A 70,440-nucleotide genomic window follows, 5' to 3' on the forward strand; every position below is an offset into this window, starting at 1 on the left:
AAATGGATCCTCTCTCCGCCCTCCGGGACTTCACCATTCGCGGAGAGGTCGACAAAATCGTGCGTGTCAACAACGAGTTCCGTTTCGGCTCTGATTATTCCTTCCCTTGTTCTATAAAAACCGCCTATCGCTCCAAGCAAGGCAATCTCTACACTCTCGAAACCCTAGTCTACTTCATACAAAACGCCAATCTCAAGTTCACCGATTACTTTCAAAATGCAGTAGCAGCCGGTATCCCCGCCATCACATTTATTGACCGTAAGCCTCTATTCGATTACCTTACCGGAAAACTCTCCTCCACTGAGTCCATTGTTTTCCCTCTTCCAGAACAGCAACAGCAACTTCAACAACCAAACCAAAACCCTAGTTCTGATCTAACCCACGAGTACCGACCTGATGATCCTGTATTTATTGATTCTCATGATGCTGACGTGGCCGGAGCTGATAATGCAAAAGAAGAGAATTATATTACTATGATATACTCCATGGAAAGGCCTCTCAAGGATCGGGAATCGTTGTTGGAGTGTAAAAACAGAGACTTTTATAGCGTGTTGGTTGCTTCTACACGGCGTGAAGAGGAAAGACAGAGACTTGAATCTCAGCAAAGGAAAGATGGATTGGTGGCTAAGAGTAGATTGATGGGGGCTGATGAGAGGGGAATTGTGTATGGTGATGATATGGGTTATGATTCAACGCCTAAACCCAAAATGCATTTGAAAGGTGGTAAATTTGGGGAGGGAGTGCCTATAATTTTGGTTCCTAGTGCATTCCAGACTTTGATTACTATTTATAATGTGAAGGAGTTTTTGGAGGATGGAGTTTATATACCCACAGATGTGAAGGTGAAGCAGATGAAAGGGGCGAAGCCAGATTGTGTTACAGTGCAGAAGAAGTTTAGTACTGATAGGAACAGAGTGATGACTGCTTATGAGGTTAGAGATAAACCTTCTGCTCTCAAGGCTGAAGATTGGGACCGGGTTGTGGCAGTTTTTGTTTTGGGGAAAGAATGGCAGTTCAAGGACTGGCCATTCAAGGATCATGTTGAGATATTTAACAAAAGTGAGTGCAGTTTGTGCTTTGTAGATTTTGGTGCTTTACTTTTGGTTTTGCATTTTTTTTCTTCTTGTTATTGTTTCTAGTCACGTGGGTTTTACTTGGATGAATTTAGGGTGTGGGGATTTTGTTTAAAATTGTGTATCGTTTGATTTCTAGACATATTTAGTTTTAAATTGTTACAATGTTTCACTGAATTTTTGTGCAGTTATTGGATTTTTCATGCGTTTTGAGGATGACAGCATTGAATCAGCTAAAACTGTGAAGCAGTGGAACGTAAAGATCATCTCGGTGAGTATTTACTTATTTTTTCTGGCTGCTTCATGCTTACAGCCTTGTTTTCTATTAGATTTTGGTTTGCTGCTTGTCCGTGTTATTTTTTTTTACTACTTTACTTTTCCACGTTGTTTGTTTCTTGGCAATTAAACATGTAACACTGGTAATGTGCAGATTAGCAAAAATAAGAGGCACCAGGACAGGGCTGCAGCATTAGAGGTGTGGGACAGACTAGAAGAATTTGTTCGATCGCGATCCCATTCTTGAAGTTCGTAGTGGAGGAGGCTGTTCCTTTTTCCATGATGCATTCAGACACATTGTTATAGCGTAGTTTGGCCAGTCAAGTGTTTAATTTGGATGCCTTCTGTTGAGCTGCATGTTATTTCAACTGCATTCCGGGGACTGCTTGTTGCCAGACTGTTATATAGTTTACTGTGATTAGGCTAACATTGCTTGATCTCTGGATGACTTTTTTTCTTTTCTTTTTGATGCACTTTGGCATATTTGAGTTCACTATCTTGCCCTGTCTGCCTTACCTTTCAATTTGCCAGTTATTTTTGGCTCTTTAAGTAGCTTGCGTCATTTATCTGCAGGCATTTTTCTGGTTGTCTGTGTGATGTTGAATGATCACCTTGTATAATTGAATAGTCAATGTTTATTCTATTTCTGGTTCAATTCATGCTGTGGGATCCATCTTGACGTTTTCTGTAAGATGGAGACTTTTTTTCTTCTTTTGATGATATGATGCGGGCAGAGCAATGGGAGAGTATTTTGTTCAAGTTGAATGATTCCAAAAGATTCAGAAGAATAGTTGGATCTGTTGCTGGTTCATGCTTAACAGCAGCAACACCTTCACTAGCTTCAATGAACCAAGCAGCATGCTTGATAGCCCTGGATATAGTCCAGGTACCTGTTTTCCCCAATAATTTTTCAACTTTGCTGACACGTTGTAACAATAAGTGAATTTATTTAAGCTGTTAAAAGGATAGATATGAAACTTAAGTTGCCTTTGACCTCTTGCCATTTTTGAGGCTCTTATCCAACACTAATTTCCACACATAAGAATCTTGTAAGCATTTTTGTCATCTTGCAAGTACTGTTCCTTCTGAAACCAAAAAAGTGTTAATGTTACAAAAATTAATTGGAAGGAAAGATGGATGACCATCAATAGCTGTAGAGATGATTCTCATGTTTTGTTTTCTTTCTCCATATCTGAAGATGCACTATTTAAATTCCATCAAATGTTTGACATGCTTTTGTTATTGGCACCAGAGAAATTAGTTGATAAATTTTTATATTTCATTTCCATGACAAATGACTATCTTAGGATGGCATTGCAACATTGAATAAAGTGGAAGAAGCTTATCGGCATGAGAAGAAAGCTAAAGAAACAATTGAAGAGGTGATTCGTTCATACTCATTGTATCAGCTTGAAGATACTCTGGATGCTGCTGAGGATGGAGCTGATGAGAACAGATTACTTCCAGCAACGAACAAATTATGGCCTTTCATGGTCACCTGTGTTAAAAATAAAAACCCAGTGGTACTTATTCATATTTTCTGCTTTGAATATGATATGGAAACTTCTGTCTTGATTACTATTAATTGCAGTTTTGAATGCATAATTTACAACAAGCTCCATTCTCATTCTGTCGTCTATTTATGCTTTCTGATTTGCCTGACAAGTTGAAAGCAAAATGAAAGAAATTTCTGTATAAGTGTATAGGATAAATGTTGTCAATAGGGTTGGAATATTGAGTTTATTTATTTGTTTATTATTGTTGCTATAACTCCAACTTGCACGGATTAAGTTCATAAGCACTTTCTGTTGCATAGTCTTCTATCACAACTTTGTTCATTGGCAGGCTGTAAGAAGATGTGTAAGTGTGGTCAGCAACATTGTACAAATCTAAGAGCTTCCACTTTTCCAGCTCCTTTAATCTTTTATGGATTTTTGTTTTTCTTCAAAGTCCTTGCCTAATTTCTGAGTTGCATTTGGAACTAAAATAATAGTTTGTGAATGTAAATATGGTTCGATAATTTCCAATTTAACTGATCTTCGCATTTGGGCTGGTGGCCGGTGCTGGAGCATGAATTATGGTCTGCAGGATGATAGTAAGAATTACGACCCTCCACTCCAAAACCAAGTAAATAGAACTATGGCTCTGATTAATCACGTCATGAATTCTTCTTTCGTTTTTTCCTCCTTTTCTTTTAAATGTTTTTATGTTTCATTCATGGTACCGAACGAATTAGAAAATTTCTCGTGCCAAATTTGATACTACCCATTTCAAGCATTCTCTGGAGTTACGTACTTTTATGACCTAAATTGGCCATGGTCTAATCAAGAAAACACGAATAACTCAGGATTCTTTATGGACAAGTCTGATATGAAACCTGTTCATTGATTTGTGGAAAAATACCATTGTCAAAGTTTTCTTAGATCGGAAGCAACAGGACATGTAGCGAGTGGCCACTCTCGTAAACATCAAGCAGTCCTTCAATCTGCTTCCACCAGAAATCCCTCTCATCTATCAGATTCCAAAAGAGAAAAAGTACTAAAAGTCAAATTTTAGTAAAGTTAAAAGAGTCAGAAACACGTTATGCTTCTCTTGGAGGCATTACAATTTGTCTAGAAGTCAGTTTGAATTCCCTTGTATATTTAGTCTTACAGGCCCATCAAGCATTACAAGTTTGGTAACCAATGAAACCGACCTTCAAGGTCCTCCCTAATAAGCCACATATATGAAGTTTCCAAATTCCAAGTCCCCTGGTTTGAGCTTTGAACACCTTCAAATCCAGGCTTGCCTAGCTGTTCATTATACAGACAGACAGGGGATTAGGCAAAGTTGGTCACCAACACAATCCATTTCTCATTTGTCACTTGTGGCCTCATCTTCCTATAAAGTTTACACTTCTCTTTCCTAATTCCATCAATCTAATCACAAAGAGCTTCAATCTTCACACTGCACAAGCAATTTTTAGAGAACCAATGGCATACAGAGGTCTGTCAATGAGTTTGGCTCTGATCCTAGTGAGTATGCTATGGTCAGCAGCTATGGCTCAGTCCTCCAGTTGTACAAATGTCTTAATAAGCATGTCACCATGCTGAAATATCACAGGGAACTCCTCAACTCCATCTTCGCAATGCTGCACACAGCTTTCTAGTGTTGTTCGCTCGTCGCCACAATGCTTGTGTGAAGTTCTAAATGGTGGTGGCTCTTCACTTGGAATTAACATCAACCAAACCCAGGCTTTAGCCTTACCTGGAGCTTGCAATGTTCAGACTTCACCCCTCAGCCGCTGCAAGGGTAAGAAATTTTCTTTTCAATCTCCCCTATCCTATCAATTTTAATTGAAAAATTGACATAAGCTAATTATAACTTACCTCTATGTGAACAGCTGCTTCTCCGGCTGACTCTCCTGCAGGAACAGCAGAAGTTCCAACCACTAACCCAGGTATAGCATGCTTCATAAATTAAATTACGAGTAAACTTAGTTGACATATAAAGTTTATAACAGATGAGAAGAGTACTATGTATACCCACCAATTCATGTCTTGTGGGTGTGGGAACTGAATCTAAACTGTACCTTCAACAGAAGTGGATGGCACATCAGATGGAAGCTCCATCAAGTTGTCCATGACAATGCTTGCATTTCTGCTCTTTGCAGCATCATATAGTTCAATCTTCATAACATACTGATTTTCACTATTTGCAGTTACCCTATATTATTGTATTTTATAGAATTTTTATTGATTTCTCTTTGGTTGAGGGTTTATGTATTATTTATTTTACATGGCCTCTTACGGGGTTGTTGTAGTTTTGTATTACTGAAGAGACTTCTTGCTCTCTTCCTTTCCCAATAAAAATAATTTCTAGCCTATTCGTATCTGTCAAATGATTGAAAAATCAAGAAAAAGAATATACCATAAGGGCTTAAAAAGAATTGCCTAGAGTGCATTAAATTAGCAAATATTATTATGTACCAAGTATAATGCTGCTGAGAAAGAAAAATCTGTGTCATGGTCAAACACTCTCACTTTCTGCAATAAACTTACACCATCACACAGAATTACATGGAAGAAAAGCATGTCAAAATCAACTTTCTGCTGCAAATTGCAAGTTCAAGCATGACTACTACAGCAAAAAGCTAAGTATCAGTGCAAAAGGCAATTGAAATTTCCATTGAACAGAAGGCAAACAATGGGTGACTCTTGATGTGTTCATAATTACAGAAGCATCCTTGCTACTGTTCCACAATGTCAAACCACACTGTGCAGCTCATAGCTCAGTCATGATACACTTTACATATTCATACCTGCATGGAAAACTAAAAATTTTGTTAATGCACTTATATATGCATGAGGGCATAAGGCCTAAGCACAAATATATCTTCAAAAGGATCACCTCAACAAAAATTTGATCTTGTTTACATCATTGTGCCTAAACACTCTGCATAGTTGGATTGTCTAATCCAATTACAGAATTTTGACAAGAAGAATAAGGTTGCTGTCAGAGGAAAACTAAAAAGGAAAGCCAAGCCCATATTCAATAAATCATTCGGTTCCAAAACCAATTTTTGAAATGAATGGATGTTATGAATGAACGCATCCATTCTGGCCAATAATGCTATAACTCTACTTCACAATCTTTGAGAACCTAACGGTCTATAACATTCTATTCAAAGGCCCGTCTATTATGTCAATCAAATTCCAAGTTCAAACCAAACCCTGTCCCAGACTTTTTGCTTCCATCAACTCAATATTGTTAACGATTCAAAAATAAGCAGCATTCTTAACACATGTTGCAACCAATAAAATTGATCATAGATACTAAGGGAAATAATTATTCAAATGCAAACACCATGTACTTTACATGAATACAATAAATGCAATCCACAACAAAAAGATGAAATATTCAACATCTGTCACAAAAATGCTAATAGATATTGCCAATTTTATTACCAAAATTTAAAAATATGCCAAAGTTGCTACAAAATGCAAATTTCAAGAATGAGATTACATTCTTCTATTCCATATACTAGAAAAATCGAACTGTAGTTCTTTAATAAACAATAAAGGCAATCCATGACAAAAAGATACCAATTAGACATCCGCCATAAAAATGCTAAGAGATATCATCACATGTTTTATTACCAAAATTTAAATACATGCAAAAATTGCTACAAACATCAAGAATGCAATCGCAGTTGCATATTCTTCTAGCCCATATACTAGAAGAATCCGAATTCCATATACTTTATACACACGATAAAGGCAATTCAAAACAAAAAGGTAACATATTTCAACATCGGTCATATAACAAATTGCTACGAACTTCAAGAATGGGATCGCGATCCTTCTAGTCTGTCCCACACCTCCAATGCTGCAGCCCTGTCCTGGTGCCTCTTACTTTTGCCAATCTGCACATTACCAGTGTTACATGTTTAATTGCCAAGAAACGAACAACGTGGAAAAGTAAAGTAGTAAAAAAAATAAAAATAAAAATAACACGGACAAGGAGCAAACCAAAATCTAATAGAAACCAAGGCTGTAAGCATGAAGCAGCCAGAAAAAATAAGTAAATACTTACCGAGATGATCTTTACTTTCCACTGCTTTACAGTTTTAGCTGATTCAATGCTGTCATCTTCAAAACGCATGAAAAATCCAATAACTGCACAAAAATTCAGTAACAGGGCTTCTAACTAGACCAAAGGGGTATACCTTTGGATTTCTGGGCCCAGAAGCTCCGGCACAGAATGATCAAAAAATGATATCAATGCTTGCTACAAGTCTAAGACAAAATCTTGGCCTCAAAATTACATTCAACGTAATAGACAGAGAGATATCAGGCAAAAACTGTCAAATGCTTCCGGAATAGCACCAATTTTGTGCATGAATTTACATGTCATATGCAAATCATAGTAACGCATTGAGCAGGAGAGATAAGCATGCCGAGGTGACCGCAAGACCCCAAACTATCGCCTAGAAGACCCTACACAAGCTACTCGTCAGGCATATAGACGATATCGGCTCCGTAATAGGGTTTTTAACTAGACCAAATGGGTATACCTTTAGATTTTTGGGCTCAGAAGCTCCGGCACGGAATGGCCTGAAAATGATATCAATGCTTTCTACAGGTCTAAGACAAAATATTATGGCCTCAAAACTGCATTGAAAACAATAGATAGAGAGATATCAGGCAAAAGGCCTGTTCCAAAGGCGATATCGTCTGTACGCCTGATGAGCAGCTTGTATATCGTCTTATAACCGATAGTTCGGGGTCTTGTGGTCAGGCCAACATGCCTATTTCTCTTGGTTGATGCATCGTTATGAATTGAATACTCCATATGAATTCATGTGCAAAACCAATGCCACTAAGGAAGCATTCGACAGTTTTTGCTAAATATCCCTCTGTCTATTGCTTGGCATACCAATTATCTAAATTCCCCAAATAAATTCATTACTTACTTTCTACCCATAAAAACCATGTATACATGCTCCAAAAATATTAAATAAAATATAAATAGTAATTTTTTTGGACTGAAATAATACCGATTCTCGGACTGGTGGTACTATTCACAGACCGGTAAACTACTATTTCAGACACAGAAAAATAGAGCGTTACATGGTTGACGTGGGATGCCTACCTTGCTTGCTCGATGAGTCATTAAGAATTGCATACGCAAGATAAATTTATGCTCAAAACCGATGCCACTCCGGAAGCTTTTGACAGTTTTGGCCCAATATCTTTCTGTTGCTTGGCACACCATTTGGAGGAAATAATATTTCTTTTAAGACCTATAGGAAGTATTGAAATTTTTTTGGGGCCAATCCGTGCCGAAGCTTCTAGGCCCAAAAATCCAAAGGTATACCCCTTTGGAATAGGAAGCCCTGTTTGAAGGCCTATTCCGGAGTCGATATCCTCTGTACGCCTGATGGGCAGTTCGTATAGGGTGTTATAGGCGATAGTTTGGGGTCTCTTGGTTAGCCTGGCATGCCTACCTTGCCTGCTCGATGCGTAATTAAGAATTGCATACGACAAGTAAATTCGTGCACAAAATCGGTGCCACTCCAGAAGCATTCGACAGTTTTGGCTAGATATCTCTCTGTCTGTTGCTTGGGATGCCATTTTGAGGTAATAATATTTCATCTAAGACCTACAGCAAGCATTAAAATCATTTTTGGACCATTCCGTGCCAGTACTTCTGGCCTAAAAATCCAAAGGTATACCCCTTTGATCTAGGAAGCCCTGTCTGAAGGCCTCTTTCGGAGCCGATATCGTTTTGTACACCTGACAGGCAGCTCGTATATGATTTTCTAGGCGATTGTTTTGGATCTTGTGGTTGTCCCGGCATGCCTATCTCACCTGCTCGATGCATCGTTATGATTTGCATACCCCATATAAATTCATGAGCAAAATCAATGCCACTACGGAAGCATTTGACAGTTTTGGCCTAATATCTCTCTGTCTATTGCTTGGCATGCCAAATTTGAGACAATAATATTTTGTCTGAGACCCATAAGAAAAATTTAAATCATTTTTGAGCGATTCTCAAATGTCACGGTCCCAAATCACGTATTAAGACCGGACCGTGTGGCGCTTGCTTGGCACACCCTTAAACAAGCCAGCCAAGGGGTATTAATTAGTTATCTGCAAGCCAATAAAGGGCGTAGAACAGCATAATTCTAATATATAATCATATGGGTTCGAATATAAAAATAATCCAAGCATCATCGAACAACACATAGCACAACATCACACATAGGGGCAAAATAGTAATTCTTATTTATATGTCAAATAGTACATCGAGGCAACAAAGATTATAATAAGGCAACTAGTGGCACCTTCTATAGGCGCCAAACGTTCCGAGCCCAAACATGCAAAGCTATAGCTTTTGGTCTAAGAAGCCTTGTGTGACGGCCTACTCCGAAGCTGATATCATTTGTACGCCTGACCGGCAGCTTGTATAGGTCTTTTAATGGATAGTTTAGGGTCTCATGGTCAACCCAACATGCCTATCTCACCTACTTGATGGATCGTTATGAATTGCATACGCCAGATAAATTCACGCTCAAAACTAGTGCCACACGAGAAGTATTCGGCAGTTTTGGCCCAATATGTCTTTGTATATTGCTTGGCATGCCATTTCGAGACAATAATATTTCATCTAAGACCTGTTGGAAGCATTGAAATTATTTTTAGGCCATTCCATGCCGGAGATTCCGGGCCCAAAAATCCAATGGTATAGCCCTTTGGTCTAGGATGCCTTGTCTGAAAGCCTATTTCGGAGTCGATATCGTCTGTACGCCAGACGGGCAACTCATATAGGGTGTTGTAGACGATATTTTGGGGTCTCATGGTCAGCTTGGCATGCCTATCTTGCCTACTCGATGCGTTCTTAAGAATTAAAGTACGCCATGTAAATTGATGTGCAAAATCGGTGTCACTCTAGAAGCATTCGGTGGTTTTGGCCTAATATCTCTCTATTTCTTGCTTGGCACACCATTTTGAGGCATTACTATTTCGTCTAAAACTTGTTGGAAGCATTGAAATCATTTTTGGATCATTCCGTGCAAGAGCTTCCGGGCCCAAAAATCCAAAGGTATACCCCTTTGGTCTAGGAAGCCCTGTCCGAAGGCCTGTTCCGGAGGAAATATCATCTGTACGGCAGACAAGCAGCTCGTATAGGGTCCTCTAAGTGATAGTTTAGGGTCTCGTGGTCAGTCCGACATGCCTCTCTTGCCTGCTTGATGCATCATTATCAATTGCATATGGTAGATAAATTCATGCACAAAATCAGTGCCATACCGAAAGAATTCGGCAGTTTTGGTCAAATATCTCTCTGTCTATTGCTTCGCCGGCCATTTTGAGGAAATAATATTTTTTTTGAGACCTGTACGAAGCATTGAAATTATTTTTAAGCCATTCCGTGTAGAAGCTTCTGGCCCCAAAAATCCAAAGGTATACCCCTATGGTCAAGGAAGCCTTGTCTGAAGGCATGTTCCAGAGTCGATATCGTCTGTACTGATGGGCAGCTTGTATAGGATCTTCTAAATGATAGTTTGGGGTCTCATGTTTAGCTCGACAGCTTAATGCGTTGCTAAGAATTGCATATGTCAGATAAATTCATGGGTAAAATCGGTGCCACACCGAAATCATTCGGCAGTTTTGGCCTAATATCTATCTGTTTGTTGCTTGGTACGCCATTTTGAGTTAATAATATTTCGTCTAAGATCTGTAGGAAGCATTGAAATTATTTTTGGGCCATTCCATGCCAGAGCTTCTGGGCCTAAAAATCCAAAGGTATACCCCTTTGGTCTAAGAAGCCTCTTCTGAAGGCCTATTTCAAAGTTGATATCGTCTATACGTCTAACGGGCAGCTCATATAGGGTGTTCTAGGTATTATTTTGGGGTCTTATGCTCAACTCGATATGCCTATATCGCATGCTCGATGCATTGTTAAGAATTGCGTACGCCATGTAAATTCATGCGCAAAATCAGTGCCACTCTAGAAAAAATCAGTAGTTTTGGTCCAATATCTCTTTGTTTGTTGCTTGGCATGCCACTTTGAGGCAATAATATTTCATCTAAGACCTATTGGAAGCATTGAAATCATTTTCGGATCATTCCGTGCCAGAGCTTCTGGGCCCAAAAATCCAAAGGTATACCCTTTTGGTCTAGGATGCCCTGTCCGAAGGCCTGTTCTGGAGTAAATATCGTCTATACGGATGACGGGCAACTTGTTTAGGGTCCCCTAGGCAATAGTTTTGGGTCTCATGGTAACCCAGCATGTCTATCTCGTCTGCTTAATGCATCGTTATGATTTGCATCAGCCAGATAAATTCATGAGCAAAATTCGTGCCACACCGAAAGCATTCGGCAGTTTTGGCCAAATATCTCATTGTCTGTTGCTTCGCCCGCCATTTTGAGGCAATAATATTTCGTCTAAGACCTATACAAAGAATTGAAATTATTTTCAAGTCATTCCGTACTGGAGCTTCTTGGCCCAAAAATCCAAAGGTTAGATCATGGCTTCATGGCTTCATGTACCAAATATTTTCACATATAATATTTTTTTTGCTGGCAATATAATGTAGAAGTAGAATAAGGGTGAGAAAAATACTTTCATTTAAAGTTTTCTCTTTATTTAATATTGTTTATATTGAATTTAATAATAGGAAAAGTCATTCTCTTTCTTCTTTTCTAACAGATATAAATATAAAGTAAAAAGAAAAAAATATTGGAAGTGTCTTTCTTGCTTTGACTGGCGAAATATTCTGGTTTTTTTTATCTGAAAGAAAAGGAAATAAAATATAAGGATGGCGAGAAAGAATAAAAAATATTGGAAGTGTCTAGGAAGCCTTGTCTGAAGGCCTATTCCAAAGTTGAAATCATTTTGTACGGCTGATAGGCAACTCGTATAAGATCTTCTAAGGGATAGATTGGGGTCTCATGTTTAGCCCAGCATGCCTATCTCAACAGCTTGATGCGTTGCTAAGAATTGCATATGCCAAATAAATTTATGCGCAAAATCAGTGCCACACCGAAGTCATTCGGCGGTTTTGGCCCAATATCTCTCTATCTGTTGCTTGGCACGCCATTTCAAGGTAATAATATTTCGTCTAAGACCTAGAGGAAGCATTAAAATTATTTTTGGGCCATTCCATGTCAGAGCTTCTGGGCCTAAAAAATCCAAAGGCATACCCCTTTGGTCTAGGAAGCCTCTTCTGAAGGCCTATTTCGAAGTCGATATCGTCTGTACACTTGATGGGCAGCTCATATAGGGTGTTCTAGGTATTAGTTTAGGGTCTTGTGGTCAGCTTGGTATGCCTATATCGCCTGCTCGATGTGTTGTTAAGAATTGCGTGCGCTATGTAAATTCATGCGCAAAATCGATGCCACTCCGGAAGAAATCGGCAGTTTTGGTCCAATATCTCTCTGTTTGTTGCTTGGCATGCCACTTTGAGGCAATAATATTTTTTCTAAGACCTATAGGAAGCATTGAAATCATTTTTGGCAATTTTGGGCCAGAGCTTCCGAGCCCAAAAATCCAAAGGTATACCCGTTTGGTCTAGGACCCCTGTCAAAAGGCCTGTTTCGAAGCCAATAACGTCTTACGCTTGACAAACAACTTGTATAGGGTCATCTAGGCGATAGTTTAGGGTCTTGTGGTAAGCCCAACATGCCTATCTCACCTACTTAATGCATTGTTATGAATTGCATATGCCAGATAAATTCATGCGCAAAATCGGTGCCACACCGGAAGCATTTGAAAATTTTGGCCAAATATCTCCTTGTCTGTTCCTTCGCCCGCCATTTCGAGGCAATAATATTTCGTCTAAGACCTGTACGAAGCATTGAAATTATTTTCGGCTCATTCCCTGTCGGAGCAGCTAGGCCCAAAATCCAAAGGTATACCCCTTGGTCTAGGAAGCCTTGTCTGAAGGCATGTTCCGTAGTCGATATCGCATGTACGCCTAAAGGGCAGCTCATATAGGGTTTTCTAAGCAATAGTTTGCGTGGTCATCTCGGCATGCTTATCTCGGCTGCTCAATGCATGGTTAAGAATGGCATACGCCACGTAAATTCATGCACAAAATCGGTGCCACTCCGGAAGCAATCGGCAGTTTTGGTCCAATATCTCTCTGTCTGTTCCTTGGCACTCCAGGCAATAATATTTCCTCTAAGATCAGTAGGAAGCATTGAAATCATTTTCAAGCCATTCCATACCGGAGTTTTCGAGCCAAAAAATCTAAAGGTATACCCCTTTGGTCTAGGAAGCCTTGTCTGAAGGTCTTTTTCAGAGCCGATATCGTCTGTATGCATGATGTGAAGCTCGCATAGGGTCTTCTAGGCAATATCTTGGGGTCTCTTGGTCAGCCCAGCATGCCTATCTCACCTGCTTGATGCCTCATTATGAATATCATACACCAGATAAATTCATGCGCAAAATCAGTGCCACACCGGAAGCATTCATCAGTTTTCCCCCAATATCTCTTTTTCTGTTGCTGGGCAAGCCATTTTGAGGCAACAATATTTCATCTAATACCTGTAGGAAGCATTGAAATTATTTTTGGACCATTCCATGCTATAGTTTCTAGGCCCAAAAATCCAAAGTTATACCCCTTTGGTCTAGGAAGCCTTATCTGAAGGTCTGTTCCGGAATTGATATCACCTCTATGCCTAAAGGGTAGCTCATATAGGGTGCTCTAGGAAATATTTTGCAATCTCGAGGCTAGCCCAGCATGGCTATCTCGCCTGCTCGATGCGTCGTTAAGAATTGCATATGCCATATAAATTCATGCGCAAAATAGGTGCCACGCCAAAATCATTCGGCAGTTTTGGTCCAATATCTCTCCATTTGTTGCTTGGCACGCCATTTTGAGGCAATAATATTTGGCCTGAGACCTGTAGGAAGTATTGAAATCATTTTCAGGTCATTCCGTGCTGGAGCTTCCAGGCCCAAATATCCAAAGGTATACCTTTTGGTCTAAGAGGCCCTGTCTGAAGTCCTATTACAGAGCCGATATCATCTGTATGCCTGACGGGCAGCTCATATGGGGTCTTCTAGGCAATAGTTTTCGGTCTCGTGGTCAAGTTGGCATGCCAATCTCGCTAGCTCAACGCGTCGTTAAGAATTGCATACGCCATATAAATTCATGCGCAAAATCAATGCCACTCCGGAACCATTCGGCAATTTTAGCCCAATATCTCTCTATCTGTTGTTTGGCACGCCATTTTGAGGAAATAATATTTCGCTTAAAAACCTGTAGGAAGCATTGAAATCATTTTTGGGCCATTCATGGTTGGAGATTCCGGGCCCAAAAATCCAAAGGTATACCCCTTTGGTCTAAGAAGCCTTGTCTAAAGAACTATTTCGGAGCCGATATCGTCTGCATGCCTAATGGCAGCTCCTATAGGATCTTCTAGGCAATAGTTTTGGGTCTCGTGGTTAGCCCGACATGCATATTTCGCTTGCTCGATGCGTCGTTAAGAATTGCATACGTTATATAAATTCATGCACAAAATGGGTGCCACTTCAAAAGCATTCAGCCGTTATAGCCCAATATCTCTCTGTCTATTTCTTGGTACGCCATTTCAAGGTAATAGTATTTTGTCTAACACCTGTAGCAAGCATTGAAATCATTTTTGGTCCATTCCGGTGCTTTCGATCCTAAAAATCCAATGTTATACACATTTGGTCTAAGAAGCCCTATTTAAAGGCCTATTCCGGAGCCAATATCAGTTGTACGCCTGATGTTATTCTAGGGTCTCGTTGTCAATCCAGCATGCCTATCTCACCTTCTCGATGTGTCATTATGAATTGCATACACAATATACATTTATGCGCAAAATTCGTACCACTCCTGAAACATTCGGCAATTTTGGCCCAATATCTCTTTGTCTGTTGCTTAGAACACCATTTCGAGACCATAATATTTCGTCTATTGGCCTGTAGGAAGCATTGAAATTAAGCTCAGGCCATTCCATGTAAGAACTTTGAGGCCTAAAAATTCAAAGGTGTACCCCTTTTGTCTAAGAAAGCCTATATGAAGGTCTATTCCGGAGCTGATATCTTATGTACGTCGTACGAGCAGCTAGTACAGGGTCGTCAAGGTGATATTTTAGGGTCTCGTGGTTAAACTGGTATGCATATCTCATCTTCTCGATGCCTCATTAAGCATTGCATACTCCGAACTCCGAAAGCATTTCGTAGTTTTCACCCAATATCTCTATCTGTTGCTTTGCATGTCATTTTGATACCATAATATTTCGTCTATCCACCTATATGAAGCATTGAAATCAAGCTCGAGTCATTCCATGTCTGAGCTTTTTGACCAAAAATCCAAAGATATACTCCTTTGGTCTAAGAAGCCTTGTATGAAGGCCAATTCCGGAGCTGATATCTTCTGTACGTCTGACAGGCAGCTCATATAGAGTCTTCTAGGTGATAGTTTGGTGTCTCCTTGTTAGCCTGACATGCCTATCTAGCCTATTCGATGCGTCATTAAGAATTGCATACGCACTATAAATTCATACACAAAATCGATGTCACTCCGGAAGCATTCAACAATTTTGGCGCAATATCTATGTTTGTTGCTTCGCACGCCATTTTGAAACTGCAATATCTCATCTATCGACTTGTATGAAGCATTAAAGTCAAGCTTAGACCTTTCTATGTTGGAGCTTCCAAACCCTAAATTCCAAAGTTATACCCCTTCGGTCGAAGAAGTTCTCTATGAAAGCTATTCCAAAGCAGATATTTTCTGTACATAGACAATAGTTAAAAGTCTCATGGTCAGCCCAATATAGGCAGAGTTGACAAGCCCTCCAAAAAAAAGACAAGGGACCAAGTGTAGCCGGGGGTACCTGTCAAAGCTAATTTAGGGACTACATTATATACAATTAGAGCGTGTCTGTGCAAGGTATCTAATAATTACTAGTAACGGGGTACTTCTCCTAGGGCTAGTTTCCAGCCATCTACTTGCCTATTCTACTTGGAGTTGGTGGTTATATTTTCTGCTTATCATCTCACTAATTAAAGCCTTTCAAGGCCAATTTGATTCCAGATTTATTGTTCTTTTTCTTATTCTTTAGAATCCGTTCTTTACTTCAACAAAATACATGTTCAATTGACTACCATATAGTTAATTTTTAAATTCTTAAAAATCTCAAATTAAATGTGTTATCATTGCATGGGAAAAATAATTATAATTAAAAACTTAATAGTAATAAAAATAATATGCAGAGGCAAATGAAAATTTTCATTTGCAGTGGACTTGTTCACATAAAGCACAACTTTTCACTTCCATTCTTTGAAAGGAAGAAGTTGTAGGGCTTTTTGCTTTCTTTAAGACATGTCAATGAAGGTGGAGTGAAGTTTGTTTTAATATTTTATTTTTTATGAATAAAGCTTTAACTTCAGATATCAACTTCCTGAAATTTTGAAAGAAAACAATCCAGCAAATAGGGAAAACCGGAAACGTATGACCGATTAAATATTTTTGTCCACAAAATACAAGCAAATTGCATTTGTTAAAAGCAACCAAATCAGAAAATATTTACCCAAAAGAAAACCGGTTAACAAAATTTCACCACAGAAAAAGTGGGCTTCAAACAGATACTATGGTGACATTCACCAACCGCTTTCTCCAGCTAACCTAGAAAAACAGAAACCTACTTACACTGCTACACCAGTCGATGGCTACTCCACAATCACTCTCATCTCTCATCTCTTTCTCTTAGATCCTGCCTTCTCTGAGGACCCAGAAGTCCCTTTTCCTCTGCCAGCTGGTTTCTTTGCTGCAGATGAGGACCCACCTCTTCCTCTGCCTGTCGGCATCTTCTTAGCATTTGAATTTCCAGCTCCCTTTATTTCCATCTCTACTTCAATTCCTGCAAAATATTTATTGCTGATCTTAGCATTCATCAATTCTCTTTTTAATCCGCTCAATTTGGAGTAAAAATAGACTAGAAAATATTACTGACCTTTTGACTTCAAACTATTAAGTTCAGACTTCAGTTGCTCACCATCAGGAGCTTCTTCTGACACATCAAGAGGAAAAATGAAATCAAATCGGATTAAGACCAGCATGTCCAAACATGCAAATCTCAAATATGGCACTCCAGGAAGAATGTTATCAACCAAATAGCTTCTCCTTTTCTATGTAGATAAAAGTAACTTTCAAGAAATAGATCATAAGAGGTGACCGATAATGCTTTTATGATTTTTGTGTTAGGAATTTTCCCCTTTTTTCCCTTTATTAACATTTCTATAGTTCATGTAGTAGGTAGACACTAAGGTTGAACAGTCATTATTCATCTGATTTTGCAAACTAATGTCAAAGCATAAGTAATACAGTTATCAGCTAAGAACACTTCTAGCATGGGAAGCAAAGAATTTTATGGTGGCATCAATCAGACTTGTATTATAACATTTACCTGTGCCCTCTGTGTCAGAAGAGTTTTCTTCATCGTTTGCTGCTAACACATCACCATTTTCCTCAGCTAAACCATCATCAGATGGTTCTAGGATCGCTGCAATTCGCTTCTTAGGGACCTTTTTCATGCCAGGAAGTGGGACTAAGTCTGCAGTTCGTACCATCCTAAATTTGTTTCCTTCTTTATATGCTCTGGTCAAGGCTGCCTTGACAGTAGATGGGATGCCATCCATTGGATTTGAGTGGCCCTAATGGATAAAAACAACATAAGATGATCTCAAGGTTTATGAAGAGTAAATACAATCGGTGCTTCTTAGTAAATAGGTAGGAACACCTGAAATTTTGACAACTCGACAATAGTATCAGTGTCTTCCTGACTTATTGAATATGTATTCATGAAGTCCACAACCTTCTCAACAGCTTCATCCTGGTAGTTGTTTCATACAGAAAATTTAACATTCCAAGGCACCAAGGCAATTAGCCTAACCAAGTCAAGTCAAGCAACAACTTCCAGAAGTAGTAAATTAGGATAAATACATAAAATTACCCCTGAACTTTAAAACCTCAAGCCTGTGGAACGTTGAACTTTGCGGGGGATCTATTGTACCCCTCAACTTGCGTATTTTGACCATGTTATGTCCCTCCCTAAACTAGCAACAACAATTTTAGGGTTTGTCTTTAATATACAAAGAATAGATATTATATGTGATTAGTAAACTTTTGAAACAATACTTTTTATATTTTTTACAAGATTGGGTGTTCAATAACATAATTTTTACCAGTTGAAGTATTTAACAAGTGTAATTCTATAACTTGGGGGCACAATTGATCTCTTGCAAAGTTTGGTGCATCACACAGTTAAATTTGTAAAGTTCAGGGATATTTTTATGCATTTGGCCTAGTAAATTAGTATTTTAAAAAATTCAAAGAATCTCTATACATTGTGAATATAGGAAATCAAATATATTTGAAGCCATTAACTCTGTTCAACGTATATTTCAAACCTTAGGCAGCACTCGAAGAGGATCAGTCAATCGTTTTAAAAGAAGGGTAAGATATTCAAGTCGAAGAGTCTCTCTGCAAGATTTGCAACAAAAGCAAGCTAAGTACCTTTAAACAGGAAATGAAAAATGTAAAAGAAACCTACTCAAATTACAGAGTTCAAATTGCTGATTCAATATGTTAGACAATAATACAAGCAGAGCAAAAGGCAGACTTCTGATATAGCTTATTCTCCACTAGTTCTTCTGACGCTTAGAAATATTCATTGCGGTTTGATCATAGTTCTACTTGATTATTTCTTCTACCACATGTAAGAAAAAGATATTGCAATTTTTCAAAGCAATCTTTATATGGTCTACTAAGCAAAGGTATCTCAGTTACCATGGATTTGCACACAACATTCTGATAAGCACTTCAGGAGGAGAAATTGCTCCTAAAAGCTCTATTAGAAAAAGGGGGTCCAATTCCAAGGCCTCATTTACCACATCTAATTTTCGTGTACCCCGTACAAGACATTAGGACCCTACGACATCATTTAACCCTTTCTCTTGTTTCTTTTGATGCAGAATATTCATTTTTTTACAGTAACAAGTTTTTTGGCACCATTGACCATGTCAACGTGACAAATTTCTTAAGGTGAAGCTTTAACTTGCTAACACGATTAACCAGATGCAGATCTTGGCAGTTAACCACGTTTGAAACCAAAACCTACCCATAATCATGCTGTTCACTTATCTTAGGTCAACAGCAAGACCGAGAACTCCATTATGAGACTTCAGTTTATTGCAGCCTAGGGTTTGGCTACTGTTAACAGCAAAATTTATCCAACATAAAACTGGCTTTAAGATTTTGCCCAAAATCAAACAGGCTTTAAGTTGTCATTACTGGGATCCTGACACTTATTCCTAAACATAATGGCTCATAAGCATCAGCCCCATTAAAGAGCCAGAAGACTGAAGATCCATAGGATGTTTGGTGTCATCCAATAAAACAAGTGTGGTGCCAACTCCAAACACTGTCCTGTCAGACTGCAAGGACGGAGTAAGCAGCACATGCTCACAACGAAACACACATGCATAACCATCTAAACCTAATCACCTCTCCACTCTTGAGAACCAAAATAACCGGAACTCTTGAAGAATAATATTCAAGTTATGCCAAGGTGCATTGTACATTTGTCTGCTGAAGATGTTAAAGCATTATACTCTGCCTGATATGGTTTAAGCAAACAACTATAGGTTCAAGTATAGAGTTACCTTCCATAATTAGACTCACGAGAAGCAAGGAGATGAACATGCAAGTCCTCCAAAAGCCTAAGATTTTTGCCCATGGTTGAATTCCTTCCCAGCCACCCACCAAACCTGTTAAAATTCCGTTCTCCCTGAAAACGTGAACACAATTTAATAAGATGAAATGGAAATGAGATCAAAACAGCCATGACATATTTATATAACACAAATTTATCAAGTGAAGCATTAACTGGAGGAATTATATATTCTCAGGAGCCTGCATCAAACGTTACACATATAGAAACACAAAAATGAAATCCTCAATTGACACAAAGTGCAAGCAGCAAAGTAGATGATACAATTTCATCGTATATGATTATCATTCCCAAGCATCAATAACAAAGGTTCATCATATATAATTATCATTCCAAGCATAAAAAAAATTTTAAAAAAAAGGCATTATAATCTATTGCAGATAGAAATAATTTACTAAAGTTTAGTCAAGCTAAACCAAATTACCAACCAATCAAATTAAGATCAAAAGTCCTGCACTTTAAACAAGTGAAGAAAAATTGTGATGAAATAATATACTAGTTTAAGAAGGAACCTCAGCCTTCTAGAATATATATTAAGGTCCATCAAAAGAAAAACATGACTGCCCTTCAAAATAAAGAGATTCCTACTAACATATAAAATGAAGAAAAAACTAGGGGAAAAAAATGATATGTAGGTAATTTTAATTTTTGCAGCTCACATGCGTAACTGTTCCTCATTTACCATGGAAAGTGCTGTTTTTCTGATAAGTGGGCATCACAATTAAATAGCATAGCAAGCAATAATCCTTCTATATGATGGAACAGCAGTACGGATGACCACATTGAAGATGCAAGATACACATTCATTACCTGTTCAAGTGTCTCCCTTTGTCCATGCAGCAATGCAGCCCTGACTCGAACAACAGAGGTCAGATATCAGCACAAGGGCAAAGTAAAAATCCAAGGAAAGGACTCTCGGTATTACATGGGAATACATACGGAATAATAGAGGAAGCAATGGAACCAGTTTGAGAGAGCTGCCACCGTTGATATCTTCGAATCTGCACATTTATTATATCTCCATCGGCAATAGACTCAGCAGCGCGGGCAATCATTTTCATTCGTTTCATCCCATTATCATCTTTGCCAATTGAACTTGGCTTATAATTGATATAATTTTCCTGCCAAAAGTATGGAAAAAAAAAAAAATACATGCGTTGCATGAACAAAAAAAAATCATTCAAGATTTATATCATGTTACATTACTAAACAATACAAGCATTCCAACAAAATGTAATGCCTGGCAAGTCAAAATTTGATAAATATGACAAGAAAAATAAAACACACGTTTATATAATTGTCAGTGTTGATTTCACTATTCTGACCTTGGGCCCTCAGCATAGGCATCACAACTAATTTAGAATACAGCACAGGCTCCCACGAAGGTCGTCTATGAGTTGTTCCCAACCTAAACCATGATTAATAATCACAATGGCATCTTTGGTATGTATATCTATAATCTATCTATAATCTATAATATCTAAAAAAATGGAAATGAGTAGGGGAAACATTGGGATTAGCAAAAATACCCCATCAAATCTATAGATCGACAAAAATATTTTTAAGGATTTTAACTTTATTGGTTGAGAAGGTAATTAATTTGAATTGGTTATATGTTTTCCCAATTTTCATCCAAATTATATTGCCAAAAATATAATTGTAAATTAAAGAAATTTTTATTTAATTAAATTAATTAAATTTATTTGTAAACTTTTGCATTGTTGAAAATTTCTTTCCTTTTTATTTGGAGTTATTTTTATAATTTTTCAAGCTAAGCTGATCGTAATGACAAATTAAATTTAATATTCAATATAATGCTTGCACCACAAATTCAATCTATAGTGATTATTTAATTGATTTAATAATTTAATTATTATAATTTTGTTTAAACTACTTATCACACAAGTAAATAAATTGGAATCCTAATATTTTGTATAAAACAGAAAAAAAAAAAAGAAATAATTTTAACTCATTTAGACATCCTAATATTAAAAACAAAAAACTCAAATATGAATGTTTCAACTCAATTAGTTATCCTAATATTTTAAAAAAAAAAAAGGACATATTTTAACTCAATTACAAACAAACAAGAATATCTTAAAATGATTTGTTATAATAATAATAAAGCACTGATGTCTAAATTTAATTAGGAATCCTAATATTTTTAAATATTTAAACTCAATTAGGAAGAAGAAACATTTTAACACTAAAATAAATAAAAATAACCTAGAAATTTATTAATATGATAATTTTAACTCAATTATAAATCCTAATATTAAAAAAATTAATTAGAAATCCTAATCCTAATATTATTGAAAAGAATAAATATTTTGCTTATTTAGGATACTGATCTCTCAATCTCTCAGGTTTAGAGTACGGATATTTATAATGAATATATACACACACACACACATACAGTTAACATAACAAGTGCTTCATTCTCATTGAAAAGGTTTAGGCATTGAATGAACTTCAAGCAGCGCCAGATTTAAAATTTTAAAGGAATTTTGTGAAGGCAACAAAGTATAAGCATATAAACAAAAAATGCACCTGAATTATAAGAGGCACCAAGTCAGGATCACTCATGCTAAGGTCAATCCGTTCATCCATTCTCAGTTTACCGCCATTAAAGCCAAAAAGCCTACAACACAAAGGATGGGTAAGTATCAGGTATATTCTTTGAATACTTTTCAAATATTTCACGTTTATTCATGGACAAAAACTTTAACAAATAAAAAATGAGCAACAATAAGCGCCTCACTGTTCATACTATAACAGCAAAAAGGAAAATGAAAGCAGAAAGTAACTACCAAGATCACAGATTAGCATAAGCTTCTAATACATATAAGTTACCGTAGGAAAGAGACAAAATACATGTGACAGATATGACACAACTAAAAATGTTTTATGAAATTACAATAGTGTAATTGTAAGCCACATCATATCCAACCTATCTACTCATGTTATGGAAATGGTCCAAAGATATTATATCCTAGTCAAGATGAGCACAGAGTTCCCAAAAAATTCAGCGAAATTTTGACAACTCAAATGTCATTGTATGAGGCCTTCTCAATGTTTTCATACCCAAACCGGCCCAGCCCAGCCAATGCAGCCGCATTAACTAGTAAGCAGACCAGTAGCGACTCTGGTCTACATAATAACCCATTTATTCGTGGGCTCACTTTATACTCACTGAACCAGTCAGTCACCTGGTGAACCGGTCAACCTGGGCCCATTGTAAATGTGTAAAGCAGTTCAACTGCATCCTCATTTTTAAAGTACTAAATCTGGACCTTAATCATTGAATAGCTGCATATGTTTTGACCACCTGGACAAAACACTAGATGTTATATTTCCAGTGAAAGATAACATACATATAATCAAAATATTCTCATTTATTTTCTTTCTGTACCATCAGGATTACATTTGTCTACAGTAACAAAAAATTATTTTTTTACTTTCTACTAATAAATTTCATAACATTGAATTTATTGTGATTCAAAATTTCATTCTTCTATCAGCATTACTATCTTAAGAAGTTCTAATTATAATTAAATTATTAATTATTTATTAAAAGAAATATATTGAGATTAAATGGAGTTATTTTAATCATTTAATAAAGTGTTGTAAAATTTAATTAATTAGAAAATATTTTAATCAAATTTCTGATTTCTAATAAATTATTTATTAATTTTTATATTTTATATAATTCGAAAATATTTTTTCACTTTATGGTTACTGATACTTATTGATTAATTTATATATTATATAATTTGAATTTAATGTCAATTCAATCCCAGTTTGACCCAGGTTCAATAGCTAACCCTTGACCCTCTGCCTTTAGTGGTTCAAAGACCATGCAGGGATTGAAACCTTGGGGTTTTAAATCTTTTTGTTTTTGTTTTTAAATTCAAAATACAGCTTAGAGAATTATTCTGTGAAAAGACATCATACTGTGGCAAGAGACATGTAGATGTAAAATAAGGGATAATCATACTTGTCAACAGCTGTGAAGGGAGAAATATCTTCGTCCTTTGCACTGCTAAGAAGGCGCTGTCTAACATCATCATACTTAATGACTGACATGGACAGACTCATATATTGTAAATGGTTTAGTGCCATGCGCATGTCTCCATTCACTCTTTCCGCAAGTTCCTCGAGTGCAATCTAGAAAAAGAACAAAAGAAGGGAAAGTTTATGCAAATTGGTTAGCTATTAACATTAAACAAAATGACTGCAAGTAAGCGCATGACAAAGGAAAAGTATTGGAGAATTTACAATAAAACTTTGTCGATGATCCATAAAGAAAATTTAATGAACAGGAGGGAATATGTAAAGGGGCAGCGAGGAATCCAGTTCCCATAGAATTAATTATAAATTCACAATAATTTTAAAAAGCTGGTGCAGAAATAAATGTTTTATACTCTTATATAACACCATGAAATTAATACTATCCAAGAACAATCACACAGATAATGCGGCACTTTATCACGTATATAATTGTCTTTCATGTATTACTTATTCAACCAAAGTGAGGCAACAAATCAATCATCGTGTTAAGAAACAATTTTGTTTTGTTAATGCTAACAAATAATTTGGAGGCTTCAAATGCCACGAGTATGACATGTATTCATTAATAGAGACCATCCACACAAGATAAATACAAACTCCAAATGAAGAAATGCACTGAAACTTAAAAGGAGTTACCTCATTAACTTGAAGGCGTTCTGCATTTGCAACTTGCATTAACCTCTTTGCCATCTGCCATGAATTAAATTCAGTTTTAATGACCTCAAACACTCCATTATTTGTCTCAAAAGATTTTTAGAATGACAGTTGTAAAATATTTCTGCGATGTGAACTCGAAGATCGCATATGCAACACATGCTTTGGCCTTTTTGCAATTTCTTCCAGGTAGCTCATTAACTCTACATTTTTCTTTAACTAGTTGTTTAGGAAAAATGAAGTACATGGGTCATGCAAAATTTTTTGTTTTCTAAAATCCATTACCAAATGAAACAGCCATGCACAACAGATTGCTATTTACATATAACTATGCCACAAAAATCCATTCCTAAGAATAGCCAGGATTAATGGCAAGTTCTTCAAGCTGGAACTTTATGAGGCTGGTCAACAACTAACACACAGCCTCAATGAGTTAAGTTTCAGAACAAAAGTATCTGCACACAAAAAGAGAGGAGATACACACATACAGGGGGAGAAGACAAATGTACAGTTGGCTTTCTTCCCATTTCTTCACTGCATTACATTTCAATTGACACATAATAACAGAAAGGCAAAGAAAAACAAATGCATAGTTAAGTAGATTAAAAAAAAACAAAAAGAGCATCACAATTATCATTCCAACCACCACCATATTCACTCCCCACCTATGTTGCACAGAAGCATAAACATGGAAATGCAGAAACACGGAAACAATATGGGGAAATGGCATTGTAAATACAATTTTACACGAGAAGCAGTAGTTTATAAGGGGAAATGGACACAGAAACATTTCCAAAATGCAGAAATGTCCATGGCTGATATTTTTCCATACATTATAGCTCCCCACTGACCATCATCCACTGCTGTCACCGCAACCACTAACACCATCAAGGCTATCATTCACTATCACCAGCATTATCATCATAACTATCATCGGCAACAACACAGCTATCGCTTACTACCACCATCACTGCTTCCATAAACACATCACCCCAACCATGAGCAAAATCAATGCTGCCACTGTGTCTGCTAGCCACTACTATCAATGCCAAACCATCTCTTTGTAACCACCACCTAAATCATTCATGGTTTTTATTTTTACCACTAGATCATTCAGCTCTTAAATTTTGACCAAAACTGGATCGGTAACAGTTGTTATTTTAATATGGTCCAAGATAAAAACTAAACCAGTCTCGATCCAAGTTCCATTCATCTGTAAAATTGCTACTTCAATCATTGAAACCTACTTGTGTGAAAACATCAGAGAAAAATATCTACTTGTAATCAGTTCGTAATAATATGCTCAGTGTATGCCTGTGTCCTAATAATATATAGTTACTAATAATATGCTCAGAAAAAAAGCAGAATTACTCAGTACATAGTACTAAATATATTCAAATCTATTAATCAAATAAAACTATATATTAATATTGCTTTGGGAAAAATTTTGAACCAACCACAATTCAGAATGACAATTTTCAGCTTAAGAAAAGCAAGACGAGAGAAGAAAAAAAGAGTGATTAACTTCTCATTATCTCCCAGCTACATTGTGTCCAGTCATTTTTGTTTCCCCATAGCATAGCAGCAAAGTGGCATTAACGGATAAGCCATCATCAAAAATAATATCTACTAGCGAAAAAGCCTCCGCTGGTGGAATGATTAACATAATGAAGCGAAAGCTCAGTTGTTTAAGTGATCAATTCATGTAGGGGGAAAAAAGAATGGAAGGGTGCATCTCCACAAGATCCTTAGGTGGGATTAAAGCTGGGAATTGGCCTTCCAGAATGGAGCTAGCTAGTCATAATCCCTAACCTAAATCTTGAATTTCACATCTAGATATTGCCTCTCCACTGATTGGCAATCTAGTGAAACTAATGTCATAAGCTTGGATGGGAGAAAAGGGCCAAGATAATAGAATTTTCATGAGTGCAGCAAATGGTCTCTAAACATGCGAAGTTCACGCCACAAAGGAAAAGGGAACTCAAATAAAGAACTTCATAAATCACAATCAGAGAATGCATGTAGAGGGGAAAGGTATAAACCTGTTGCTTTGTAGGTTTCCGGAAACTAAGAAGTAAGCAGTAGTTCACTAAACTTTTTAGTTTCTGACTGTAACGATCATTACAAATGCAGATAATGGGAATTTTCGAAATCTTTATGCTAGCAATAAGATCAGCAACTCCACCTCTATCCCCTGCAGACATACCATCTACCTCATCCATGATAAGCACTGTTTTTGGATGCTTTGACCTAGAATTTTATAGCAATCAAATTCTACATGAGGAAAAAGCCAAAGTAAATTTTAGAGAACTTGAAATAAGCGACAAAATATGTATTACCAACCTATCCATGTTAACACCCAAAGCTTCATTGCTGACAAGTTCCTTTATACAATTTGCATTACTTCCACCAATTCCCTTGCTAATCTTGTTATCAGCCTTTCCCCGACTATCACTAGCATTTACCTAAATGATACATATAGAATAAACACAAGCCAAAGTTGCAAGAAAAATGTGCGAGTATGAACACTATGATTTTTCGATAAATGAATTTAAAAAATAAATAAATAAATAAATAAATTATGACTCCACACAATCTGAGTGCAAGATTCCAACCTCAATTGCCTGGAAACCAAGCATTCGACTGACTAGCTTTGCTGCTGTTGTTTTGCCTATACCAGGTGTCCCACTTAATAGCACTGCTTTTTTGGCACCAGAATCATTTTGTTTCTTGCTCTTTCCTTTATTTCCGGTACCAAGGAACTGTTCGTCCCAATTTTTCAACCAACTATGAAGTTGGTTAACCTACAATTATTGGATGAAGAAAGCTCATCGTGCCAATTCTTAAGATTGGAAAGTGTGGAGATAAAACTGAAGTAGCTAGACCATATCAGAAAAGATAATGACTAAATGACATACCAATGACTGATTCCCAATGATATCATTTGGAGCTTTTGGCCTATATTTCTCTGTCCACGGAAGGGAAGAACATATGTTAGTTCGCTCCTTCTGCTTAGCAGGAGAGACACCAGAGGTAGAATCTTTGCGACTCCCATTTTTTGTTATAGAGTTGCCTACACACAATTCCAATTGTAACATTTGTGGGTGAATTTCATAAAAAAAACACGTGCGCAATGTAAGAGATCCAGAATTTGTTGACAATAAACAACACCCATAGACCAAAAGATAAAGCTAACCAGTTATTGCCTCTATATAAACTAACCCATCACAGGTGTCTAGAATATAAGTATGTTAAAATCAACTATTCAGACTGTCCTATACATTCCAGATCAAGTAACAGTTACACAAAAGATGGAACCAAGTCAAAACTTGGACGGACAGCATCTCCTTCCACTCAGCTAGGGGACAAAATAGATAATGATTTCCAGCTAATTTCTAATACACAATCAGGACATAATAAGAACCAGAAACATAAGGTTCCCCTTCAAACACAGTACTGTCACTAGTATTTTCCTCTGACAACTCAACAAGAAAAACTATGTACATAGTAGCCAGTTATACTTCACATGCACCAAGAACACTGAAAAAAGAAATGGCCAACTTCAGGAAATACTAGTATTTTCCTCTGACAACTCAACAAGAAAAACTATGTACATAGTAGCCAGTTATACTTGACATGCACCAAGAACACTGAAAAAAGAAATGGCCAACTTTAGGAAATACCTTTGCAACAGAACTAAGAAGAAAATAAATAGAGCAACATTAGAACATAATTAAGTTGTTAAATTGGTTAAACAAAAGTAAATAGTTAACCAGAGCATACTCATACATTTAACTTCTGCTTTTTCAGGACTTTTTTTTGGCTGAGAAGCAACTTTCTTGACAGACTCCTTTGCCTCATTAAGTGCAGGGGCCTTTGCCTTAGATGACCGTATCATATTAAACAATCCATCCTCAGTAAGGAAAGGAGTTCTACATAAGAAAACAAAATTAAAAATACAGTGTGATCAATAGCTGGAACGGAAACATGTCTGTTCTTGAATTTGAGATATCTACCCAAGCTCTTTGGCTTTGCTAGATTTTCGTCCTTCGATATCCTCATCACATAATAGATAATTCTGCAAACAAATGGTGTTAATAACTTGCTATTAATGGATCATAAATTAAAGCAAAATAACATATGCATAAAATTACAGTTTTCTTGCTGACAGATCCAGTAACACGACCCCCATGCCGTTTAATCAAATCTTCTGCTTCTTCTCTTTCCAAACTGCAAGAATTGATGACGATATAGCTAGCATGATCCAGTGCTAATGAAACTCTAATCGACATGGTCAGAAATGCAAATTATCATAAAATGTACATACAGCAACTTCAACTAAGTCTTAGTCCCAAACAAGTTGGGGCCGGCTATATGAATCATTTATTAACATTTCCGCTCAGTTCAGTTAATAGCAAGGAATAAGCAAAGCCTAAGATTGGAAAACAAAGGATTTTTGAAAAAAAGAAAATAATTTTGGCAATGATTTTGAAAATTTTCAAAATCATTGCGTTATTAAGTAATAAAACAAGCATAAGACAAACAACAAAAAAAAAAAAGCCTTAAGCATAAAATGTACAAAAAGAAACTATACATGTTAGTTCCTTCTTTTATATAGAGCAATAAAATGCACGCCATTGAGAACAATAAAAACGTACCCAGAGTGTTCATTACATGTGCAACCAGTAATCAAAGCTTGTGAACAGCAAAAAAGAAAAAAGAGGAAATAAAATACCTGTCAAGAGTTCCACTAATTACAAATGTCAAACCAGCCAAACAGTCAGGTGCACCTTCAGGAACTTCCTGACAAGGGGGAAAAAGATCCAATGTTAACGCAGAGAATACACAGTTACCCCAACTACATGCATGCACAAGACATTTATATTTTTCTATGACCTTTTCTCCTTTGTGTGGAGGATCTTTCCTTTCACCAAAATTCATAAATCCACTCCGGCCACTACCTCTGCCCCTTCCACCAGCCAATGCTGATGATCCACCCCTACCACCGCGCCCTCTTCCACCAGACTTAAGAGGAGATTCATCCTTAGGATCATCTTCAGCATCGGAATCATCATCTACAGCCTTCTTAGCAACTCCCCTGCCAGAGACAGTCTTCAATTTCTTACTAGGAGTGGCATCAACAGACTTCTTCTTATCAGGCAAAACAAAGTCATCGTCATCTCCTCCATCATCAACCTTGTGAATTTTCTTTAAAGGTGGCAGTTTGACAGATTCGTTAGCATCATTTTGAGTTTTTCTCTTTGCTGGAAGCTCATCAACTTCTTTTTCCGCTTTTGGCTTTTGTTTGTCCTTTGCAAAATATTTGCTAGTTTTCCTTCTGCCAGAATTTTCTTCCCCTCCTTGAGCCTAAATTTGTTCCAAAATGATATTAAAAAACAATAGATACACATAAAGAAAGAGGGAGAGGGAAACATTTGCAGGATATTATTTTATATCCAATCATGCATTGTTTCTTTAATCTTCACAAAGGCATTAGTCAAAGCAACAATCAACCAAACACAACAGGTGACATTAAGTCTCTTAGGTATCCGGTACTCCAATCATTTTGATTGAAAGTTGTAAACCAATAGTGAATGCCTCTTTACTAAAGATCTGGAGCTCTAACAAAAATCCATTTTACCCATTAAGTGGTTCCTTATGAAACAAAAGAGAAAACAAATCAATCTTAACATTTGAAGATTCAACAGCAATGGACTCCTTAACATAATAAACTCTCATGATTCAAATTAAGAAAAATTTATCCCCAATCCTATTCAACTTCAACCTAATAAAGCCACTTCATTGCTAACAAACATTGAAATAAATAAGCAGAGCTAGAAAGTTCAAAAGTTCAAACACTGTTTTCCATTACTTCCTCCCATGTACTTCTCAGCTGTCAAGCAAAGAGCTATAGAGAACTGTCGATACTTATCACAGACAGATAAATTGCAGTTCATTTTTTATGTTCCTAACTCGAAGTAAACATCGGCATCCAGTTGCTAACATTTAATCCAATCTTCAGATGCCAAACTTGAATTTCAAACTTATTAAAGGTACAAAATAACAAAACCTTATTTAAACTTTTCACACATGCTAAAGAAAACTTGGAGAGCAATATACTCACAGGTCTTTCAGGCTTTGACTCCACTGAAGGAGGTTTCTTCTCTGTTTTTGTTGTAGCAAGTTGTGCAGGCTTTGCAGCATTACCATTGCCTTTGTCATGGGCCTTCATTAACCATTTTCTAATATCTGGTTGCTATAATCCAAACGATTTAAAGAAGAAAGAAAAACAATTAAAAAAAAGCCCCAACAAATCAAACGCAAAGATTCATTAATAACATAAAGAGAAATCCAACTAAAACCCGAATCCTCCCTTTAGCTTACAATTTTATTTTTCTTTTAGGAGTTCTTTCAGGGTTAGAGGATGGGAAACGAGAAACAGGACTTTAAAACCCACCCCAAGTGCTTAAGTCATATTCTCTGTCGAACTCAGGTTATTTTCCATATTTTCCCAGCAGCCAAACAAATAATCATCGAGAGAATCAAAATTAAAAATTTAAAAAAAAAAAAAAAGAATACATAAAACCTAACTCACCATCTCTATGAACTGTATACGCAGTTCCCAATGCGATAAATTTCGATCTTGGGAAAGGCAATCTGGACACAAACAAACGATGTGTTCAAAATTTAAGATTTCCACAATAAATTGAAAACAATATGGCATGCAAAGCTATCAATTACAGTAAGAAAATGAAAGAAAACAACGAAATACGAGAGAAGAAACCTTTATGGCTATGGAAAAGAAACGTTTCAGTCGAGTAAAAGAAAAGGTATTCGTTTGTTTCTCTCCGGGCTGGAATGGAAAGAAGAGTGAATAAAGTAGTGCCGTTAGTCCGTCGGATGGTAGCGTGCTTGACGATGGGACTTCACTTCCGTACAGGATATTCACAATTTTTAAGTTTAAATGAACCCGACAATAAAACGACGTCGTTTTAGCTCAGGGTTGCATTTTAACAATACAAACAAAAATCTAGCGTTTCTCCTCTCCCTCCCTCTGCCCGCGCCGCTCTCGTTCTCTCCTTCTACAGCCACAGTCTTTCTTTATACCTCCCGTCGCTTTCGTTCTTGACCGTCGCCTCCGCAGCAGTCGTGCTCTTCAAGCGTACAAGAGCCAGGTTCGTCTTGATTATTTTTATTTCGTTCTCAGTTTTTTTTTTTGTGTTTTGCTTCGTCCCTTTTCCTTTTTCTTTTTTTTATATATATAAATACATATAAACAGACAAAGTGGAGAAATTGTTGAATTAATTTGTGGGTTCAGCCGACAGATATATGTTTATACGTTTTTTTTTTTTTTTTCGTTCGTGGGTTTTGTGCATGTTTTATTTGTTGAAAATATATATATTAAAAGGCAAAAGGATGGTGAATATAAGCCAATTCGTGGCTATATGAGTGAAATCTGACATGTTTGGTTTGTTAGTTCAAAGTTTGATTTGTTAATAATGATTAAGGTTGTGTAGAGATACTGAGAATGAGATTATTTGCATAGAATTTTCATATACTGGGAATGGTTTGTTAATAAAATCTGGTTTTCTGCTGCTAAAGTTATATATATATATATATATATATGCGTGTGGGATTAGTATTTTGTGATTTTATATAGAGCTGAAATTTTTTCTGACTTGCATAGTGGAGTTCTTATTCTTATTTATTTTTCAGATTTTTGTTCATGCCCGGAGTCGAATGTATGTTTGTTGTGCATGTTTTTTGTGCGGAAGAAGATGATGTTGGTTGTTAATCCTTGGAATCTTGGTTCTTGACAAATTGGAGTTCAAAAATTATGTTTATGTAAAATTTCTTGTGTTATTATTGTAATTTTGTTCTGTTTTAATGTACTTTTTAATTCAGTAATTTTCCTTTATTGAGATACTTTTTATTATGTTCTATATAGATTTAGTTCTCATTCTATGATAATTTGTTATATCTTAGTATTATCATATTATATTTTAATTGATTTTTAGTTTGCTATTGTTATTGTTCTTATTGAATTTTAATTGATGTTTGATTATTAAATTATTTAATTGAGATATTGGTTTGAATTAATTATTTAGGTTGAATTTCAATTCTTCTGTTCTACTTTAATATTACTATCCACTGATGTTTTAGAATATTACATGTTAAATTGTTTTATTATTTTTAAGTTGAACTTTAATGCATTTTTTATATATTTTTTGTTGCACTTCGCGTTTGGATTCGGGTTTCATGCAGGTTTGAGTTTTCTGGATTGAATAAATCTGTGATTAAACGGGACGGTAGTATGCGGGTAATTTTAAACGGATTTGGGACGGGTCTGGATATTATTAGCTTATTCCTTTACGGATTCGGGTACTTCGGGGTCAGGTAGTTTATTTTTTGGCAGGTACCCGCCCACTGCCATCCCTAGTTTTAACTTTTAAGTCAATTAAAATTCACCTAATAAATTATTACTCAAAAAAATTATATAGAAAGTAAATATAAATATGTTTTAAACAAATAATTGCAGAGCTTCATATATCATCGCCGCTTCGCTTCGCCTCTGACGACCGCTACTGCACGAACGGCCTTCTTTGTGGCTTCTTTCCTCAACATATCTCTGAGCTGCCATTCTCAGATCATCGAAGCAGCAGGTTAGTGGGTTTTGTGATTTCTTTACAAATTAGCTTAACCAGTTCTTTTTTTTTTTCTTTGAAATCTGATTAGGTTTTGTACCCTCTCTTCTGTTCATCAGTCTTATGCTGGAAACATGTGATTGCTAGCATAAATTTGTTCATTTTTATTTTTATTTGAAGTTTTTATTCTTGAAGATTATTGGTTTATCCAACGCAATACATTAGTAAATAAGCGTATTTATTACCAGCTGTATTGTTTTGCCAATGAATCACTTAGGCAGCTGCCTTTTCTTTTTTCTTTTTCCTTCTTTTAGCAATTCTGTTATCTGTTCAGGAGAACGTGTGCTACACCTTTTATGTAGTTGTGATTCATTTGGTGGAGGCTCTGAAGATGTTTTCCTTTCAGTTTTGGTTGAAGAAGCTTCCATAAATGTAGGGTGTTATTAGCATGGCACCTAAACAGTAATTGAGATCTTTAAGTCTGTTTCTTGTTTATGTTCTTACTTTTACCAAAAAAATTTGGGAGACTGCACTGGTGGATAGAAAAAACAAAGAAAAAGAAGTTTCTTTTAAGTTGATTCTTCTCACTGGGAGGACTGTATTATTAGAACTAGATTGGGATTGGAATGTTATTCAGTTGGTCTTTAAAATAAGCAACAAGGTCTTCACTCTGTTTAACCTGGACAAATGGAAAAATTTTTAGTGTCAGTTTGGCTTTGCTGTTCCTTTTCCACATGCTATATACTCCAAACTTTTAATGTCACACTCTGCCAAGTTATGCTCCCTATTTTTATTTTGTGCACAATAAGGATCCACATTATGGGCAACCTTTATTACATTGAACACCAGAAAGGTCAATCCCCTGTTAGTTCAATTATCCTTATATATGAAGGTACTTAATATTTTAGTACATAAATGAATATTAATTAGAAACATACAGAATATTTTGACTGATAATAGATTAGGGAGATATACTATAAGTTAGAAATATATCATAGTAAATGAATCTGAAAGAGAGAGAGAGAGAGAGAGAGAGAGAGAGTGTGTGTGTGTGTGTGTGTAAATACGAATAGATATTTAAGTGCAACCCCTCGTGTTGTTTGCAGTAACTTTTGAGCTGGTGGTCTATGCACAATTTTAAATATTACCTTTAGGTAGTGTTCCTTTTGGGACATCTAGTTAAGTACTCACTCTTTTAACTGATGTTTTGCTCTTGCAATTGATTTCCTTCAGGTTCATGCAGTTGTGTTACTTTATAACTATTACCACTGCAAGCAGCATATGCATCTAGAACATAATTTTGTGTTCATGTGTTTTTGATTAACATTTGTATTTCCAAGTATTCTTGATTTTCTTTAATAATGAAATTAAGCTCCAATTTTTAAGTTCAAGCATCGTTAAACCTAACTGAGTTGAGGTTGAGCTCATGAAGTCTTGGTTCAGTTTGGGTTCGATTTTCATGATATTCAGTCTTCACATATGAGATTTGTCCATTCTTATAATTTTTTCTGTTGTGTTTTTTGTAATATTTCTATATAATGCGTAATATTTGATATTGTATTAATAGATTCCCAAATTTTAGTTCTTATTACTTTCAAGATTTGGTTTCCTTAAAACACATTGGCTACAATTACATTTCTATCATATCCTGATTATGATATTGAGAGGTGTCTTATGCAAGTTGTTACTTCAAAATGAATTCTCTGATGTTATCCTTTTATTATGATATGAGTGGTTTCTTACATTAATACAACACATGGATCATCTGTGATAAAGTCTTCTCATCAAATCAGTATGTTGATTCAGGCAACTCACTATCCAGCTTAACTAGAGTTTTCATTTTGATTTTCAGTTGAAACTGAAACTAAAGCCAACCCGTAATTCTGGTTTTCTACTTTGTAGTTACAGTTTCATAGTAAAAAAGCAGTTAAAAGTCTGATTAGGCTAGCGAATAATCTTATGCAGTCCACACAACGTGGCCATGCAATATCCTGGTAATATATGTTAGGTTCCTAAAATTAGAATGATTCATGGATGAAAGAATAACTGCTTAGAGAAGCTTTATAGTGAATATTTTTCTTTTTCTCCCCCTTTTCTTCTTTTATGCATTTTAAAATTTTGCATATGTTTCTGTATTTGCTTTTAGAAGCATATGCAAAGAATTTAATGGCAAGCAATGAAGTTAATGTCTTTCCTTGTTTTTTCTCTTATGCATTTTAAATTTATGTTCTAATCTTTTTGCTGATTCTTTGTGTTGCCATTTCTTTGTGTTGCAATGAACCAAAGAATTTAATGGCAAGCAAAGCTGTGAAAACTGCGGCAAAGGCCATTTCTGAGTACCAATATCCCTGGAAAGAGAAGTTGGCAAAACATAAAGATGAACTATCCAAGGGTGTATGGGGTTACTGGAATCTAGGGGCATGGACGCCACTCCACATTAGTGCTCGTAGACGAGCTAGACTTCGAAAGGAAGTCCTACTTGCAGGGGAAAATTGGCCATATGATCCGGAGAGGAAAGAAATGAGAACCAAGATAAAAGGGCATAAATGTGATAAGATATCTGCAGAGAAACGTGAAAACACTGCCAAATTGATGCAGCGAATGCCGGATATGTTGTTGGCCTACAAGAAGCGGAAATGGGAGAAGAAAATGAAGGAGGAAGACAAAATATATAAAGTGAGGGAAGAGGAAAAGAAGTCCAAGTAAATTCCTTTTTTTTTTTTTTTTTTGTTCCAGAGTTGCTTCCTAGAGTGCAGCTTTTTCTTTTTTTCTTTCTTTCTTCTAAAAAATAACTGAATGAACTTGGTCCGATTTTTTTTTAAACTTAGTTTAATTTTGTTTATATACAATGTTCCTCTTTATGTATTTCTTTGTTTCAAGGAAAACGAATATATATGTTTTATTCCTGCCAGAATAAGTAGGTGGAAAATGCATTAAGTTCTTCCTTTCAAATCCAAAAGTTCATTCCTTTGGCTTCTTTCAAATAGGATTTTGCAGATGCTGAAATTTTCGAATAATAATGTATCAATTCTTCTTTTTAACTCCTAAATAGTGTCCCTCTGTTTCATGACTTCTAGGCAAGATGCTTTCATTTTCATTTACACAGGCAATTTACTTGAATGGGTTTTGCCTAAAGTACAAAGTTCATTTCTATGTAGTCCATTTATAATTTATCACCCATTTATTGTTAGAGGATAAAAAAAGGAAGAATCCAAACTTTAGGCAAGCCAACAGATTTGCGTACCTCTTCTTCATTAGCGAACCAGTTATCGAGAACTTCGCTGACAATCCATCTATAATGACAGAGTAGAATGCTTGCGGCGTTTCTATTTACTGAAAGAACATTAGAAATTTCTGTTATATCATCCTCTTGACGTTGCTTGATTTCGGCTTCTTTCAGTATTGTGTAATTTTGTTCCGGCCGATCATCGATGATCTCCGGGAAGTAGTCATCGTCGGGATCGTTTTGATGGTTGTCGAACTCCTCGGCGTTGTCGTCAGAGAAATAATAGTCCATGGAGCAGTCGTCAATATAACGTATCCATGCTTTCTGGCTACTAGCAAGGGGTTTTATAGATAATGAGAAAATAATTAATTTGTCCTGAGGTTTAATTAAATTAATTAAAACATCAAGTAGTTTGACAATATTAATTAATAATCTTAAAGTTTATCTCCGTTGAACCACTTGGTCTTTTCGTCCATTTTCTCCAGATTTTTCAGTTAAAACTGTAAAGAAAGACTAAAATACCCTCACACTTAAGAAGGATAAATAATTAATTCATTCCTGAGGTTTGACCAAACTAATTAAGTCATCTCTGCAATTTAATAATATTAATTAATAATCCTCGAGATTTACTTCTGTCAATCCATTTGATTATTCCATCCATTTTCTCCAAATTTTTTCATTAAAACCTTCAAAAAAAGACTAAAATACCTTAACATTTAAGAAAAAAAATGCTAAACTAACCTAGGTTAGAATTTTCATTTGTCTTGGAAGGAAAACGAAGAGTCAGGTATACATTAATTATTTGATATTCACCCAAAAAAAATTTTTTGATCAACATAATGTGTCACTTTAATATCTTGAGCCACCAACAAAAAGATGAAAAAAAAAATATACATCGAGTTAATTTCAATAAAAATAATAGGCATTTAATTTTAGGTATTAATATTCAAGAGAACAAGTTATTTTATATACTCCATCACAAACTACAACTAATAAAACGAAGGTAGGACCATAGGAATAGTAAGAAAATTTTAGAAAATAAATTAAAAAAAAAACAAGAATTCTCCATTTTACAGAATTCTAGTTATAAATGTGATAATACTTAATTGTCATTCCGTTATAAATATTCTCCGTTTTTTCAGAATTTTTTTAAAGGTTTTGACAAAAACTCGGGAGAAAATAAACAAAATGATCAAATGGTTTGACGGAGATAAATCTCATGGATCATTAATTAATATTGTTAAATTGCAGGGATAACTTAGTTAGTTTGGTCAAATCTCAGGGACGAATTAATTATTTTCCATTCTTATGTGTTAAGGTATTTTAGTATTTTTATAAGTTTTAACGGAAAAATCTGAAGAAAATGGACAGAAAGACCAAGTGGTTTGGCGGAAGTAAACCTCGAAGACCATTAAATTAATATTATCAAATTGCAGGGATGATGATTAGTTTCCTATTTTATTGTTAAAATATATTTATTTACTAAAATAGATTATAGCGAAAGTTATTAAAAAAATATGTAAGTTAATTATAAAACCCAAAATAAAAGGTATATGATGATTTTTATAAATCAATTTGGTATACAAAAAAAGTAAAAACTAATGTATAATAAAAACTATATGAATCAATATGTTGAAGAGAATATAAATGATGTATTTTATATTTAAATTGTTATTTTAAAGAGAGAAATAAATATATCAATTTATTTTCAATAAGATATTATAGTGGAAGATATATAACTAAAAATATATATTTTACTATATGTATAAAAATCACTATAATTATCGCAACCTAAATAAAAATTTATACTTTAATTATATAAGTAAAAAAAACTAAACGAATATAAAAAAAAATAGCATATAATGAATATAATCAACATACATCGCACGTCACTAAAAAAAAAAAAAAAACTAGTCTCTTAAGATATAGGAGCTAAGCATGACAATGCACCCTTCAACATGATCGGAGTAAAAACTTAACATTGTTAAAGAAGTGGATTGGTAGTAATTTTACAACTTACATGGAAAGAATGACAAATTTTAGTAAAATATTAAGACTTGTATATGTAATGTTTATAATGATAATTTTTTTTATTAAATTAGATTTGGAAATAAATTCTACCTTCAAAAATATATTGCAAAAGATTTTTTTATGGGAGTCAAATAAAACATAAGAATACTGCTACTCCATTTATATTGTTTTAAACATACTTAACTACTATACTGGAAACAAGAAATTTTCATTTATATTTTCTTTTGCTATAAAATAAAATCACAACATACTAAGTAATCAACTCAAAATTCATAAAAATCTGGGTATGATCATCGTAGAGGCATATGATCTAAATTCAAACGACAGAGAAGATAACCTGAAAACAGATGCATGTTCTTGACAGATTTCCACTTTCAACAGGCCAGGGAAGAGCAAGACTAAAAAGGTGCAATGACTGCTTTGTCGGAATAATACTTATCTCAAGCCAAGTTGTAAACTCCAATAAAAGGCATGAGAACACTCCCCATCCACAGTTTCCCATCCTTCTCTTCCACTTCGCTGATTGCTTTAACAACCTTCCCCTGACTGTCTTCCAATATCTGCAAGATCTTACCTTCTGGGCTGTATTTTACAGCCACTGCATGAAGCCGGCCCCCAATGTGAAGCAGGTATTGAATCTTTGCTGATATTGGAAGCTTGAGCATGAACATTCTCAGTTTTGGGTATAATGCACATATGTAAGTGTATAACGATCGGCGGCAGTGAACTGCTACCCAAAAGTTACCCTCTTCATTTGTTCTGACATTGTCAGGAAACCCTGGTAAGATGGCTAATACTTCTGAAGTCCCTGCTTTCTCGCCCTTCAGCCAGTACTTGCGCAATCTGCATTTACAAATATTGAATGAATACCAATAGAGGAGAAAAGTTGCTGCATTTGCAACTGAACATGGAAGACTGATTCCAGATGCCACAAAATGATTCCTGATGGCATGGCACATTGAGCAATAGAGCTTTTTCTTTTTCTTCTGAAAATGATGATGTAAGAATTTCTTTGGAATATTATGAAGCATGAATCAAAACAGACTACTAAAATTTGAACTTACTATCTTAATAGAGTGAAGATAGTAATTGTCCCAAGAGAATAGTTGCTGCACTGCTAAGATGAGAATAAAATAGGAATATTCCCATTGAATGGGGAGCACCAGCATTATCTTTGCAAAAACGAAAATTGCAAAGCTACAACATACAGCAATTAAAATGTAACGCCAAAATCTAAAACCACCATTCTGACTGCCCAAGGAGGTATCAATAACAACTTTCACAAATGTATGGAGTTGTTAGATCTTGTTCTTATGAGGTGCATGAGTGTCTGTATCTATCAAATTGATATATAAAATCTGTGCTAGACAAACTCAAAGCAACAGAACCGCCTAAAACAAACAAGAAAGCATTATAAGGTTTAGGACAGTTCAAATAACACCAAACACAGTTTCTGGCTTTATAGAATAGCATATATTAAAAGAAAAGAAGAATTACCTGCCAATGGATCCTTCACAGAAGACAAAGAAGGTACCATCCTTGCTTAAGGACAGACCATTTGGAAATTGAAGATTCCTCACAAGGACAGTGGTTTCCTTTGTAGTTGGATTGTACTTTAGAACCCTCCCACTATCATCCGCAGAAAAAACCAATTGCATGAAGTTCCTGAAAGATATTATGGTGTTACAACTAAGGCATCAATAACACATGATAACATTTAACAGAAGGAAAAAAAAAAATGCAACACCAGGCCAGGAGTTCCACATGAGGCTATTAAGTAAGTTTAAGATAATATTAGATTCTGCAGACAAATTGGGATAATATAAGTTGTTGGACATACTCTAATTGGACCTGAAGGAAGCAAGTACCAAAATAGTATTTTTAAAAACTTGTAATCTTTGATTCAAGTGTGAAGTTAGAAAACTAGCGGTAGTAAGGTCTAGCAATCCAAGTTGTTGAAAAGAAGCAGCAGGGATTGCAAGATAAGAATTAGAGCTCCAAAAGAGAAACTCAGCATAGAGATGTGTCATGATTACAAATCTAGACGTGCTCTACTTTGCTTCAAATGGGATACCCTCTTTAGTAAAATTTCTTTTCAACTGCATTTTATTCTCTGCAACCCAGAATTAAGCGGCAACTTATTCTAGCATCTTCAGTATTGAAACAAGATAACCAACTCCTTGATATATTGTATCATGTTGATAAGTTGCATTTCAATTGTCCTGATAGAGTTACATAATTAGGTTATTCTCAGCATCCTGCTCGTGCATTACAGGAAAATAAGTGCAAACTTCAAAATGCTTTGATTAGATGATGAAAAGAGCAACAAAAACTAACCTCCTCTGGTATTGAGTACTGCTATCTGTAAAGTAAATGTTCCCTTCATCATCAATGTCTAGATCATTGGTAAACCTCAGTGGGACTCCTTCAGCCTCAGTTGTTAGTGAAGTTGCCGAACCACCTTCTGGCCCCACCTTCATCAGTCCAAGATATGCATCAGCAATGTATAAATCACCGGTTTTCTTATCAAATCGAAGCCCTAAAGGCCTACCGCAGATGTGTTCATTCTTCAAATAACTCAAAGGCGAAGGTTTTGGATCACATATTTCTGACCTGAGACCCAAATAAGAATTGGAAAGGAAAAAAAAAAATAGTCAATAGAATAATTTAAATGATAAATAACTAGTAACTACAAAAACAGCAACAACAATTTCTTTAGCAACTAGTGGAAACCAAAAACTGGATCCAAACCTGGGTAGTAGCAATTCAATGGCTGGTCATCATGGAAAATTGAGGAATTATATACGATTATTATGTACTATCTTTTCCTAAAGCATTTTGTCAATTTAGTTTATCAATCAGTAGGAAGAGAACCATGAAAAGTATAAGAATTTATAAAAACAGATATTTAGCTAAATATCATCTAGGCAACCATTTGATTAATCAAAAATAGAATCAATGCATCCATTTTGTCCTTGCTCATCGTAGACAACTCTCTCTTCCTCCATATTTATCGCATAGTATTAACTACTTACAATCTGCAGCCTTTGTTGATGTCAATTAAATTGAAATCAGCAGTCATAAGTACTCTCTGGATTCAAGTTTATAAATAACTGAATTGACAAAAAAATTTACTAAATAAATAATTAGTTTATAGCAAAAACTTAGAATTTAGGAAAGAACTGACCTATTAGATGAAGTGTAAGCGAAATCAGTCCATTTCTGACCATTCCAGAAGACAATTCTGCCATCCGCAATACCAGTGTAAGGCCCGCGGCCAAGAGGGTCAAAGGCGATACTCTCAGGGCCTTGAACTTGATTCAAGAACTTAATTTCAGATCTTTGGAGTAAGTTATCTTTGTCTTTGTCAGTAGGAACAAGTGACCAATCAGGCATGTCAACTTTGATTGCCTTGAATTCTGGAAAATCTGAGATTGCACTGTGCTTAAATGGGTCGATACCACAGTACAATGCTAAAACGAGGAAGAGTCCGGCGAGAATTCCGGTGGGAGTCATTGCCGGTGCGGTGAGAGATGGGCGAGAAGGCCAAGGTGAGTTTGTTACTGAAAGTAAGGTCTACCACCTAACCAGAGTTTGATTTATAAAGAGAGCTTCCAGCATTGGGATGGTCGTTTGAAAATAGTATTTGAATGAAAAGTAACCATGCTTTTTGGTTCCCTATTGAAGAGGGTAGGTGTCACCATTTAAAATTTTAAAAATTATTATTTCCTCTTTATATTAATTGAAAATATAACTAATCCATTCCTTTATTTTAAAAAATGAATTTTGCTTCCATAAAATCATTTAATTCTTCCGTTTTAATTTAGCTTTTTTTTTTTTGTGCCGTTTATGGAAAAGACCTAAATAACCTTATAGTTAAAAGGACAAAGGGAAGAAAAAAACGCATCCCAGGAACTCTCTTGTGTCGTTGAGCCAGTGGATTCGCGCCACGTACAAAACAAGAAGCTAGCAAATCAAGATGACAGTACTAGCAGAAACCCACGTATAGAAAAAGTTCCATTAATACTTCAAGGCCACATAGACTCAGATACTTCAATCTAAGAGCAGTTGCAATCAGGTTCATATTACATGGTAGAAACAATAACTACCCGCCAACAGAGAAACTGAAGCAAAGACTAGCGGCCGATTGAGTTCATCACATACCCAGAAGCAAAGCTCTCTATTTCTGGTTTTTTTGGATGTTAAGGGTACTTTTTCCTTTATTTTCTATTCCCTTTCTTTTGACCGATTTTTTCTTATTGAATAAACGGTAAAAATGGCTAAATTAGGATGAAAGGGTCAGATGATTTAATGAAAAGAAAAATCAAAGACTACAAAATCATTTCTTGAAACAGAGAATTGGAATAATTTGTATTTCCAATTATGTAAGGATGAAATAGTAATTTTTCTTTTAAAATTGGTAGATAATTTTGATTTTGGCGCATGAGATCACGCACATGAGATGATATAAAGTTCTCGTGAATAAAGTCAGGCCGACTGGCGAGTTCGACTTGCAGACGTCGGGGGTTACTGTCACACTGATCGGGGTGAGCAGATTTTGATTCTAAGCAATTTGATTCAATTTGGTTTAGTTGAATTACCAATAAAATTGATTCGTGAAGAAAGCCAAACTAAAAACTAGCTAAATTTATTCCTCTAGAAATGTAAAAATTTTGATTTTAATATATTCAATTTAACTATTCATGCTTCTTCATTTGAGTTTGATTGTATTTTTAAATTTTGATCCCTTATTTAAGTCAGTGGCGATTCAATTCCATTGAACTAAATGCTCACCCAGACTAAATCCTCTCTATTCATGCTTCTTTACCTTAATTCTCTCTTATTTTTTGTAATGCCACAAGCAAAAGCTATTTGCCAAAATCATTAATTTTTTCTAGATTACATACATAAATGCACTGTTATACTTTTTACAAAAAATTTTGTAACATCTTTAATGTTTATTTTAATTGATTGGACACTTTAATAGGGTCTGTTAAATATTTTATTTTACTCATTAAATACGTCAATTTGTAAAATTAGATCAATTAAAATTTTTATTGATTAAAAGTTGAATTAACAATTGTTCTAAAAATCAAATCGGATCGATCGGTTTAATCAGGAACCGGATTATAGTCCTTTTCAAATTGGATAATAAAAATAGAGACTTCAAAATCGGGGAAAACCCAATGAAAATCAGCTAAAAATCAGTAAATCAGATTGATAATTAATATAATTGATTCAAAGTATGGTCTCTTAAAACATATGGGCATACTGATTTTTTAACTTTTGGGCTTCTTTATTTATAAGCCCAATCAAAATAATTAAATTACCCAATTTGAAAACTAAATGATGCAAAAATAATATTACATTTTATGGTAATTGTAACGCTTTCTGTGTCTGAAATAATAAGTTTACCGTTGTGTAAATAGTACCACCAGTCTAGAAGTCCGTATTATTTTGGTCCAGAAAAATTACTATAACGGTGACTTCGGCACCGAATGTGGCATCTGCTGTTGGATCTCTCGGGACTGGGCGGTGGGTGTTACATTTATTAATTGAGTTTTTTTTATATTAAATTTGCTCATATTTTTATTCTTTTTGTTTAATATTATTTATTTATTCTTTTCGTAAAGCTAAATCTGAGCATATTTTTTTTGTTTAATATCAAATTTTTTTAACCAATATTTTCAAATTATATTTAATAAATATATTTAAAAATATTTTATATAAAATTTTAATTAATCCATATTTGAATTTATTTTAACTCTCTGGTTTAATTATTATTGTCTTCATTGGTCTAGTGACCGATTTGATTTTCAGAACACATTGGCATTAATCATACATCTAAATAATAACTTTAAAAATTACTATTGTTTTTAGTGTAAAACAGTGTGAGGTTATTTAAAAAGTGAATCCACGGTGTCACAAGGTCGATTTTAAAATCTTTTGCACCACAATTTTTTTTTTTTCAAAATTTAAAGATAAAATTATAAAAGAGTTTATTTTGCTTTGGCTATAAAATGTATTATCATTTGTACTACAATCTTCCTGATCTTGCCAGGTTAGATGCCGAGAGTACGCGGTGAATTTACTTATTAATCTAACAGGCATTATTTTGCTTGAGTTTTAATTACTTTTATTTTTATACATTGTTTCAATTACAAAAATTTGTTTTTCATTCCATTTCAATAATCGTTTATCATATTTATTCGTTTTGTTTACATACATGTTATAATATTTATAATAAATTATTAATATTTATTCATTTATATATATATATATATATATATATATATATATAAAATATTTTTTTAATAATTTATTATTATTTTTATTATATTATAAAAAAGATGGATTACTCATATTAAAAATATATATATATATATATATAGCGAGTAACGTGAATGCATGTTGTCGAATACCACTAATTACGTAAATATGCTATCAAGCCTTTCAGATGGTGCCAGGTGGCCGTCTATTTTAATTCAGGTATTTTTCTAGTTTTTACCGTTGTGCATCTAAAAAAAAAGAAAAAGAAAAAAAACCAATATAAACATTTATTATTTATTTTCCCTCCTTGAATCCTCCACAGGAAAAGAAAACGCCATCTCGCTCTTTCACGCCCACATCATCAGCACTTTCTAAACTCTCTCTCTAAGACAAGCACACACACTCGCTCTCTCGAATGGAGAACGGTCTATCCGAAGATCCATCTGATTCAACTCAGAGACCCGACTCCGACAATGACCAACGCCTCTATTTCGTACCTTACAGGTCCAGTTTCTCATTTTATTGGGATTTGTTTGCTTTCTAGTGCATGCATTTTCACAAATCTGAAGCATAAATTAAGCATGGAGCTGTCAATGTGAGATCAAGGCCTTCAAAAATGAAATTATGAGAAAATAAATGGAAATTGGATTAAGTTTTTCAAATCAAAAGGCATTCAAGATTCATTTCTATCTTTTTTTTTTTAATTATTAACTGTGATTTCTTAGTATCCAACGGGAGAATCCTCGTCGATTTTCCTTTTTTTTTTTTTTAATGTTTTTTTTTTGCGACATGTTGAGCTTGCTTTTTGTGATTTAGATTGAATTTGTGAATGACGTCTTTTAGGTGGTGGAAAGATGCACAAGATTCAACGTCATTGGGTGAATCTGATGGGAATAAGGGGATTTTGTATATAGGAACTTCAGGATCTTCCTATGCGGGTCCAATGAAGCTCATCAACAACATTTTCAGCTCGGATCTTGTACTTAATTTGAGGAGAGGAGAGGAAGCTTCGCAGAATGGTGAAAATGGTGAAGTGGGTGTCTCAGGACGAGACTTTGCGTTGGTCTCGGCAGAAATGTGGTTGAAGGCACTCAAATGGTAAGCTTTCTGAATTGGTTTCGGCAATTCTTTTCACTTTCATTCCCCAGGTCATTGAAATTTGTCATGTTGTGTAAGAATTATGGATTCATGTGTGAAGAAAAAGATCAAATTTTGTTTCAGGTCCAAATTCAAATTTTTCTAAGAATAAGCTTAACAGAAGATTTAAGTTTGATGCCATTTGTGGTATAGATGGCATAAGCTTTCTATTACCAAACATTTAAACCTATCATCTTTGTTTATTTTGGCAATTGACTTGTATTTATAGGAAGACTTTGTGCTTCCTAACATGTAAAAATCCCATAAAAAAGTGTATTCAGAAGGTTATAGTGACTGCTTATACGCACACTTGTCTAGTGATAGTAATGAATCTATTTACAACTTTTTATTCTCTATGTTCTCTTTTAATTGCCCAAGAAATGAAAGTTGCTTAATGTATTGCTGTTCTGGTTTCCTTTCAGGCACAGTGATTCAAAAGTTGCATCCAAGTATGGAAAAACCTTTTCTGCTGCAGAAGATGATATGTCAGACGTTTATCCTTTACAAATGAGGCTCTCTGTGCAGCGGGAACTGAATTCCTTAGGTGTAAAAATTACCAAAAAGGTATAATCATTTGCCCAATCCATGATTTTCTTTATTAGCTTTCATAAGACATGCAATGCTGGAATAGCAATATGTTTTTATTATTTTGATTAACTAGTCTGAAATAAGAAGTTATTTTGCCTTTTCAATCTTGGATATGACAAGATAATAATTTTTGATTGGTTATTCAAAAGTTTATTGGTCAAAGTTTAATTCTTAGTACAAAGGAGAGGCTGTATGTAGGTTAGGAAGAGTTTGATTTTTGGATACAGTGATTATGTAAACTTCTTCGTGTTGTTGTTTTTAGATGGAGTGCAGCTTTAGGTGCAGTGGTCCTGGTCCCTATGCTGGCTTTTTCAGTGAATACTGCTTACATACATAAAATGGAAATATTTCCCTCCTGATAAGAGAACAAAATGAAGATGTATCTGTACAATAAAATTAACATGTATCTGTATCATTATTATTGATAAAATGGGGTGTCTGTATGTGCACAAAATAATATGATAATCTACTAAAAATGCTTTTCTCTTTTAGCCTCCCAAGGACACAGTAACAGACAGTGCCCAAAGTTTGCATGAAATCTATACATGCTTAAAATTAAAAACCAAATAGCCTATATTTCAAACAGAACATTATATACATAATAAAAAATGTAACACCAAGTCAAGTCCTAGGGTCCACATTTAGATTAATTTAACAAACTATGTAATAAAAACAACTCCTAATAAACTTGACCCATCACCAAAATCTTACTGCTCATGATCTTATCATGAGCCTTCTGAAATTCAATAATGAAACGACAATCTAGTGCTACTAATTTGTCATCTACAACATAACCAGGTGCTGATTCTAAACTTCATTTCCCGTCAATGGACTTTGTTTGAGAACTAGAACTAAATAGCCGACGTATATTCATAAGATCTCAGTTAAAATCTTATATTAAGTGATGGGACTATATGTGCTTAAAATGCTTGAAACTTAATAAAACAATCTTTTTTAGAAACTAGAGCAATAAAAATCTTAATTCATTCCCTTTTTGACTATCCAATTGGCAAATGCTTCCTAGAAGAAATTTTCTCGAACAGCATCCTACTGTTGCTAGGAAATAGAGAAAACACTGAAAAATACCCAGATTAGGAGGTGTTTTTCTTCACCTCAGGAATTGTCTACCACACCTTGTGCCTTGATGCGCCTTTCGCCTTTAATTACTACGTTTTAATTATCTTAGATGGTATTTCAAGTACTCACCTTACAGTTTTCAGGATAATTCAACTGAGCTTTTCAGAAGAGCCTGCAAGATTTTTACTGCTGATTCTGAGGCGGTTAGTTAGAACTTTATCCAACAGATGGAGTTGTTTTCTTTTTCCTTTTTGGGTTTCGAGCAGTGAAAATTAACTTTCTAACTTCTGTTGCTGTGCAGCTGCGCATCTGGGACTTTTCTGGTCAAACTACCCAATTTTTTGTAAATGACAACAAGTCTCCGAAAGACTGTCAGCGTCAGTCAGATCAGGAGGTTAGCAGTAGATACTTCAGCTTACCTTATAATTACTAATGCTATAATTCACTACAAAGACTTGCTAGTCCGACATTAGACCGGACTTTAAAAGCCAGTGTTTATGTTGGCGTTTTTCAAGGAAATATACTCTGCATGTTTTGCTAGTCTTTAGATATATTTGAAACTGAAAATCATATTATTAGAACTGCTGTTTCGGATCTGTCATACAGCTTTCAAGTTAGCATCACTGGGCACTAGGGATCTGCTAGCAACAATCCCCAATCTAATTCATCATGAATTTTGATGTTTGACCTTTGAGACAAATAGTAAGCCTTATAGATATTTGATGTGGATCCCTTGTTGGTTAGTTGAAAATTAATTCTTGTAATGTTGCACTTGTTGGCTGTGAAGTTAGTGTATACAAAGATCATTTCACTGGACCTTTTAAACTTTAGATTGCTTGGGAAAAGATATGAGAAAACAAGACAGAGGATGGACATCCATTTCAAACCACTCACAAAGTTTTGGGCAGCATAGTTGCTCCAACAGGTGAAGTGACCATTTCAAGCATTTGTTGAACAAACATGTGTTCATTGTGGGACTACGGCATTACTTTGCATTTAAAGCATATGTTTACATCGATATTTTTGACCCTAGATTATACAAGTCATAATGCAGTCAACCGGAAGCTAGATCTTTAGAGGAACACCTTAGAAGCAAAAAGGCTTAAGCTTAACTGGGGAAAAACAAAATGTTTGCATTGCAAGTTATTGTGGAGAAGAGTGAAGATTGTAATTGTGTTACCCTAAATAGGGTAATAGTGCCTCAAGGCACACATTTCAAATGCCCTGGAATTATTATTAAAGATGGGGGAAATGATGTGTATATTGATCATCAGATTAAAGCAGAATGCATGAAGTGTCAAAATGCTACCGGAGTCTTGTGTTATCGCCAAATTCCAATGAAGCTTAAGGGCAAGTTTTATTGAACTGCAATTTGACTAGCTATGATTTATGCCATTGGGTGTTGGGCAGTAAGGAAAATTCACAAACAAAATGAGGATGTTAAGATGGAAATGTGGCAATGCGGTGTTGGACAGAATTGGAAATGGTTGTAAGTGAGAAGGCAGTGGCATCTATCAAGGGAAAAATGAGAGAAAGAAGGTTAAGGTGGTTTGTCCATATGTTTGTAGATAGCCAGAAGCCCCCTTAAGGACAATAGAGCATCATGAAGTAGATGAGAGTAGGAAAGAGAGAGGAAGTGATTATGGAAGATCTACATATGCTGGGTCTTTCTAAATAAATAACTTAAACCCGAGTGGGATGGACGAAACGGATCCATGTAACTGATCCTAACTATCTTGGGACTAAGACCTAGTTGTTGTTGTGGTATTATTGACCCTAGACGAGTTTTAATAGCTAAGGATCTAAGTTTTCAATGGAGAGACATTAGCAAATATTGTACTTGTCTTCTAGCTGGGAATCCTTGTAGTGAAATCAAATAAAATCTCTTTTTAAAACTATTTATCATTCGTGGATAGTTTAGGTTCGGTTTATATTTTAGCTAATTCTTTCTCACTATCACTATTTTTTCTACAGATTGTTTTGGAGTTACAAGTTTATGGACTGTCTGATAACATGAAATGCAGAGAAGGGAAAAAGGATGATGCCACTGTACAATATTCTAATGGGACACATTCTTCCGGAACTTCAACAATGATGAATGGTAGTGCTGGCAGTATTAGCACCAGTATTTTTCGTAGTAATTCTTCATCCTTCTTTGGAAAGTCTGGAGAAGCTGGCTCATTGGGATTGACAGGATTACAGAATCTTGGAAATACTTGCTTCATGAATAGTGCCATTCAGTGCCTAGCACACACACCAAAGCTTGTAGACTATTTCCTTGGTGATTATGGTAGAGAAATAAATCATGACAACCCATTGGGCATGGATGTAGGTTACCATAAGTTTTAGTTCTCTTACATTAATTTTCTGATGATGGTATCTTTTTCTGTAGTGAGCATGTTTTTGTAAGGAGTTTTACGCTGTTGCAGAGTATCTGCAGAATTAAGTCTCTTAAGCTGGTTGTTTTCCCCAGGGTGAGATTGCCTTAGCATTTGGGGATCTATTGAGGAAGTTATGGGCTCCCGGAGCATCTCCGGTGGCACCAAGGACATTCAAGTCAAAGCTTGCTCGATTTGCTCCTCAGTTCAGTGGGTTTAATCAACATGATTCTCAGGTTGCTAAAATTCTCTTGTTTTAAAGGATCTCTCTCTCTGATTCCTGTTCTATGAATTGTAGCATTACATATACTTGTATTCTAAATATGATGAATCTTTTGATATAGGAACTCCTTGCTTTCTTGTTGGATGGACTTCATGAGGATCTGAATCGTGTGAAATCCAAGCCTTATGTAGAAGCCAAAGATGGAGAGGGCAGACCAGATGAAGAAGTAGCTGATGAATATTGGCGGAATCATGTGGCTCGCAATGACTCTATTATTGTTGATGTCTGCCAGGTTCTCATCTGTTTTTCTATAATTTCTTTTTTAGTTTGCTAAGTTGTGCCAAGAATAGGAATATGAGTTTGAATTGATTATATATGTTTCCTCATTGTACTTCATTGCAGTTCCTGCTGAGCTTGCAACAGAATAGGATTTTAATTTTATTTTTATGTTGGTTGTTCAGAAGAATCAACCTATTATTCAGAATGACAAAATGAATTAAGACATATCCATGAAGATAGAGATTTATAGATTAACAAACAATATTGGGATTTGCTATGAAGTTTGTCTTGAAATTGACTCCAGCAATATCCCTGACAGATCTGAATATAGTGTATCTATTGTCCCATGTAGCTGCCTTAATGTTGTTTTTGAATGAAGAGTGAATTGATGGTTAATTTTTAATTGCAGGGTCAATATAAGTCAACATTAGTCTGTCCAATTTGCAAGAAGGTATCGGTTACATTTGATCCATTCATGTACTTATCACTACCTCTACCTTCAACGAATACACGGAGTATGACTTTGACAGTTGTGAGTACTGATGGAAGTAGTCAGCCGTCTCCATATACCATTTCTGTGCCGAAGTATGGAAAATGTGAAGATCTTACTCGGGCTCTAAGCCTTGCATGCTCTTTAGGGATTGATGAGACCTTACTGGTGGCAGAGGTACTCTTCAATATTATAATTTCTAAAATCTGTTATATTAGTTACATGTTTGTATATAATTGTTTTATTTTGATACCTGAAGCAATATGGTTCCATATAGGTGTACAATAACCGCATTATACGATATCTAGAAGAACCGGCTGATTCTTTATCATTGATTAGAGATGGTGACCGTCTGGTTGCATATCGGTTGAATAAAGACTTGGACAATGTCCCTTTGGTAATATTTATGCATCAGCATATGGATGAGTAAGTTTTATTTTCTTTTTAGCAGTCTCTATGATTTTTTTTTCCATGTGTATATCCAGTCAATAACTCTAATTGATTTTGTTATGTCAGGCAATACATCAATGGGAAACTTACTTCAAGTTGGAAGGCATTTGGAATTCCTCTTGTAGCACCAGTCTGTAATTTTCAAAATGGATCTGATATCCGTAATTTATATATAAAATTGCTTACTCCATTTCAAAAACCTTCTGATGGTACCTTGAGCAGCTGTGATACCCTTAGTAGCACTGCAGTTGAAGTAGTTACTGGAATGGATGACACTAGTTCTGCTTTAGGTGGAAATGCAGATCCGTCCAGTGTAGAAGGGGCCAATATTTCCTCAAATTCTGAAGTACAGTTTTATTTGACAGATGAGAAGGGAACAGTTAAGGACTCTGAGATAGTAATGAATGAACAATTACCAGTGGCGGGAATGCCCAAACGATTTAATGTTCTTGTATGTTGGCCAGAAAAACATATTGAACAATATGAAACACGCCTTCTTAACTCGTTACCTGAGATTTTCAAGTCTGGCTTTCTTGCAAAGAGACCTCAGGAATCTGTTTCTCTTTACAAGTGTCTTGAAGCATTTTTAAAGGAAGAACCTCTTGGACCAGATGACATGTGGTGAGCATACATCATTTCTCAAAATTATAGTCTTAAATAATCTCATGTTTAACGAGCTAGATATATTTGAGAAGGATTTGACAGATTTTTTATGCTTTATTAACTGGAAATATGGTTTTTATCATTTGAATACTTCCAGTTGGGTGTTTAGTTATCTCTTCAAGAGATCTTCCTTGTTTAATTTGTACTCATTAAATTATTCAGTTAACTTTTGAAACCAGGGGCCCATCATCATATTGCCTCTTTGTAGTATATGTTTCAGAGCTTTGGCATTCAAGTTTACCTTTTTTTTAATTCTCTCTCTCTGTCTTTTTTTTTAAAATGTCTGTTGCTCTGAGATCCTTCTCAGCACTTGTTCAAATTTTATGTCGAGTCTTGGTATTGAAGTTTACTTTGTTTTTGTTATGTCTGGTGCTCTGAGATCCTTGTTAGCACTTGCTCAAATTTTATGTTGTATCTTTGTAGTATATTTACTGCTGTATGTAATTTTAGGTTCTGTCCAAGTTGCAAGAAACATCGGCAAGCCAGTAAAAAATTGGACCTTTGGAGGCTGCCAGAAATTCTGGTTATTCATCTAAAAAGATTCTCTTATACCCGATTCATGAAGAACAAGCTTGAGGCATATGTTGACTTCCCTGTTGATGATCTAGATTTGTCAACTTACATATCCTACAAAAATGGCCAGTTATCTCATCGTTACATGCTTTATGCTATCAGTAATCACTATGGAAGCATGGGAGGTGGCCATTACACTGCATTTGTCCATGTAAGTTGTGTATTTTCTTACATTTGTTTTGTTCATTTTTACCATTTATCTCCTCAGTTTCCTTAATGACCTTGGTATTTTAATTCTCCACTCCCCCACTCCTTTTCAGAAGGGAAGTGTAGGGTGGGGGTATAGTGGGGTAGTGAGAATCTGTTTTTTCGGTTTTTTTTTGTTTTGGGGGGGTGGAGAGAGAGAGAGAGAGAGAGAGAGAGAGAGAGAGAGAGAGCCTGTCGACACTGCTCCATATGTGTGAGGCAGGCACATCAAGAGGATTGTGGCTTCTTAATTACCAATGAATAATCATTTTTACGGTACCTTTATTATGTGTTTCTGTTCAGCTAATGGTACTTTATGTTTAGTTTAATGAATCATTAATGTTTGTATTGAGATGGATTATCACATATATTGGAGCTCTACCTAAGTTGGAACTGAAACTAATATGCTAATAGCTGTATTTTTAGTTGGAATAATAACCATAGGATCTAACCATTAGATCACATGCAATAGTTTGTAGGATTATGTTGTTTTCTGGGATTAGGAATCCAAATCTACTAAATTAACCTGATAATCATGCTGAGGATTTCATTAACATTCAAGCTTAACTGGACGCTTAAATAAACTGCTTTTGCTTTTTAGCATTTATCGTTGCTTTTACTTTATGACAATGTTATTGTTAATTCTCTTACACGGTTGGTCTATTGTTAAGATATACAGTCTTCCACTTCAAGAGGGCCTTATCTAGTTGATTGATGGGTTTTTCTTAGTAGGCAGTATCATAGCTTCAAAATCTTAAATATTTCAGCTCGGGGTGTGTGTGTGTGTGTGTTTGTGCGTCTCAAGAGTCAAATTTCACAGTTATCATGAAAGAGGAAAAATATGTCAATGACATGTGATTTAGCATGAAATTGAAGGCTTACGAAAAATTATCCTGAATTGCAAAAAATCATTGCTTATTTGACTTTTTAAAATTTGACTATATAATAGTACAATCTCAAACGTTGTAATTGTATTTTTTATGATGTTGTAGCATGGGGGTGACCGGTGGTATGACTTTGATGATAGCCAAGTTCATCCAATCAGCCAGGACAAGATAAAGACTTCAGCTGCTTATGTTCTTTTCTACAGAAGAGTTTTAGAAGCTTAATTTTGGTTGAGAATCACGTCACATAGAAAGTAGATGGTTAGTGAATTTATTAACATATTGCCGTCTTAGTCTTATGAGTTCCGTCTAAGAGGGTAGCATTCTTTTGTTTTTACCATTATTTAGTTAAAATTAATTAGATTTAACAAGCATGGATGGAAGGGAAGGGGGATTACAAGCTTTGAATTAGGTGCAGAGGAGGATTGTATCATAGAAACAAGTTGAGAAGTGAAACACACGAAAACAGACCTTTCTTATACCTGTAACCTTCGGTGAGAGAGTTTTTTGTAAAAGGGGTTTGCTTTAAACCCCCACTATGAAATTGTATTTTTTTTCGTACTCATGTATAACTGTTGTACAACTGATGATTGATATACTGGAATCATTTGATAAGCATTTTCTTGGTTATTAAATTCAAATTTGGTCATAATAAGTTCGTTGTTGCAGAATCTATTGTCTTACCAAATATCATATGCAAGGTCTTTAAATCAAAGAGCTAAGGTAGATCACAATCGTCAAGGCATATTGTCAATTTGTTAGTTATCACCCAGGAGTTTTGGATCATATGGTTTTAACATTCACAGTTTTATATTACTATGTCCTGATGACGGAATAGCAAGGCACTATTTTAACAGGAACATTCTGTTTATGTTGTTCAGTTTCGTTCTCCATCTTCAATATGGCAGGTTCTTGCCATTACAAGTCTGTCTGGTATGTATTTCACATGATAATTCACTGCTCACGAAATATATGTATATGTATATAAATGATATGTACAGAAAGGCACACCGACGGAAGCATCCAAGTGCCGTCTCAGTTAGGCTTTCTGTTTGATATCATTGGTGATTTAATTAGACACTGTTCGAGTTCAAAATTCATCTGGGCGTTGAAGATGGGTTCCATTTGATATTTACTTTGGGTGGTGGTAGTCATTGATGAAATTAGACATTCAAATTATGGTTAATTTGTTCCTTTAAGAATTCCCAATTTACGAAAAGAAAGCAATGGGCAAAAAAATCTATGGTAATGCAGGATGAGACTGAAGAAATCCATATACTTTTCTCTTGTAGCTGGAATTTAGTAGGATGGACCACATTACTTCTCTTTCCATTTTTGTGTAAGATGTGACCTTACTATCTTGATAATTGCAGTCCCATAGTACATTAACACAGCTTGGACTTGAGGACCACTGTTTGCTTGGTTCACATTCTGCTCAAAATCCTATGGTTCTTACTTGACTTCCTATGCATTTCAATCAAATTAATAAGTACTTTCCAAGATGCCAATTGCAATTCCTCTCAATTCCATTATTAAACAAAATCATCCACTATATTCTAGATGTTCTAAAAATCTAACCCTAAATGGGATAAAAATGTAAGAGATGATTTGGTTTCAACTAAAGTTTTTTGGTACATTAGAAATTCCAGAAGGGCATATAAAGCTATTTAAAGTCTTAAATTGTTGATATTTGATACTTGACAATTAGTCCATCTGCTCATACATTACAAGAAATTTAGTAACTGCCCCGGGTTTCATGGACGAACTAATTTTTAGCGATGAATTTGAATTAAGTGGATGATTAAGGGTATCGAATGATACCGCTAATGATTAAGGGTATCGAATGTTAACACTAATTTCTCTCAATTTTACTTATAAATTAGTGATGGATTACCGACGAAATTTATGGATGGATTTTAAATTCAATAAATAAAAAAAGAACACTCATCTTGTAATCATGAATTACCGAGGAATCAACCGTTTAGGATTAAGGTGAGATTCAACTGGTACTTGACTTGGTTACGTTTCGATGGCAAGAGTGCACATGCATGTTAGTTGAATGTAATATTGAAGAGGAAGCCTCAGCCAAAATAGAGAAAACTCTCAAAAAAGTACTTTGCACTGCCTTTGAAAAATTGTTTCTAAGACTTGAAGCAAGCTTAGATAAGTATCCGTGCTTTGGTACTGGTACACCATCAAAGCAGAGAATGAGAGAGTCATGGGTGTATCTTTTGCTATATTACATGTATATATTTATTCATTTTTTCTTATTTAAAATTTGTCATAGGCCAAATTTAACTCCACGAGGTACGTACCTCGTGAGATACTCTTAAACAAGTTAGCCAAGGGGTTCAATTAATTCTCCGCAAGCCAAAACGTAATAAAATGTAATATCAGCTAGCAAGCACTTATGCAATACATATATAGCACAATATGGCTCTTGAGAGAAAGTAATGGGGGAACAACGAATCATTCTAATTGATAAATCAAAGTAATATGTGAGATTTAACATATTGCATGGCTCTGTTTTCACTTAAAGAAAACTTTGATTTGGAATTTCTTTTTCCTTTGCGTGGATAATATAATTCTCAATTACATATATAATCCAAACCAAAGTAGTATTTAAAATATTCCATGACTGGAATCTTTATGTACCTAATTAAGAATAATTAATGTGGACATGCTTCATCCACCCTTAAGTGTACAAAAATGTTTCCAAATTTTGTGATAAATGTTTAGAACTTGCGAGGAAAGAGAGGCTAAAGCAATTACTTGAAGAACATGATTAAGAGTTAATTAAAGTTGTTCACTTGTTTTAATTAATGAGTAGTACTAATTACACCTTTACGAGAAGTAAATAGTAATTAATTAAAATGGGCCATGCATCAACATTCCCAATTTTATCTTCTTCTCTTTTCTTCCATTTCCTTTCTTTTCTTCTGTTTCTCCATTTTCGTGTCAAAGATTATAGCACTTATACTAATCAGTTTCAGAGTACTAACCAATACAATTTTTCCACAAGCAATAATAACAAAGTATTGTTACACTGTCAATTTCATCAAAATAGAATCGAAGACTAACCAAAACCAAACTCACGTGTTCAAATATTAATTGTTCCTTTCCTGTGCCACAATGACCAAAAACCCATCACTTGTTTCATAATTTTCCAATTCTAAACTATTCTGGATTTGATTTAAAGTACACCATTTAAGGGATAAATAGAATTAAATTAATTTTTAAAATTTTGTTTATAGATTCTAAAGAGTTCACCATGAAATTGTATATATTAATACAAGAAAATTTTATTTATTCAAGGAAAGGGAAAAAGCTAGCAAGACCCACAAGATCATCACCAAACTCCCATCTATTGATTGGTATTTGCTCGTAAGAGCATATAAATCATTAGTAAGAAATGCATGAACATGGAAATGAACAATTTATACATATCTAAGATGTAGGCATGGAGGTGTAGGACACTTTGTTAGGACTTTTATTATACAGATGCACTTCATCTCTCATGAATCCTCTCCACCACCATTTCAAATATTTGTGGGTTCCACTTGGTATTAGTATTCGGTGCAATGCATTTATAAGTAGTACCCGATAAATTTTGAAGTAAAACTACCAACAGAAGCTTGGATAAATAAAAATAGACTGCATCCCTGTACCAACTCATTTGTCAGGCTAAGAGTGTACCCAGATACCATTTGATCCGAGCATACATTGGTAATATTATTTTTTTACCAAAGGGACATATGATAAACGTTTAAGATTAGCCTATTTAAATTTGAGAAATTAATATTATAGAATTACTACGGTGTTTCAAGCAGTTGGGGGAATTTAATCTATCACTATATTTCATATATTGAGACACTTTCAACTTCACCTCTTTCAATATATTCCAACCGAAGAAATTTCTTTTAAGAGAGTTGATTGGCGAAAAAAATAATATGAAATAGAGAATTATCATTTTCGGTCGGTAAACTTTGTTATTGCTTCATGTCAAATCATGTGCCTTGGAATAGCTGGTTGATAAAGACGAGTACTCCATTTCCTTATCAATCGAGGTTTAATTTGGTTGGGAAGCATTTTGGTTGGAATTATTTAAAAAGTAATTTTAATTATAATAGGCTAATGTAAGAAAAATCAAATTTTGTCAGACATAAATTGACTTCGAGAATACCCTTTTCACAATTGATAACCAAGCCACAAGAACCCGTCCTATCTTGGACACGATAAGTAAAAAGAAAAACTCAGGAGAACCTGAACATACATAGAAGAGTAAGAACATTGTTGAGATAAGATGATAATTTCTATAATCATAAATTAGCCTACACAAAACATAATTGATCCTCAATATACAAATTAGCCTGATTGTGTGGTTGAAGATTAAGGTGCTGTTACCATATTTTCTTGTATTATAAGAACAGCATTTATTAATGAAGAACTTTTCTGTTGGCTGATTTTGAAAAAAGAAAAAAAAAAATGGTGCACTCTATTATTTGTGATACACTAATGTATACAAAATACAAAATATTTGGAGGCGTCAAAACAACACATGTAATATTGTAAATGGGAAAATCCCCAATTTATCTCCAGCATTGATGTTATCAACGAGAAATATGTAATGTCCCTACTCATATTTCTGCACCTGCTGATACTTCTGTCTTTCAGACCGACACTCCTCTCTTTCTATTGCCACCAGAGAAAGAAAGCCCCAGCTAGCTTTAGCCCTTCCCTTTCTCTTATTAATCTAAATAATATATTTATTGTATGATATGACATTCCAATCCAAACATTTATAAAGTCATAATATCATCTATCTTTTCTGGACATGTCCCACGCACACAGCCCCCCACCGTATAACTCCAAAATACCAACTGCATGATTTGACATATCAGATTCTGTACTCTTAGCCCCATCCCAACAAACAAAAACCCTCACCAGCTTCTTTTCTTCTAATATTTAATTTTTTGATGCGCAACATAACTTCATCATGTGTTAACTTTCATGCATTTTGTCAATTTAACTCTTTTTTTTTTTTTTTTTATGTTACATTCCTACTTAAGAAATTTGCAAAGAAAATAATATTTTCTTTGTAATATAACTCTATAAGTTCAATTTTTTTTAAAAAATGAAATTAAAGATTAAAGATTAGGAGATCATCATTCACCAGACAAGCAAGAAAGAATAAAATTCTTTTTATATCTGTTCAACGCAAATTTTAAATTAAAATTGACTTATCAATTAAGTTAAATTAATAGTTTTTTTCTTCTTCTTCTTCTTCTTTTTTTTTTTTTTTTTTTGGTCAAATTGCGCCTTTTTACCCTTGTCTCTCCAGGCATCATTGCGTTTGCCTTTTTTACTATACAGTTGGATTCATGCTGGCTACACAAATGGGCATAGTTGCAGGAATCAAAAATATATGTAATTCTTCCTTTTACTGACATATGCTTCTTTCTTTCTTTCTTTTCTTTTTTACTGAGAAAGGCGAAAATTAGGGCTTTTATTTATCCCTTCAGGACCCATAAATGGACCCACTTTCCTCTGGGATCAATGGTTGATAGAAACTCATCATTGTCAACAAAGAAACTAGCTAGCTAGGGTTTTAATCACGTCAGCATGACAATGAAAAGAGTTAACGTTTGACAGGTCTTGTTAATTATACAGGTTTATAGTACTATGGCTTATCGGTTATGCTTGGTTATATATGGAGATAAAGAACCCTAGCTAAGCATGTGAGGGGGAAATAATAATAATAATAATAATGGAGTTGCTATTATCTAGTTAGATACGGAGAATAATGATATTGCTTAAGAAGTTGATGATCTCTTAGTACGAGAGTGACTGACATGTTAATTTGACCAAACCCTAAACTTAATGTGAATTAATTTGTACTGTGGTTAATGTTAATCCAAGAGGAAATCTTATCATTTGTCTAACCTAATTTTAACTTCTTTTCTCATTTCCTAGCAAATTAGAGAGTTCACTTTGAAATAGTTTTGTGCTCTAATGTTGTAAAGTTTTGATATGATTTATTTATTTTAGTATTTACAAAGTTATCCTCCTCTCACCTCTCATTTAATGGTTAGATGAAATACTAATCCCTTTAAAATCGGGGGAGCGATTATGTTAAAACTCCTCCCCAAGATGCCGACTCCATGATATTTCTTTCCTTCATCTCACAATATACATATATATATAGCATAATAATCTAATTAAGGAGTGAAAGAAACATATATACAAGGTGTGCAAGAGTGGTATCTTAATTATATATATTGGCATAGTGGTGTGTCTATATAGAAACAGTACACGCTAGATAATGTGAAAATGTGAAAGTTATTAATAAGAATGGATATGTAATAAATCCCCACAAGGGAAGAACTCATGAGAATGGTATGAACTCATGGACCTTTGAGTGGAACACTCAATCATGGATTGTCATATTGGCTAAGTGGTCCTCTCTCTCTCTCTATTCTAACACAGTAGACAAAGGTGGCTGTCCATTTTGTCCTCTGTGCAATAGAAAGAGAGACTATGATAAGAATGGTAATGAAAACAAATGCATACACATTTATACAGAATGTTGTTCACTTAAACTTAGAATAAAAGTTCCAAAACATAAATGCAATAATCACTAGAATAGCAGTCCCTTCTTAAAGTGTTAGAAAAGGGCAACACACACACACACTCTCTCTTTTTATATAATCATATGAAAATAGAAATAAAAAAAAAAAAAAATTGAAGTCATGAGGTTTTCAAGAAGACTTTTCCTATTTGGTTAGGAAGAGAAACTTCATTTTCAACCTCTCATTTTTATCTTCAAGTTATTAATTATTATTTGTTATCATACATATATAGGAAAACCTATCTTATTAATAACTAATTCATTATATATATATATATATATATATTTTCTTCTAACTCAGAGGGTACCATTGATCTCATAGAATCCATTACTAGATTTTTGAGTACCCTCTCCTGCAAATGCTTGGTGATCTAATTTTGCATGCTTGTTATTCCCATCCAGTTTCAGCCCAAAGTGAATGTGAGGGAAATGTGCCCACTGCAAAACAAATTTTATATTTATATTTCACATATCAGAAATGCATGCTTGATCAATTATATGAAAAATGAAACTTACATTTTTTGCTGCTGTACTAAAAGCTTCCCTGTGGCTGATATCAGGATTACTAGCCTTAATCCTTTGAATTTCCTCCCTGAATAAGCGATATAACAACAGTACATAATTAAGCAGTTTAATTATCAATCCATTTTAAGACCAAATCTTCCCTAAAAAATTTATAATTAATCAAAACATTAAGAAGATGGTGAACTTACTTGATGAACCTGTTATATGCAGAAGGAACACGCTGTCTCTTCTCTGGGGCTGCATATACATATTCATCACAATTGAGAAATAATTAATTCCAAGTTTTCTTTATTAATTATCATCATTTGCATAGGGTTTGATCAGTTATAGACCTTGCTATTAACTATAAACTCTAGATGATCCATATATGAGAAACAACACATCAACTAAGGAAACCCTAGATATAAGTATAGGGCAGAAATATGTTATCTCCAGTTATCCATGCCATGCATGTTATGTTAGCAAATATATGAATCAAGGGAAGAGACTATAAATTTAAGAGAAATGTATTAAATAAGTTGTTTTGCTATAATTTTGTTAGTGATGGTATATAGGATAGGGTAGGGAACTTGGATTAGTAATATATAGTGAGTTACATTGTTGTGTAAAGTCAACATCTTGTGGTGTTGGTTTTTGTGGTAACTCATTTACATGACAACTACGTAAAGGCTTAAAGGTTATTTAGTCTTTGTCAGTTTTTTGTGGAGCCACATACCCAAAATTTCTTATAGTTTTGTATATTATCCACACATTAACTCATATTAACATAAATACAGTAACCATCCTTGTCTAAGACAGATTGTACACAAATTGTGTAGATACGTGAGAGACAGAGAGAGAGAGAGAGAGAGAGAGAGAGAGATGCTCACGGCGGATGGGAGGCATTCTAGGTGGCTCATGGTCTGCAGATTCAAATGCAGTGACCTTGTTGCATTTGGAAGATGACCCACAATCCTTGTTCAGATCTTCTGAGTTTAATTGCACTTCTGGTGACTGCTCAGACATATTACAGAAATTATACATCAAGCTATATAATTTCTGTTTTGGTAATAATTTGGATTAAAACAGTAAATCTTACAACTCTATCTATAATACTTATTTTATATGTTTTTTCCATTATTTGGATTTTAAAAAATACTTATGAAGAGGGTTTTGACTCTAACCTCCTATAATAAGAATATGAGCATTGGAGTACTAGTATAATGATAAACCACCAAATTAAAACTTGAACCTTATTATTTCCTACACTGCCTGCCAAGGAAATCAAGGATTCGGTAAGAAGAAGCTTTTGATGACATTTATTAGGTTAAAAACCACAGTAGGTTTCAGAAGCATTTAGCAGAAAAAGAAGAAAATTTTCAAAAGATGAAAGAGGAAAAAAAAAATAAAATCAAAACTGATAAGAAATAGAAAACAAAGAAGTATCTTTACTTCCTTATTAACTATAAAGAAATACGCAGACTTCGGCATAAGAATGCCCTTAAAGGGAGAGGTAAAAAAGAATGAAATATATATATATATATACCTGAGAATCTTGAGGAGGAAATGTCTGAAGTGAAGCTCCTCCCATGTTCACGGACAGCAAATTGGCACAATGCCCACATCTTACAGTCACAAGAGTGAACATATTGCTACTTGGAACACTAACCTGCCAAATAATAACAACAAACGACATTGCTAAACGTTAAGGCCACTTCTTTCTTTCATTATTTATTTATTTATTTTGAAGCTCTCTTTCAATACTATCTCACTTTACACCCACACCCACTTATCACAGCATGTAGAAACCCTAGTTATCATCCAAAGCACAGACATTGAAGAACTATATATATATATATATATATATATATATAACCAACAACTTATATGTATAGTTAGTTTCTCAATTTTTGAGCTTTAAGTTAGATCCAAGTTGAATCAATATAGATCGTACGTGTCTATATACAGGATAAATTGATGGGTATGGGGAAAAAAAAGAAGTGGCATTGCATGCAAATCTTACTAACTCGGTAGTTTTTGGTAACTGAGCCAATAATCAAGTAGTTAAGTGTATTCTTCACAGTTCAAATATGACAATCTCATTTTCTTGAAATGTTTCCGGTATATGAAAGGAACATGGTAGTTTTGTTTTGAGAAACTAAATCATGTCTCTATATTGAACTTCATAATGGATCCATAAATCTTCTCAAAAGAGAAGACAAAACAAAGCAAGAAAGAAGAATAAATAATTTTCTACAGGCAACCATATATGGGAATTGGAAAACAACAAGATGGAGAAGAAGGAGAGGAATGTGTGTATATGTCTGCAAGAGAAAAGAGAGAGAGAAAGAGAGAGAGGAGGAAGAAGAAGAAAGAAACAATCATTTTGTATGCAATAATATTGGTGAAATATAATTGACTGATTTAGGGCTATGGACTTCAGAGCGAGAGAGAGATTGTTTTTTATCAATGTAAAGATCGAATGCACTTGTTCCCAGTCATCACTGACCTCACAGACACCTCACATGGGTAATAACTATAAGGACTTGACATATTTTATTTTGAAAAAAAGAAAAAAGAAATCACTATTTATTCCTTTCGGTGGTTCCTGACTTTTTCTCTCCTGACACAGTAAGCAATAAAATGATAAAAGAAAAAATAATAGCTAAAAATCTACTTGAGGGAGAAAGGGACGTGACTGGAACGGAAATCAGAAAGACTATGGCCAGTGAAAACAGCTATCATCAATACATGGCAATGAATGAATAAAGAGAGAGATGTATCATTTCATCAATTGAAATGATTTGTCCTGATCTTTGTGCACTGCTTATAGGATCTCCATTTCTGAAAAAGAGTAATCCATAGAGAAGAAAGAGAATGAGATAAAAGGAGAGAATTCTGATTAAAGGGCTTTGGGTTGAAAAAAGAGAGACTAAAAAGCAAATTTCTTCTGCTATAACACAATTTCTTGTAGAAACAAAGAGAGACACCTCCTTTTGTACTTAAGAGAGATATAAACCTGAAAATATGCAACAAAACTTGATCATTCTTTTTCTTTTTTCATTTTTCTTTTTTTCCTTTTCTTTTTGTAATGAAAATGATTGTTCAGTGCCTTAGTAAGCAGCAACAGAAGCACCCACCTCCAAGAGAGAGAAAGAAAGAGATCTTCAAAAATTTACTAGTGATGATAGATCAAAGATCATCATAATCACTGCACTAATATTAGAATGCAAAACGGAAAGCCATAGCAACAATTATAGGCTTAGAGTAGCATGAATAAGAAAACTGTTAAAAGTTTCTGCAAGACTAAGAGGAAAAACAAAACAAAAAGAAAAGCTATTACCTGGTAAGAACCCTAACACCTAAATGTAGCCCTAAAACTTAGCTCATCGGCAAAAGTACCTTGGGGCTATTCTTCTTTATAAATATTCAATTTTTTTTTTTAATATAAGCAAATGATCAAGGGCTTATTCAAATTTGTTGGGTTTGTTATAGGTTCTACTAGCTAGTTCTTAATTGGTCTCCGACGAGTCTTCATTTCATAGTCTCTATGAAGCTCTTACCACCATATACGCCTCTAAATACTGTAGAGAGGCTTTGGAACAAAACCCAGATAGAATTGGTCATAAAATATAACATAAAAGAGAGATTCTCGAGAGATTTTCAACTAAAATCAAAGAAAAAAAATTTTTTTTTCTCAATTTGGCTCTGATTATATTTCTATTTTGCAAAACTTTTTAACAAAACTCCAAAACTACCACCGAAACAAAAATTCATTGGCAGTCGAGAAAATTCTTTGATCCAAGAAGGTCTCAAAGGAATCATACAAGAAACAACAAGAAATATTGTGAACTGGGTTACATAAAGCCAAACAATTTGTTTCTATCTTTTCAACTGAATTCTTCCAAAATGACTAGAAATACAAAAACTATCACCAACAAAAGCTTACTGATGATTGAACATAAGAGTTGTTATGGTCAATTCAGGTCTCGGGAGAGAATATGAGAGGCCATCAAATTATATTTGGTTATGAAAAGGAGAAAGGTTCTATATAGAAGAAAGAAAGAAGAGAAGAGAGCGAGACAGAGAGAGAAAGGAGAAAAGTGAAGTGACGTACCGCTAAAATGGTGTTGCAGAAGCTGCAGTGGACATAACAAACTCGTTCAGAACCGAGGTCCAATGACATCTTTTAATGGTTAGAATTCTTGGAAGATATAAAGTAAGGCCAGATCAAGTAGAATTTCTTTCTTTCTTTAACAAGAGAAATAAGCAAAGATGGTATTAGAGATTAAGAATTCTTATAAAGAAAATGGGTACAAAGACAAAGAAGGAAGATGAAAAATAGGAATTATTATAACTTATTACAACAAGAGAGAGAGAGGAGAGAAACGTACAAAATAATGTGAAAGATGAGGATGGGACTAGACTGGTCGGGCAAAACTGGGGTGGAAGTGGGGTGTGTTAGTGGTTTTTTATTTTTATTATTATAGAGGAAGTTGGGCTATGGATTTATGAAGAGAGAGAGATGCATTTCCCTTGTGTTTGTGTGGGAGTTGGGTGTGTTATGATTGAAAGAATGAGTGGGTGGGAGTCTTCCATCCCTAACTATCCTTTCTTTCTGTAGCGGACTAGGGGGGCGAGATATTAATGCTTTGGAATGTTTAGAGAGGGAAAAAAAAAAAAAAAGAAGAAAAGAAAAGAATAGTAAGTGTTTTTTAATTTAATTTATTTCTTTATTAGGTTTTATTTTTTTTGTTAATCAGTGAATGCCTAAATTATTATAATTACCCATATAGATTCTCTTTTTGTTTTATGAAAATATATTATTATCTTAATTTGTCTCGATTTAAGTGTTTGTTTTAATTTAGTTTATGGTGAAAATTAAGAAAAAAAATCATTTATTTGAGATACTTTTATTAATTTGTTAATTTTATCTTCATAATTATTTAGTAAATAAATTGTTTGAAAGATATTTTCTAATAAAAGATATTTTCTAATAATTTGAAACATATATCAAATTAATAACATAGACGATGCTTGTTTGGGATGGATAAAATATTTAGTCTCCATTATTATTATTTCCTCTAAAAATAAGTAAATTTTAGTTGTTAAATGGAGGGGGAAATATAAACAAAACACTAGCATTTGAGGGAGGGTTTTTGTTGGATTTTCTTTTTCCAAAACCTTCTAAATATAAAACTTTAAGAACTTAATGTTAACAGAATTAGATAAATTAGGCATGGCAACCGGTTTGGTTCGAACTGGAATCAAATCGAAATTGAACTGTACTTTAGACGAATCAGAACTGATGGTTCAAAATTTTAAACCAAAATCGGCGGTTCAAGGGCCGGTTGTGAATGTTAAAATATGAACCAGAATCAGCCTGAAACCGGCAGTTCCGATCTGTTTCGAACCGGAAATTTTCTATTTTTATTTTTAAAATGATAATCACTTAGCCTATTTTATACATCTCTAAAAGTCTCAATTATATTATACTACATGATATACTTTACTAAAGTAAAATGGTAAAAAAAGAGAGAAATATTTAGTATAAATTTATATTATTTTTAACATTTTTTTTACTCTTTTAAATTGTTTGCTAAGTTTAAAATTACATTTTTTTGAAGCATTTTTCAAAATTTTCTTATAATTTATTTAATTAATAACATTTAAACAAAATAAAGTGATAATTTATTTGATTATTTTGTAAAATTAATTAATTTTATTCCTATATGAGTATAAGCATTCTAAAATTTATTTAAAATAAAATTTACCAATATTTTTTAAAGTCATTAATATGTACGAAAGAAAGATATAACATTAAAACTGATTTTAAAATATATATATATATATATATATATATATATATATATATATATATATATATATATATATATATATATATATATATATATATATATATATATATCGCCGGAAACCGTGAACGGAACCGTCTGTTTATCGAAACCGCACCGGAACCGATCAGAACCGAAATCGGACTGGAACCAGCGGTTCAAGGGCGATTCAAGTTCAACATTTTGAAAAATTGATCCGTGGGTTCCGTGAAGCAGAATCGGCGGTCTAATGAACCGGCCATGCCTAAGATAAATAATGATTAATATTTTTAAATTTTAAGAATTGAAACTAAGGACTAATAATTACATTAAATAAAGTCTTAAAGATACTTTAGCTTAATTAATTATTAGTTTCTTTCCCATTGACTTTAACTTTTCACATGATCATAACATCTTAACATCCTAAACCATAATGTGTCTGTTGATGTAATTAAAAGTACTTTTGATTATTAGCCCATTCATCTCATCATTAATAATGCAGTTAGTCAGTTACAATCAAATTAACAATTAATTAATTAAACTTCTTTGGTTATTTTTGGTGCTAGGGAGACTCTATTGTGTGCCTTTTGCTTTGCTTTTTGGCTCATTTGCTAAAAGTATATATAGGTAGGTTGGGGTAGTTCATAGGTTGCAACCTAAAGTAAGAGAGATTTGGAAAACATTAATTCCACTTTAATCCAACTTCAACTTAGGGAAAGGCATATGTATAATGTGGTGGCCAAATTTCGATTTTTGGAACCGTTAGTTCGGAATCAGAATCGGTCAGAACTAGAACCATAACCGAAAGGTAACAATTCGGTTTCGATTCTAAGTTTTTTAGAATCGTAACCGACAGTTTCAAGAATCGGCCAGAATCGAAAGTTTTGACAATCGGTTAGAACTTATGGTTCCAACACATTTTCTTATTTATCAAAATCTTCAAATTAACCCTCCTAATAAGTATAAACGGTTATATAACATCTAGTTATTTTAAGGGGTATTTATGTAAATTAATTTTTTTTATTTTAAAATTATATGAACCGCCCAAAAAACCGGTAGCAGAATCGTACTGAACCGTCAATTTTGAAACCGTTAAAGAACTGAAATCGAAATCATAACTGGGTAGTTCCAAATCGAAATTTGAATCGTCAGTATGGTTCCATTCCAGTTCCACATTATTTAAAATCAAAACCATCAATTTTAGAACCAAAACCGGAATGGTGGCCACCCATATATATTATTAAGACCTAAAATTAAAATTTCCAATCATGTATAAGTTTATTATGTGAATACTAATTAATGAGAAACAATAGCTAGATAAATTCTTCAATTAAAATATCTTTCAATTTTTCAATCCTGATAGTAGTAGTAAAAGTGTTTGGTAATCCATTCAAATCAACAACTATTACTAATTGTTGAATATTATTGTAAATTTCTACTATTAATCATTAATTATTTTTGAGCGTTTTAAAATATTTATATTAAACTTTCTTTGTCTGATTATTTATAAATAGTAAAGCTAATGCAAATATTATATGCATTTTGTACAATTTTAATTTTTTATGTCTTTGCCTAATTGTACAATTTTAAGTTATTGTACTTCAATTGTTCATTTTACTCGTGTCTAACTGACATTTTACTTTTTCCGATCAATAACATTTTCTTCCGCCGTGGATTATTAAAATAAATCATTTAAGTTAAACGTATTAACTGACATTTCTCTTCTTGATTCTTGATTTTATGCTTTGATGATCTTTTCTTGAAGTATTTGTATTTCTACCTTTTCTTATATGTGCTTAAAATGTAACTTAGAATGGAATTAGCTTGATTAAGGAATTCTAATCAAATCAGGAAAATTAATTAAGCGAAGTTCTGAGTAAGGACACATGTCCCGACATATGGGTATGTAATGTAAGCAATTGTGTACAACTTGTTGGAACTGCTTTGATGCACACGACACGAGACTGGACATGGACTAAATTTCTTCTGATAAATTAACATTGGCTAATACATTGCATGAACTGTATTAAAATCACGTTTTAAACTTATATTTCTAACTTATAATCAACTTTTTTTTAAAAATAAATACATTTATTATTGAATAATGATATATTAAAATATTAAAAAATCTTGTGAGAAAGAAAACCCGCTCCAACCTTAATTTTCTGCGAGGCACAGATGATGGAAGCATTACATGTCTCCACTCCACCCCGTTGCTATTGAAATTCGACAGCAATAGCATGCAAGAAAATGGTTTAACCCATTGAATTACTCTAAATTTATTTTATGTTAACTTAATCCGAGCCCCTTGGGACATAAAAACGCACCGTTTTGCTTTCTTTGAAGTCAATTAAAATAGATGATTCTATGATATTGATATCCACCAAATAGCTTCCCATTTGCAGCACAAAATTTTCGTTTGACAAGTCACATATTTCACCATTCAATGATGCAATTAATTGCTAATAAACAAAACAAAACAACTTAAATGGGCAAATCTGTACCTGTCAGCGTTTGAGGACACTTTGGCGTAATCGAAAATTCACATCTTGATTTTTAAAACTTTGAGCGAATAGATGGAGTTCTGTAATTATAGGTCGAAGAAGAAACAGAAGAAGCACTTTCGTTGAGGGCACACAAAAGAATCCTTCTTGATTTGACATGATTAATAATGCTTCTAAGTGATAGTGGAGATAGCGAAACCCTAGATTGATATGGAGTTGAAAGGAGAGGAGATGGGGAAGTTGGAATCAGTAAGTCATTTCATGCCATGATTCTATCGGCTTTTATTACGCAAAATGTCGCGTTTTAATTTTTTTTTATTTAAATTCAAACTCTAATTGAATTTACCATAACGATCAAAATGAAGAGAAATTGCAAGAAAGCACAAAGTCGAGGGTGATTAGCCTTCTACCGCCACGCGGCATTAATCCGTTCAGGTTTTCGCAGCAAATAATTTTTCACTAGCCGCAAGAAAAATTATACTTGGGCTTTCGCACAGCCTTGTCTTTTTATATACGATTTACCTTTTCAATTCATGATCTGACACGTGAATTTGTTGAATGTTTTGGGTTTGAACTTTTTTTTTTCTTTTTTATGCACAAGGATTTTAGACTAAGATAGGAAACGATGCTTTCTTCTTCCTTTGTTTGCAAACATCTTTCATTGTTCAAAAATATACGCATCAAACCAAATAGCAAATAAAATTCCATTGCCAAATCTCCAGCTCTAACTGACAGAAATTCAAATTCACATTCCTAAAACTTAACAGAAACTAAAAGTTTATATCAAGTAATAAAAAGATCATATTGGGAAAAAAAAGTGCGGAGTTTCGTATGTGAGGAGAAGCATTACTAAAAAGCAGCAATGCTGCAGAATAATAAACTACAACTCTAAAATATTCGTATAACCAGCCTAACTAGCAAAGCAGATTCCAGAAGTTTGGAGTAACTAGCAAGGGAAAACTAATCTACACATAAATTAGTAGTAGCGTGTTCCCGTATCATAAACACGACCACTATGAAATGAACCCCTATTCTCAACTCCCTGATCCCTTGGACCACCAAGAAATCGAGCCCGCTCCCTGTAGGATTCAAAATTATCAGTATTATAGGCTCGGTGAGTTTCATTGTTACCAGCTGAGGGTGCATTGTAACCATGAGGATCACCAGGGCCCATGCCACTGCTGCAATATCGGTCCACCACGGCTTGCTGATATTGATGCTGTCGTGCATTTGACTCCTTGCGAAGGAACTCATCTCTACGGCTGGCATGTCGGGCTCGAAGTGCTACTAGTTGTTCTTGATACTGATTATTTATTGCATTTATTTTCTGAAAAAAAAAAATGCATAGAATACCATTGCATGAGTTTAAGATTAATTCTACAAACCCAATACTATTTTAAATTTTATACATGATCAAACACATGAATTGACCAATCTCATCTGCTCAATCCCCATCTGCAATACAGCAACAGGGCAAGAATCGAAATCAATTTCACAGCTCGACTAATACATATTAGTGCACTTCGAAGCATCAGATCTCAC

General features: G+C 34.5%; 7 protein-coding genes and 1 pseudogene across 18 annotated transcripts in view; 4 read left to right on the forward strand and 4 right to left on the reverse strand.

Moving 5' to 3' along the window:
- Positions 1-2: 2 nt before the first annotated feature.
- On the forward strand, positions 3-1,842 carry PHP (PLANT HOMOLOGOUS TO PARAFIBROMIN). Its single transcript, XM_012210985.4, has 3 exons — positions 3-1,059; positions 1,262-1,344; positions 1,504-1,842. Exons 1-3 carry the CDS (start codon positions 3-5, stop codon positions 1,594-1,596), a joined length of 1,233 nt encoding a protein of 410 aa, XP_012066375.1. The 3' UTR covers positions 1,597-1,842.
- Positions 1,843-2,095: 253 nt separating this feature from the next.
- Positions 2,096-5,214, forward strand: LOC119371152 (non-specific lipid transfer protein GPI-anchored 26-like; annotated as a pseudogene). Its single transcript, XR_016322106.1, has 4 exons — positions 2,096-2,235; positions 2,657-4,640; positions 4,732-4,788; positions 4,930-5,214. The product of XR_016322106.1 is annotated as a non-specific lipid transfer protein GPI-anchored 26-like (transcript).
- An 11,090-nt stretch (positions 5,215-16,304) lies between these two features.
- On the reverse strand, positions 16,305-31,255 carry RFC1 (replication factor C1). Of its 3 annotated transcripts, none has more exons than XM_012210981.4 (23): positions 31,113-31,255; positions 30,924-30,985; positions 30,453-30,584; positions 29,225-29,695; positions 29,064-29,131; positions 28,483-28,558; positions 28,345-28,406; positions 28,118-28,260; positions 27,247-27,401; positions 26,944-27,132; positions 26,672-26,793; positions 26,371-26,578; positions 24,311-24,364; positions 23,601-23,770; positions 22,154-22,244; positions 20,543-20,724; positions 20,414-20,453; positions 19,536-19,660; positions 18,282-18,354; positions 17,612-17,704; positions 17,279-17,525; positions 16,826-16,882; positions 16,305-16,732 (listed from the first exon to the last, which is right to left on the reverse strand). In XM_012210981.4, the coding sequence occupies exons 2-23, from the start codon at positions 30,924-30,926 to the stop codon at positions 16,566-16,568; spliced, it is 2,928 nt and encodes a 975-aa protein (XP_012066371.1). In that variant the 5' UTR covers positions 30,927-30,985; positions 31,113-31,255; the 3' UTR covers positions 16,305-16,565. The 3 variants fall into 3 exon arrangements, with proteins under 3 accessions (XP_012066371.1, XP_020533153.1, XP_020533152.1); XM_020677494.3 differs by having other exon boundaries at positions 16,826-16,879; positions 28,483-28,609; XM_020677493.3 differs by having other exon boundaries at positions 28,483-28,609.
- Positions 31,256-31,355: 100 nt separating this feature from the next.
- Positions 31,356-35,932, forward strand: LOC105629388 (uncharacterized). Of its 3 annotated transcripts, none has more exons than XM_089717751.1 (4): positions 31,356-31,503; positions 32,594-32,744; positions 32,868-32,991; positions 35,260-35,932. In XM_089717751.1, exon 4 carries the CDS (start codon positions 35,266-35,268, stop codon positions 35,677-35,679), a length of 414 nt encoding a protein of 137 aa, XP_089573877.1. In that variant the 5' UTR covers positions 31,356-31,503; positions 32,594-32,744; positions 32,868-32,991; positions 35,260-35,265; the 3' UTR covers positions 35,680-35,932. The 3 variants fall into 3 exon arrangements, with proteins under 3 accessions (XP_089573877.1, XP_089573879.1, XP_089573881.1); XM_089717753.1 differs by having other exon boundaries at positions 32,594-32,725; XM_089717755.1 differs by lacking the exon at positions 32,594-32,744 and having other exon boundaries at positions 31,360-31,503.
- A 2,546-nt stretch (positions 35,933-38,478) lies between these two features.
- LOC105629386 (Calcium-dependent phosphotriesterase superfamily protein) lies at positions 38,479-41,874 on the reverse strand. Its single transcript, XM_012210980.4, has 4 exons — positions 41,418-41,874; positions 40,568-40,843; positions 39,728-39,895; positions 38,479-39,073 (listed from the first exon to the last, which is right to left on the reverse strand). Exons 1-4 carry the CDS (start codon positions 41,744-41,746, stop codon positions 38,671-38,673), a joined length of 1,176 nt encoding a protein of 391 aa, XP_012066370.1. The 5' UTR covers positions 41,747-41,874; the 3' UTR covers positions 38,479-38,670.
- Positions 41,875-44,806: 2,932 nt separating this feature from the next.
- On the forward strand, positions 44,807-54,083 carry UBP8 (ubiquitin-specific protease 8). 2 transcript variants are annotated; one of them, XM_012210978.4, is made up of 13 exons: positions 44,807-45,004; positions 45,344-45,598; positions 46,060-46,201; positions 47,446-47,505; positions 47,604-47,696; positions 49,277-49,630; positions 49,776-49,916; positions 50,025-50,195; positions 50,592-50,849; positions 50,950-51,098; positions 51,189-51,743; positions 52,236-52,509; positions 53,537-54,083. In XM_012210978.4, the coding sequence occupies exons 1-13, from the start codon at positions 44,916-44,918 to the stop codon at positions 53,651-53,653; spliced, it is 2,658 nt and encodes an 885-aa protein (XP_012066368.1). In that variant the 5' UTR covers positions 44,807-44,915; the 3' UTR covers positions 53,654-54,083. The 2 variants fall into 2 exon arrangements, with proteins under 2 accessions (XP_012066368.1, XP_020533098.1); XM_020677439.3 differs by lacking the exon at positions 49,277-49,630 and having other exon boundaries at positions 44,808-45,004.
- Positions 54,084-60,001: 5,918 nt separating this feature from the next.
- YAB2 (Plant-specific transcription factor YABBY family protein) lies at positions 60,002-65,159 on the reverse strand. Of its 3 annotated transcripts, XM_089724373.1 has the most exons (7): positions 64,955-65,159; positions 64,678-64,811; positions 62,107-62,229; positions 61,451-61,574; positions 60,770-60,818; positions 60,573-60,648; positions 60,002-60,494 (listed from the first exon to the last, which is right to left on the reverse strand). In XM_089724373.1, exons 2-7 carry the CDS (start codon positions 64,744-64,746, stop codon positions 60,354-60,356), a joined length of 582 nt encoding a protein of 193 aa, XP_089580499.1. In that variant the 5' UTR covers positions 64,747-64,811; positions 64,955-65,159; the 3' UTR covers positions 60,002-60,353. The 3 variants fall into 3 exon arrangements, with proteins under 3 accessions (XP_089580499.1, XP_089580497.1, XP_089580500.1); XM_089724371.1 differs by having other exon boundaries at positions 64,678-65,159; XM_089724374.1 differs by lacking the exons at positions 64,678-64,811; positions 64,955-65,159 and adding an exon at positions 64,510-64,641.
- A 4,429-nt stretch (positions 65,160-69,588) lies between these two features.
- The window catches only part of LOC105629383 (ubiquitin carboxyl-terminal hydrolase), a 5,324-nt gene continuing 4,472 nt past the window's right edge, over positions 69,589-70,440 (reverse strand). For all 4 annotated transcript variants that reach the window (XM_089715354.1, XM_089715353.1, XM_012210972.4 and 1 more), the window contains exon 4: positions 69,589-70,225. In XM_089715354.1, the coding sequence (XP_089571480.1) occupies positions 69,875-70,225 (351 nt within the window). In that variant the 3' untranslated portion in view covers positions 69,589-69,874. The remainder of the gene's footprint in view (positions 70,226-70,440) is intronic.

Source organism: Jatropha curcas, chromosome 1 (genome assembly GCF_041381405.1).
Source record: "Jatropha curcas cultivar XTBG-Jc1 chromosome 1, XTBG_Jcur_1.0, whole genome shotgun sequence".
In the NCBI taxonomy this organism is placed as follows: domain Eukaryota; kingdom Viridiplantae; phylum Streptophyta; class Magnoliopsida; order Malpighiales; family Euphorbiaceae; genus Jatropha; species Jatropha curcas.

Bases quoted from the DNA above. Each gene is read 5' to 3' on its own strand.
- PHP (XM_012210985.4), top strand. From the start codon at position 3: ATGGATCCTCTCTCCGCCCTCCGGGACTTCACCATTCGCGGAGAGGTC. The intron at 1,060-1,261 runs GTGAGTGCAGTT...ATTTTTGTGCAG, and splicing joins TGTTGAGATATTTAACAAAA to TTATTGGATTTTTCATGCGT. The intron at 1,345-1,503 runs GTGAGTATTTAC...GGTAATGTGCAG, and splicing joins GGAACGTAAAGATCATCTCG to ATTAGCAAAAATAAGAGGCA.
- RFC1 (XM_020677493.3), bottom strand. The intron at 28,261-28,344 runs GTAGATATCTCA...TTTCTTATGTAG, and splicing joins AGCAAAGCCAAAGAGCTTGG to AACTCCTTTCCTTACTGAGG. The intron at 24,365-26,370 runs GTTTATACCTTT...AATTCATGGCAG, and splicing joins GGAAACCTACAAAGCAACAG to ATGGCAAAGAGGTTAATGCA.
- LOC105629388 (XM_089717751.1), top strand. From the start codon at position 35,266: ATGGCAAGCAAAGCTGTGAAAACTGCGGCAAAGGCCATTTCTGAGTAC.
- LOC105629386 (XM_012210980.4), bottom strand. From the start codon at position 41,746: ATGACTCCCACCGGAATTCTCGCCGGACTCTTCCTCGTTTTAGCATTG. The intron at 40,844-41,417 runs GTCAGTTCTTTC...TTTGGGTCTCAG, and splicing joins GCTTACACTTCATCTAATAG to GTCAGAAATATGTGATCCAA. The intron at 39,074-39,727 runs GTAATTCTTCTT...TTGTAAATGCAG, and splicing joins TGTGAAGGATCCATTGGCAG to ATTGCGCAAGTACTGGCTGA.
- UBP8 (XM_012210978.4), top strand. From the start codon at position 44,916: ATGGAGAACGGTCTATCCGAAGATCCATCTGATTCAACTCAGAGACCC. The intron at 47,506-47,603 runs GTTAGTTAGAAC...GTTGCTGTGCAG, and splicing joins TTACTGCTGATTCTGAGGCG to CTGCGCATCTGGGACTTTTC. The intron at 51,099-51,188 runs GTAAGTTTTATT...TTGTTATGTCAG, and splicing joins ATGCATCAGCATATGGATGA to GCAATACATCAATGGGAAAC.
- YAB2 (XM_089724373.1), bottom strand. From the start codon at position 64,746: ATGTCATTGGACCTCGGTTCTGAACGAGTTTGTTATGTCCACTGCAGC. The intron at 61,575-62,106 runs GTATATATATAT...ATGTCTGAGCAG, and splicing joins TTCCTCCTCAAGATTCTCAG to TCACCAGAAGTGCAATTAAA. The intron at 60,649-60,769 runs GTAAGTTCACCA...TCGCTTATTCAG, and splicing joins GCATATAACAGGTTCATCAA to GGAGGAAATTCAAAGGATTA.